This window comes from Peromyscus eremicus, chromosome 10 (assembly GCF_949786415.1).
Source record: "Peromyscus eremicus chromosome 10, PerEre_H2_v1, whole genome shotgun sequence".
NCBI classification, from domain to species: Eukaryota; Metazoa; Chordata; class Mammalia; order Rodentia; family Cricetidae; genus Peromyscus; species Peromyscus eremicus.
Window position 1 is genome coordinate 16,682,581 of NC_081426.1, and position 72,089 is coordinate 16,754,669.

Genomic DNA, 72,089 nt, shown 5'->3' on the forward strand with positions numbered 1-72,089 from the left:
AAGCCTTAGCAGGGCCTCCCAGTTGCAACCTAGAAGTGTCTCCTGAGATTGATATAGTTAACTGGAGCTTGTTTAAGAGGTTCCATCCTAGTGAAGGGTAGGGCCATTCAGGAATAATAATGAAAGAATGAGTCACAGTTCCTTGTCCTAGGTTGTCAGTCCAGTCAGTTGTCCATTTATATTCTTCAATATCCCCCATTACCCCCTGCATTTCAATTGTTTGCTTGGTAAGGGATTTTAGGGGCTTCCATAATACCAAATGTATAGCCCCTGTGCTCACCAGAAAACTTACAGGTTGGCCCTTGATGGTGAAGGTTACCAAAAACTCCTAGAGGCCTAGCCTGAAGGAGTGTTGATCTCACAAATCCTTCATAGCTATGACTGGCCTGGGTTGGTAGGCCTGTTTACATTGTGGGCAGTCATTCTTCTACTGACTAATTTCTTTGCAGTGAGCACATTGGTCCTTTTGTAAAGGTTTCCTCTTTTTATCATGGGCTGGATGTGCAGAGTTGAAATGTCTGGGCCTTGTAATGTAGCCATGGTGGCCTGCTCCATCTTCTTTGCCCAAAGATCTTTGCTGTCCTTCCCATCAAACGCCATCTGAAATGTTTCTATTTTACTCCAGGGTGCATATGAGGAGAGAAAGATAAGAGATTTAGATAGAAGGATAGAGGGGAGAGGGGAGAGAAACAGATAGAAACACAGGATAGCCTCGGGAGGGCCTGGATCCTTATCCACCAGCCCCTCCTGTATCTTCTAAAGTGTTATTTATAGGAATGCCAAGGGGTGGAGCAAAAGACCTCCTCCTAGCTCAGCTAAGTGTAGACCCTTCCAATCACTTAGAAACCATGCACATGGTCAAGCAATCTAATGCAGCTTTGCTGGGTAAAGCAAGCTCAGATCTCACTAGGAAACCTATGTGGGGGCTCCACAATTCCCTCTTCTTGATATAAAAAAGGGCTCCTCCCATGCTCCTCAGGTAGACTGTGCCTGTTTTGGGTAGTCCTTCTTGATTAATTGTACATTCATACATTCAGGAAGTTATGAAGAAGAAAGTTGCCCATCTTTGGTTATCAGCCTCTGGCAAGAGGGGATACAGAGTTTAACTCAACTCTAACCCAGGTCCCTACTATGAGCTTGCAAATATCCACAGAAATCCCCATAGCTGCCACACCTCCAGTAAAGGAGTAGAGGATAATAAAGATGGAATATCTTTATTGGATTGGGTCTAAGGTGACTACAGCAGTCTTAGCTGTACCAAGCCCTTTTCCTGTATCAAAATTCTCTCTTAACAGATGCTCAATAAGACTTTCAAGAGACTATTTTGATTCCCAGGAGAAAACAGTCATTTCAAATCATTTCAAAGTAGCTGCTTGAGTAAACAAAAACCCATGCTAATTATAAAAAACACGTTTACAAACTAACTCTATGGTGGGAGGCTTCTCCCTTTCTAAACAGAAAAAGGAGTGGAAGCTTCTAGGAAGGAGACAGAAAAACTCCCCTAATTATGACACATACACTTAAGTTTTCCAGGGGCCACTGAAATCATAAAATTATATTTTAAGCTATCATAAAAAGTATTCAAATATATCTGAAGTCAAAAGAGTAATGAAAACAATTCAAGTATGAATGTAACTATACACTTTTTACAAACTTTCATTGAACATTACACTTTTTACATTCAATATTTACACTTTTTACATTCAATATTTACACTTTTTACATTCAATATTTACACTTTTTACATTCAAACTTATATTCAAAAGGAAACTCTATTTTACAAACTTATATTCAAAAGGAAACTCTATAGAACTATTTTACAAATTGTCTAGAAGAATGTCTTAATAGAACTAACTTACATTCAAAGCAAACTATATAGGACTACTTTACAAAATTTTGGAAGAGATTTCTTAAATGAACTATTAACAAGGCTGGAAGTACACAATTCATTTCTAAAGTTCGGAGTTTATAGTGAGCTTTGATATCATTCTGAAAGTTTTCTTGAGAGTTTGAAGTCAGAGCCTAATTTATCAGTGGCTCTAAGCTTAACTGAGGGTAAAATTCCCTTCTTAATTTTTTTAAAGCTGCTTTTTAAGATTACCACAAGCATTTTTAAGGATGCCAGTATTTCCTTCATGCATATTTTTAGCAAAACTCAATCCTGTAAGTTTTGCTTTTATATCTGAAGCAATTTCCCAGAGTAAGGACCACTTTCCCTTGTTTTCTAAACGATTTCAAAGTGGCTTGTTGACAAATGGTATTAGCATTTTAATTGCCTCCTGACAGGCAAGCTATTTGCCTGTTTCTCATTCCTTGGAGGCAAGCTAACAAAGCTTGTGGAAAAAAATAGCATTTTGAACTGAAAAAACAAAACAAAAAAAAAAACAAAACAAAAGTAACAAACAAACAGCAACAACAAAACAGAGTTTTGGGACAGTGTAGTACTGGCATCTCCGGTACCAACTTCATTTAAGCAAACTGCCTTTCTCTATATAGTCACTACATTTCCCAAGCTACTTTTTGAACTACATTTCTCAGGTTGCATTTCTGAGTCTGGGAGAAAACTCAACTGCAGCCAATAGCAGCTGTTACTCTCCAGGTTTTGTTCACAGGGTCAAAATCAAGTTTCTGCTCTTATATCACTGGAGCTTTTTTTAAATTAAGATTGAGTTTTTCACATGACACCATCCTGGGAATGTATTATGCAAGTCTGCCTCCATTCAGACAGGTGCTTATCAGAAGCAAAAACTTGTTGGTGCTTCACTCCCCCTCCTTCCTGGGTTTGTGAAAGAAGATGAAAGTAGTTGAAATAAACTTATTCAGTAAGATTTTTTCCAGGATTGATCCTCTGATTGTCCCTGCTTGTCCCCTCCCCCAAGATGTAGAGTCCCTGACGCCTTAGCCAAAGCTCAGTTTCTCTGCTAACTGCTTGCACACCAGCAGGCCCCTCCCTGGGTCCCACACTGCCTCTGCTGTGGCTCCACCTTGGGGGATGCTTCCCCTGCTTGGCTTTCTGCCTGCACATTCACGGGTGTAGTTTCTGGCAACAGGGGATTATGGCTGCTGTTTTTGCTGGCTTGAAGGCCAGACAGGATTAGCAAAGAAGATTTGCCATATTCCAAGAGGTTTTTCTTTTCTTTTTTTTTCCCTAGGGCAATTACAGATTTTCCCATACTGATAGATGTTGTTTCCAAGTGAGTTAAATTTTTGCCCTTACAGACAGAGAAAAAAAATCTGAGAAGGTAAGGTCTGAAAAGCTTTTAATTTTTTAGAAAGCACAATTGCTAAATTTTTCCCAAGACTTCCATTCTCTAAACTTTGGCTTCATGGTCATATGGAAACTAATTTTTATTGTACAGTGCTGTAATGGTGTCTGCTGGTGGAGTGGAGAGTTTTGTTACCTCCACATCTGCTTCAGGGAAAATTCTTTCCTCTGCCACTGAGGACTTAGAATGAAGCTGTCCACAGGCCAAAAGCTTCCACAGGAGGTTTTTTTTTTTTTTTTTTTCATCTTTCATAGATTTTTCTCTGATTCTTCACCAGGAGTTTGCATTCATAGTCCCATAGCTGGAAATCAAGGACATAGTTCCTCGGTCTTGTTACTTACCTTATTCTACCTTACCCAAGTTTCTTCTCACCCAACATTCCTAATTCTACTCTTATTCTAAATTTCTTTTTACACTATATTTCTATATACTATCTTACATTTTTTTTCTTAATTTTTATAGATAGAAATTAAGAGAGAGAAAAAGAGAAAGAAACCTAGATGAAAATATAATTCATCTCATTCTTGAGAATGAAATACCATCACCTTTATTTTTAATTCCTTATCAGTCATGCCTCTTTATACCCATGATCCCCCCTCTCTCCTGGTCCTTGTTCCTGGAGCCATCTGTAGAAAGCTAGCTGGGATACAAGCTCCCACATTTTACCCCATGGTACTCTTGAGGAGAAAGGGATAAGAGATTTAGATAGAAGGATAGAGGGGAGACAAACAGAAACACAGGATAGCCTCAGGAGGGCTTAGATCCTTATCCACCAGCCCCTTCTGTCTCTTTGAAAGGGATATTTCTAGGAATGCCAAGGGGTGGAGCTAAAGACCTCCCCCTTGCACAGCCAAGTATAGATACGTCCAATCACTTAGAAATCACGCACATGGTCAAGCAATCTTTGGATGCAGCTCTGCTGGGTAAAGCAAGCTCAGATCTCACTAAGAAACCTTTGTGGGACTCCATAGAAAAACAATGCTCAGAGATGCAACTAAAACTATATATCTTTTTTTGTTTGTTTGTTTTTTTGAGACAGGGTTTCTCTGTGTTGCTTTGCACCTTTCCTGGAACTCCCTTGGTAGCCCAGGCTGGCCTTGAACTCACAGAGATCTGCCTGCCTCTGCCTCCCAAGTGCTGGGATTAAAGGCATGCGCCACCACCGCCCGGCTTAAAACTATATATCTTAAGAGAAATGGATTTCAATAGTTGTCTGGCTGTGCTCTGCTGATCACATAAGTACTTCAAACAAGAAACTTTCTTTGGTAGTTGCCAGTTATTGCAGAAGTTAACAGTCAGCCATAGGGAACAAACTGTCTCTCAGACTGCAAGTTAGGGCCACATGAGAAACATGTGAGGGAGCCAACAATTTAGAGACAAAGAACATTCTCTGTGTCACTGTCTAGAACACAATGATCATCTCTGTCCTTCCACAGTCACTGGAAGTGGACATAGTCAACCTATATAAGCTTGTAAGTGAATTTGTCCCAAGGCTCCAGAAAGTAAATATGCTGGCAACAATGGTAGGATCTGCAGTGTGAGACTACATAAAGGACATGGCTAAAACAGACTTCAAGTGAAATAGTCAGCAGCTATATTGTTTTAAATCACTGAACTTATGATCCATTGCGTGTGGCATGGTAGAAATATATATATATATATATATATATATATATACACACATACATACATTAGATTCAAATAGGGCTGGCCTTACAATCAGTGGCATAAGAAATTATCAGTAAAAGTGAGACTCTATATTACAAAAAAGGAAATGAAAATGTGTCCTCAAGTTTGTGGCCTATATAATTCCAGGGAGACAGCCTCCATAAGAGAAAGAACAGAAAGCAAACATCTGGAAGATGTTGTAGGATGTACTCATCACTGCTTGCAATAAGAAGAGTGTTCCAAAGACACAAAATTCCTAATCACAAAAGAAAACATACATGAGTTCTCTGTTCAAGTTCAAAAGGACTACTCATAAAGCAGAAGCCAAATGGAAAGGCACATATTGGAAGAACATAATTGTATATAATGAAAGAGATAAAGAGCTAATATTGGGAGTCTCACAAATCAACAAGGAAAGACAGAGTACTCCATGGAAATAGAGGCAAAGACTCTAAAAGAAAATTCCTAAATAAAAATATCATCCAAGAATCAATAACTGTTTGACATGGTGCTTAATCTCTGCTGTAATCAGGGAAATACTAAATCAAATCACATCCAGGTGTCAATATTTACCCCCTGGAATGGCTCAAGAAATATAAAGTATCAAACCCATGAGTAGAGTGAGAATTTGATTATTGTCTGCTTCAGGGGAGAATGTTAATTTACACATCACATACAAAGAGTGGTTAAGAGAGCAAAGAATGAGCCTCACTGATAGTGCTCATGGCTTTTTGCCAGGATCAAGGAATCACTGCAGAGAGATTTGTTGAACTGTCAGTATTGCGTTGCGTTTACTGGGTTTGTGGTTACAGATTTTGTTTTCTGATGAGTTCTTCTGTGTTCCACTGTTGTTCTGTCCTTTTCTCCATAGTCTTGTACTATTTTATAATTAAGTATCAAAAGCAGAACCGTCATGGCACATGAACTGTGGAAATGCTCTGAAGTTCATTTGTGTTAATTCAACTCAAAATAAAATTAAGGAATGTAACATCAATTAGAAGCTAACATCATATGCATTTCACCTCCAACTAGGGGGCCTTTTGTTATTACTGGCATTTGTGGCCAGCTTCCTTCAGGAGTCAATTGCTAATTAAGGTCTTGCTCTTTCAAGGAAGGCTGACTGACCTACAACCTGCAGGCTTCTGGTGAGATGTTGAGAAAGTCAATTAGGGCCCTAGGGTCCTGGCTTGGGTTCAGGTTCAAGAAATGAATACTATTTACTCTATAATAAAATTTTCTTCTCTGTTTCTAAGAGGACAGATAATTAGGTCTGAGGTAGCTGGCACTGGCCCTCTGTGAACTGTCATATTGTTCAAGATAACATTTATGCTACATTGTTTATGGAGAGTCTGATCAATTGTGTCTTATGAAAAGTACTTTTGCAAGAACTTCCTGAAGAAAGATATGAACACTTAAGGTTGTCAACTGACAAACTGAAAGAGCTTTAGCTTCTGTTTGTTTATGATTCCTGGGGCAGGGGCAGCCTGCACACTAGTGATGGTAGAAGGGGCTTTTTAGGGCCTGAGTAAGGAAACAGAACTGTCTTTGTGACTTACCCATGCTCTGGGCAGACTGGCTTATAGCTACCTCCACTGACATGAGTCTTCCTCATACATTCAGGGATTCAACTGTCATTCTCCTCCAGAAACTTCCTCACAGTTAATCTTAGAATTAACTATCAAATTCCACCCAGACAAATTGATGCCTACAATTACCAATCACATACTGGTCATTGGTTGGCCACTCCCTCAACCTCTAGACCACCCTTAGCCCAGCATGTCCCATAGGTAGGACAGACTGTAGGCTGAAGGTTATATAGCTGGATTGGTTTCCCACTCTCTCCATTTGAAGTCTCGCCTGGTCACAGGAGATGACCAGTTCAGACTGTGTGCCCACTATTGCTAGGAGTCTTAGAGAAAAACCTAAAAGAGAAATACATAAAAACAAAACCTATATTGGTATACCAATAAACAGTTTACATCCCTTTCTGTTGTTTACTTTTTGAACTAGAAATAAATATCACCATTGTCTGTTTATTTCATCTAGTCTTCTCTTTCTCTTTAACTAGTCTAACTCACTTATTTTCATGACAGTATAATAGTCTACACTATAATTTATATATCCATATTAATGTGGTGTGAATGTGATATTTTTCCAGTGTGAAGAACTATGAAGACTGGTTCTGTGAATCTTTTTATTCATGCATTCTTCCACACATAAAAATACTGCAAGGTGCCAGTTGGTGTTGGCGCATGCCTTTAATCCCAGCACTCGAGAGGCAGAGCCAGGTGGATCTCTGTGAGTTCGAGGCCAGCCTGGGCTACCAAGTGAGTTCCAGGAAAGGCACAAAGCTACACAGAGAAACCTTGTATCTACACAGAGAAACCTTGTCTCGAAAAACCGGAAAAAATATACTTCAAGGCATAAATCCCGCATTGTTATATCTACACGTAGCCTGGTGATGTCTTGAATCAATAAGCAATGACATACTGTTTTTAAAAGTGGTTGCAATGACTAATTCTCTCAGCGGCAGTGTACAGGATTTCTGGTTTTCTGAATCCTCACCCTCATTGATGTTGCCTGATACGAACACATTCACCATTCCAAGAGGGTTATAGTGCTATTGATGGTTTTACTTTGTAAATCTGTGATTAATGTAGCATCTATATGATCATCAATCATTACAATCTCATTTTTGTGAAGTGCATATTAGTCTGATTTTCTGTGGGGTATGCAAACCTTTTATACTGATTTCTGGAAATTCCCATTACATGCTGTGTATAAGCTATCATTAGCAACATATATTGCAGATCTACTCCCCAATGATTAGATTATCTTTTCACTTTACTTTTATTGTTTTATATCCAGTCATTCTGAATTGCTTTTTAGTTTATTTTTAATCATTTGTATTTAAAAATACATTTCTAACCTGGGACATCATTCCTGCCACACAGAAAGCTGAAGCATGGAGATAAAAATAATCAAGGACTGTCTGAGCCACACAAAGGGTTTGCAACCTGTCTGGAGAATTTACTAAGCCAGCTAGAGATCTTATTGAAATGTTTGGAAAATAAAGAGTAAAGAGACAAAAATAAAATATAAAAGGATATTTGGGAGTACAGTTCAGTGGTAGAGCTCTTGCTTAGCCTGGGAGAAGTTCTAGGTTCAATCTCCAGTATGGTATTTAAAAAAGAAAAAGGAAAAAAAACAAGTAAATAAAAAATGTATTTCATTGAGTGGTCAAGGATTCATGGTCACATATTTCCTGGAAACAGTTTTTATTAACTTCTGCTCCCAGGAGTGTTATTCAAATATACTTTATTCTTGCTACAAAGTATGGCACAGCACTTTAGAAACTGGATGTTCAGTGGAGATAGACAGCTAGCAGTGGACCTCTGGACTTTAGGGATAAAACGTGTGCTGTGATCCCTCAGCTTCCCTTTGCTTTATGGATGTCTACTCCAAGCTGAAGAAGTCACCCACACAGTCACAGTTTCAGGTCTTACTGGAAACACCCTAACTCATCCTCTGGGTTCTGACAAAGGAATACGAAGGGACCTTACCACACAGGTCTCTATGAGGTCTATATGCCATGAGAATAACTCCCTTATTGTGCCCAAGCATCGAAGGGTTGGGTACCTGGTTTTATTTTTCCTAGCAACTCTCCAGTCTGGGTGGTCAGAGGCTGAGAAAGAGACTGGAACTGCCTTCCTGGTCAGCCATCAGAGACCATGGCTCCATCCAGCTGTGAAACACTAAGATAGTCCTGTCTTTCACCTTGCAAGAAAAGGAGCAGGACTCTGTCCTGCCTGGAAATGAAAATCTCCCACAAGTGTAGGCAGCTTTACCAGAGAACTTGACCAAGAGTTTGCACTTCCCATAGAACAGTCACTAATACTGTGTATACTTGCACACACTCACACACATTTTCTCACAGACACTCATACACACAAACATACATTCACACAAACCTAAGCACACATACTCTTTAACATAAACACTCATGAACACACTGACTATATACACATTCACAAAAAATCAGTCATACACATTCACACCATCATATGTCCTACACCACACACTCTTGCACATATATATATATATATATATATATATATATATATACATGTAGGCAGATACCCTGTGATGCAGTTCATATCCATTTTTATTCTCTACACTTAAGTTTTTTATCCAAAAGACTAGATAGAAGACAGTGTATCTTCCATATGAATAATAGGTCTGGTTACATCACTATTGTCAAAATCATTAGAAATTCTTATTGTCAACTCCATGTAAAGTTCTATGCCAACACAATTTTCTCGTGTTCCCATTCTTCTCCAGGCTCCTTGTGGTTACCACAATGGAGCAAAGTTTTCACATATTTGAGCTTTGCTGATTATTTTCTGTCTCAGCTGCACTGAATCACTTTAAATTCCCTGAAACTGAAATAAACTTTCTCACCTTGGTGCCTTTGTTTAAACATCTGCCCAGCTGCCTGACCCTCCTTAGCAAATATCAACACAGCTCTTGTTAACTTAATATTTGCTTTCTGTTATTTCTATTAAACAGTGTAACTAACTTCTTTAAGATGTGTATTTGAAGCTCTGGAAATAAGTAAAATGTCCTAAAATATATAAGAATCTGGTTATATTCTCTCTCCATATATGCTATATACCGATATTTTATAAACCTTTTCATTTTTTTCTTATTGAAAATATGTATTTGTTCATATAATCTATTCTGATTATGATATCCCCTCACAATACTCCTCTCAGTTTGTCCTCATTTACTCTACCATCTGATCCATACCCTTCCTTTCTCTCTTTCGAAAATATACAGACATCTAAGGAATAATGAAAGAAAATACAATAAGATGAAACAAAACAAAACAAATTGGAATAGAATGAAACAAACAAACAGAAGAAAAAGAGCCAGCGGGACAGAGAAAAATCACAAGAAGCACATATACACAGAGACATACATGTTCCCATATACAGAGAATACCATGAGAAAGAAAAATGGAGGCCACAGGAGCAGAAAAAGAAAAGGAAGAAGAAGGCGGAGGAGAAGAAGAAGAAGGCGAAGAAGAAGAAGATGCAAAGATACCCTTGAGTTTGTTTTCTGTTGGGAATCCACAACTGAGCTGGGACCTACCCTTCAGAGTGGTTTGTTTACCCAGTAGACTCCCTTGGCGAAAACTTAAATTTCATTTGCAAGTGGTTATCAATTAAGTATAGCTTCTAGATGAAGGATGGGCCTGGGTGTCCACTTCTCCTTTCAGCTCTAAGACCACATCTGGTGCAGACTCACATAGGCCCTGTGCATGCTGCCTCAGTCTCTGTGAGTTCATATGTTCACCAACCTGTTGTGTATGAAAGATCTTGATTTCTTGGTGTCCTTTATCCCCTCTTGCTCCTAAACTCTTTCCACCTCCTCTTCCATAGAGCTCCCAGAGCCCTGCGGGGAGAGATGTTGTAGAGACGTCCCATTTAAGGATGAGTGCTTTAAGGCCTGACATACTGTGCATATTGGTTGTAGGCCTCTGTACTTGATTCCATCTGCTGCCGGAAGGAGCTTTTCTGATGATGGCCAAGTAAGACTGATCTGTAAGTATAGCAGAATGTCATTAGGAGCCATTTAATTTCTGTGTTCCTTTCTTGGAACATTAGTATTTGATTTTTCCCTATGTTCCTGGCCTACGTAGTCTCAGATGCTTGGCCACCCAAGCCATATTAGGTATGAAGACCATCTCATGGAGTGAGCTTTATATAAAATCAGATATTGGTTGATTACTCCCATAAACTTTGTGCCATTATTACACCAGTGTATCTTTCAGGTCACCTTTGTAGATCTAGGAATTTGCATCTGGGTTGGTGTTTACCATTCTCCTTTGATAGTATGTAGAATACCTTCCAGTACCATGAATACTATTCTGTGTGAATTATATAGTTAGTATCTTCAGCAATAGGGCCTTACCATCAGTTTGTAGAGAGCAGCCTTGAAAAAATCTTGGGTTGTATGATATTTCCATGGGACCATTTTAGCCAAAACGTCAATTAGATGTAACCCATTCCCAGGACTGAAAATTTCATTCAGTAATTAGAGATGTTAAGTTAGTACTCTGTCTCCCCCATCATTTAGTGACTTCATTTACATCATATTCAAATTACATATATGTTTCAGGGAGTTTCTACTATGCTTGATTTTCAGACAATCCCTCAAATGACCCATAGTTTCTGTTGTCCCACTAAGTATTCCCTTCCTTGCTCCCTTCATTCCCCCTCCCTGTTTTACCTTCTAGCTCCAGGCACCCCCCTCATAAACCCATAACTGTCTATTCTATTTTTTCTTCTCAGGAATATCCATCCTTCCTCCTATTCCCTTTGTCTCTACCTAATCTCTGTAGTTATAGATTATAGCTTACTTGTCAATACTTTAAAATGTAACATCCACATATAAGCAAATATACACCATATTTGTCTTTCTGAATCTGTGTCACCTCACAGGATGATTTCTTCTAGCTAGATCAATTTACCTGAGAATTTCATGATTTGATTTTTTAGAGACTGGGTAACATTTCATTGTGTAAATATAAGACATTATCTTTATCCATCTATCCACTGACAGACATCAAAGCTGTTGTTAACCTATTCAGATAGAAGTTTCGCTTCTAGCATCTTCTGTAGGGCTGGGTCTCTAGATAGATGTTGTTTAAATTTGCTTTCATCATGGACCATCTTTCTTTATCTGTCTATTGTAATTGTAGGTTTGATTGGACATAATAGTCTGGGCTGGCATCTGTGGTATCTTAGAATTTCTAGAACATTTGTCTAGTTCTTTATGACTTTTAGAGCCACCATTAAAAAGTCATGTGTAGTTCTACTAGGTCTGCCTTTATATGTTGCTTGGTCTTTTATCCTTGCAGCTTTTAGTATTAATTCTTTGTTCGCTACACTTAGAATTATGATTATTATGTGACATGGAGAATTTCTTTTTAATCCAGTCTCTGGTGTTCTGTGTGCTTCTTTTACCTTTATAGGCACCTCCTTTGTTAGGTTAGGGAAATTTTCTTCTATGATTTTGTTGAAAATATTTTCTGTGCATTTGGATTTCTTCTTTCTCTATTACTATATTTTATAGACTCAGTCTTTTCACAGTGTCCCCAGGTTCTTAATGTTTGGGGCCTGGAGTTACTTATTTTTAAATTTAATATTTTCTTTGATAGAGGTGTAAATTTCTTCTATCTTATCTTCAATGACAAAGATTCTCTCTTCTATCTCTTGTATTTTTTTTTGATGAGGCTTGCTTCTGAGTTTCCTGCTCAAGTTCCTAAATGTATCATTACCAGTTTTATCTCAGTTTGGGTTTTCTTTATTGATTCCATTTCTACTTCCATGTCTTGAACTGTTTTCTTCACATCATTCCACTGTTTATATTTTCTTAAATTTCTTTAATTGATTTATTCATTTCTTCTTTAAGGACCTTTAGCACATCCATAAAGCTTATTTTCAAGTCATGGATTGCGCTTTAGGGATATTTCATTTCTCAGCATCTATGCTAGTATTTTGCTGGGCTCTGACGGAGACATATTGTCTTTGTTATCAGCTGTGTTTTTACACTGGCATCTTGGCATCTAGATTTGCAATGATTGTAAATCTGGGCGCTGATATCTGGTTTTGTCTTTGTAGGCTGGGTGTTTCACTTGTGGGTTTCTATTTCCCTCTTTGGTTCTTAAGAGAGTGTGGTGACTGGGTGTTGCCTGGCAGGGAATGTTTCTGAGATCCTGCTAGTTGAGGCCACTAGGGATTCCAGTAAGAATGTGCTTCTAGATATTGGGAGCTGACACTTATGATTGGGTATGGGTAAAAAAGAAATGTGTACTTGCTGAGGGCCTCCAGAGGAGAAAGGAAAGGATCTGCTTATTCCCTTGGGAATGAGGGCAGAGAGGGAGCAGAGGACACAGCAGGTATTTTGCTTCTGAACAAGGGATAAGAATAGGGATCTGGATTTGGAGGAGAGGAGGGAGAATGAAGATCTAAAAATCACCTACCTGCTTCCCTGGTCTACCTGCTTCCTTTGCCAGCTTGGTCAGCAGTTTCTTAGGGAATGCCTTCAGGATTTGACATTTGACCCATCTTGCAGGCCAGGTTATTCGAGGGTCTCGAGGAGGGTCCACCTGTAAACCAAAGTGGGGAGAGAGAAAGGAGACCAGGCACATAAAGAAAGACAGTCAGTCTGAGGTCTCGTTTATTGACTGGGTATTGAGGCTTATAAGCAGGGCTTCAGGCAGGGAGGGGGAGCAGGGGAAGCAAGGAGAGAAGAATGGAAAATTCCTAAGGGAGGGTGAGGTCGCTTTGGTCCCAGGCCCCTGCAACTGGCTGATTAGCACATACTCCAGGAAGTTGTACAGCCTGCAGTTAGGCCAGGAACTTCCTGCTTTTGTAAGGCTTGATAAAGCAAGGAAGGTCACACAAAGTTCAAGACACAGCTGTCCGGAGTCAGTCCCCAACAGACATTTGAGACAAAGGGATGCCTAGTGAGGAAGCCTGTAGAGGAAGATCTGAACTATCTACTGGAGATTGGTGCAGAGAGGAAGGAGTGGCCACAGCAGGTGGTCTGCTACAAAGCTGGAGATGAGACTGGGGGATTGGATTTGGAGGAGAGGAGGGAGAGTGATGATCTAAAGAACACCTATCATATATATATATATATATATATATATATATATATGCACACACATATGTATATATATGCACACACATATGTATATATATGCACACACATATGTATATATATGCACACACATATGTATACATATATATATATATATATATATATATATATATATATATATGAAAAACAATAACAACAAATTATACAACTACCCATTTACACTTTTACCTTGAATGGACGTCTGGAAAGACAAAGACATCTGCACAGGGAAAGTATCTCTTTTTATCTCGGACATTTGACTCTTTTTGGTTCTTTAAGAGACAGATTATTTTTTTCCTCTACCAACGTGAAAGAAATTATCTCAGAGATGTCAGATGCAGGACCTGCATCCAGTCTTATAAAGTTTACAGTGGGACATTGTTCTCAGAGAGAGAGCTCAAGTTTTGCATTCAAACCTTGTCTGAGGACTTGTAAGCCTAGAAGGTTTGGGAATGTAAACCATCTTTTCTAATCATACTGTAGGACAAACTAAGATTCACCAGGGATATATGGTAGGATTCCAGAAGTGGTCAATTCCCTAGCATGTCTTTAATCATAGCACAACAGACCCTGTGGATGTTTCAACCCAGGTCTCATGAGACCTCTTCAAATGGGTAAAGGGATGCCTTTGTCTTTCTCTGTAGGAACTGAAGTTTCCTTGGGGTTTCCTATACAGTACATCACCAAGAACTGGAATATATTCAGTATTAAGGAAATTAGGACAATATTTTACTATCATAAAGCCAGATCCCTGTATAGGGTGGGTGATGACAGTGTTGGCAAAAGGAAAAGAGGGCCTATTCTTTGTCCTGTTATTTCTTGTACCAATAATGACAAAGAAAGGATCTGGGATAAAGTTAGGAGACAAACACACAGATAATTTTCTAAAACTCTATTAACCATTTGTCCACATCACAGACTCTCCCAGGTCTGGAAATCTCTCCTGGACATTATAACACTCCATCAGGGACTATAGATGTAGGATGAGGGTAGAAAGCCTCTACCAGATGATAAGACCAGAGAGGGGTTAAGAAAGGGAAGCTGGCCCTATTTCTCAATAGTCTAGTTCAGGCCTCAAGAAAATTAAAGATACTTTCCTGGCACTTCTGCAGTTTAACTTTTAAACCACAAAAACTTGCTATATTTAATTTTTGAAACTATGATTAAGCCTTTCTTACACCTTAAAGACACAGAAAAGGAAACTTTTTACTTTGTTTTTACAAGGAATACATTGTGGCACGTGTATGTTCAAGATCAATGTTTTCACATGTCATTTTGTATCTAAACAGCATGAGGCACAATTCAATCTGTCCTGAGAAAAGGATTGAATGGAAAAAATCCACTGAACTGAAATTTTTACCTTTAGTGTTTGAATAATTCACTATTCTTGGCATGCTTAATTCAAGGTGTGTATGAGCAGACATAGTCATTCATAACAATAATTTTAAGCTTGAAGTTGTGACATTGAGGTATGAACACTGTTGCCTGTCTGCCTATACATTCTTCAATATCCTTCCTTGACCAGTTTGAAATTAAATCAAAAAGGTCATTTTAAAATCAAGTGTCCACTGCTTGCTTAAGACTCTCACAAAAGACAATTGTTTTCTTCTGACTGAAGATGGTTATGTATAGAAGTAGAGGAACAATCAAATGGAAAGGAGATAGTAGGACCTCAGACACTCCAATTTAACTTTCAGAGTTGGCTCTCTACAAGAACAAGATAGAAAGAGCCCAAAAGGCCAAAAATAAATGATTATAGACACAAGAGCACATTCCTTCTCATCTCTGTATTTTGGTAGGCAGTCAGTAAGCTGTCACCTCAGAGAAACTTCAGGTATTATAAGGAGACAATGATTGCTACAACCATGAGAAACCAGGGAGAGAACGCCCTTTGATAGGCTCTGAGTGACAAGATGATGGTGGTTTGAATGAAAATGCTCCCCATACACACAATTATCGGGTTTTCTTTGTCTCCTCATTGGTGGCAATATATTGAAAGCTTACAGAACTTTTAGGATGTGAAACTTGCTGGAAGAAGTATGTCACTGGGAGCAGGTTTTGACTTCAAGATCCTGTGCTAAGTGAACTAGTACAGTAATCACTATTGGTTGGAATTCTCAAAAGCCAAATTAATTATTATTGGTAGCCCAATCCTTGGGAATTATCCCATCCATGGACTAATAACAAAATCTAACATTAGGAGTTCTTAACTAAAAGTTAGAAGACATTCCTAGACTCATAGCCTACTTCTCCAACTCCATGTCATCATGTAGATATCTAATATGCCACAATAGCCACAGCAATGTTAATAAAAAAAAAAAACTGTAAAAGTAGCTCATAGACCCAAAGGGTACATACAATTCAATTGCTTCAAACAGAACAATGGAAAATTATGGAGGAGCATTATGTCTCACGGCATTTTTAAAAACAGACAATAATTGTTTCAGTCATTTGTACTTTTGGGAGAAAAAGAACTATAATATATACTTTTAGAAACTGCAACAATTCTTCTCTTTGTCTTTATAATAATTTAGATAGAACTAATCCAACATCTTTCCTTAAACTAGTACAAAGACCATTTTAAGGAAAATGTTGCCAGTAAAGTTTTACTCAATGTTTCTCTATCAAAGACAGAAATATCTTCTGATGTTTGGGATGGATAGAGGATTACCTGTCATAAAGGATAAAAGCATCCCCACCAAGACTGAAAAAAAAAACAAAAACAAAAAAAACTCCAGAAAGTATTCTCTAGAACAGTGCCTCTTTTTTATTTATTTATTTATTTATTTATTTATTTATTTATTTATTTATTTATTTATTTATTCTTGAGACAGAGTTTCTCTGTGTAACAGCTCTAGCTGTCCTGGAACCCAAGTGCTGGAATTAAAGGGATGTACCACCATGGCCTGGCCTGTTTTTTTTTTAATTTTATTTTATAATTTAATTTAATTTTACATATCAGCCACAGATTTCCTTGTCCTCCGCCCTCCCCCCACCCCACCCCCCATTCCCATCTCCTCCAGGGCAAAGCTTCCCCTGGGAATTGAGTTCAACCTGGTAGATTCAGTCCAGGCAGGTCCAGTACCCTCCTCTCAGGATGAAGCAAGTGGAACCTGTATAAGCCCCAGGTTCCAAACAGCCAGCACATGCACTGAGGACAGGTCCCAGTCCCACTGCCTGGATGCCTCCCAAACAGATCAAGCTAATTAATTGTCTCACTTATCTAGAGGGCCTGATCCAGTTGGGGGCTCCTCAGCTATTGGTTCATAATTCATGTGTTTCCATTCGTTTGGCTGTTTGTCCCTGTGCTTTATCCAATCTTGGTCTCAACAATTCTCGCTCATACAAACCCTCCTCTTTCTCGCCAATTGGACTCCTGGAACTCCACCTGGGGCCTAGGCCGTGGATCTCTGCATCTGGTTCCCTCAGTCATTGGATGAGGTTTCTAGCATGACAATTAGAGTGTTTGGCCATCCTATCACCAGAATAGGTCAGTTCGGGCTTTCTCTCGACCATTGCCAGTAGTCTATTGTGGAGGTATCTTTGTGGGTTTCTGTGGACCTCTCTAGCACTTTGCTTCTTCCTATTCTCATGTGGTCTTCATTTGTCATGGTCTCTGATTCCTTGTTCTCTCTCTCTGTTCTTGATCCAGCTGGGATCTCCCGCTCCGCTAAGCTCTCTTTCCCTCGACCCTCGCCCTTCATTACACCCACTCATGTCCAGGTTGTTCATGTAGATCTCATCCATTTCTCTGTCATTGGGTGATCCCTGTGTCTTTCTTGGGGTCCTATTTTCTAGGTAGCCTCCCTGGAGTTGTGAGTAGCAGTCTAGTCATCTTTGTTTTACATCTAGTATTCTCCTATTTGTGAGTACATACCATGTTTGTCTTTCTGAGTCTGGGTTACCTCACTCAGGATGATTTTTTCTAGATCCATCCATTTGCCTGCAAACCTCATGATGTCATTGTGTTTGAACAGTGCTTCTTAACTTGTGTGTTGCAACCTCTTTGGGAATCAAAAGGTCCTTTCACAGGTGTCAAGTATCAAATATCCTACATGTCAGATATTTACATTGCAATCCGTAACTATAGCAAAATTACAGTTATAATGTAGCAATGAAATAATTATGGTTGGGGTTCACTACAACATGAGGAAGTGTATTAAAGTGTATCAACATTAGGAAGGTTGAGAGCCACTGCTCTAGAATAGAACTTCTCCCTTCTGAACGTCCACATCTCTATAGCATCTTGGCTACCAGGGCTACTTACACCTGTAGGTCATTAAAAGACAAAATTTTTTTGACAATAAGAAGGGAAAAAAATCTGCTGACTTCCAAAAGTCAAAGATAATTCCTATTTATAAATTTGGGAGTATTTGTAACTTTCTAATGTTTTGGGTTTGTTCATTAATTTTTTTCTGGTACTATTGATATACTATGTATTCAATGGTTATAACTTCATGTTGTTTTTCTTTTGTTCTAGTCTACCACTGGGTTCACCATTACAACTATTACATTGTGTTTAGCCACACTCCCAATAAATAGCCACCAGAATGGTTTTGTTTATTGCTTTTCACCCAAGGGAGCTTATCCTCCGGGAACAAATTATATGAGTGTGGATCACCAACAATATATGCTCATGGCTTTCCAGGTCTTGCCTTTTGGGCTCTTTGGGTGGTGTAGCCATGTTACTCCTGTTTGGGTCTTGTATTTTCAACCACTTTACAAAAATTGTGTCTTTTAGAATACAGCATTTTTAGACAAAAATATTGATGACAGGAATCCAGCCGATTCCTACCTTGGAGTTCCTGTCTCCAGGTGATAAGTAGAATAAAGGGAGATTTGGTGGTCTCTCTAGGCAGGAGTCACAACCCTCAACAGCATGAGATAATTATAAGAGAATGGATCATCATGCTTAAGCTCTCTTAAAATGTTTCTGGGACCACCATTAGTAGGTGAAGCAAGAGACACAGACAGACAACAGTTTGAGAAGCCTTTTACAAAACTTGGAAATTAATGTATGAGAAAACCATCTTGGTAGAAGGAGGGGTACATAAAATGCCTGGAATAGTCTAACTAGAACTGGATGGGCCTATTGATGCAAGCACATGATACTCCAGAATGGCTGAAAGTGACCTTTGACTCACTATGAACTATTTGGAATAAACAAAATGCAAAAGACAACTCAAACTATATATAGATGACCAAAGAGACCACAATACCGGTACACAAAATGCCGCATCTTTTGTGTAGCATTATCACCATTTGAGTTTCTGAACTTTTTCCTTGCTGTGGCCCACTTCCTCCCTTAAAAGTATATTTGAGATTAATAAGTTCTCTCACTTTATTTTTCTACTGTATGTCACCAAATAATTCTGTGTTCCCTGGCACAAAAACCTTGAATTCTAGTGTATGCTACTGTATCCCAATAGCCTTAGATATTTAAGACTATTCAGATGAAGAAAGTGTTAAATCACATCTAACAGACCAAGATATTTGCAAAACAAATAGTTTGTTGAGTGATAACCAATGGAAATTAACAAGAAAGGACTAGCATTGAACAAACTGCCCAGGGTTCCAGTAGCTAAGCTAGGTACTTGCTAGAAAATTATTCTTGGGAATTCAAGTATTGAATAGCTAGTATTACTGACTTTCTCCTCTATGTATATTTGAGAACAAGAGGATGACTGCCAGTGGAGAAGCACTTAGAGTTATCAAGCTTCCATAAAATGGTATGGAACACCTATATGGGTATTTTAAAATATTTTAAAAGCAAAGGGGAATTTAAAATTGAAATGAATCTATTGATTAAACTCAGAAGTGTAAGTAAATTTGTTGCAACTCTGTGGATTTAGTCCCAGGTTTTGGCACCAAAATGTCAGTTTTGCAACTCTGGGGAGAGGTATCCTGACTGCTTGGTTAGTCAGGCAACACCTTAAGCTATTTAGGACAGCTCTGATTGTTGGAGCTGCAATGAGACAGCTAAGCCCTGGAAGGCAAGCACCTCCTGCTGCTCAGGACAGATCCACCCTGGAGGTATCCTGGACACCTGGAACTGCTTAGGACAGCTCTGACAGCTGAAACCACAAAGAGACAACTCAGCCATGGAGGGGAAGTTTTTCTGACTGCTCCGGAGAGTCAGGCCTGGAACTTCTTCAGCAGGAAAGGGTATCCTGACTGTTTGGAAAAGTCAGCCCTCACTTAAGGGGGCTTTCTAGCAGAGCTCTGCTTCTCTAGCCTAAGATGTTGCTTTTTTTTTTTTTTTTTTTTTTTTTTTTTGCTTCATTCTGCAAAGGAGGACACCCCTGAAGAAATGTAGCAATCTCCTCCAACTCTGGAGAAAGGTTTTACTTTTTCAGCTCTCTCTTGCTCTAACCACTGAGAGAAGTCTCAGCAAGGATCTTCTCTATGCCAATGAATGAAGATCTTCACACCCAAAACTTTTTTGGGAAAGAGATTTATTTGAGAAAAAGAAGTCAAGAAGAGTAGCTGCCTCTACCAGGGTGGAAAGAACAGCCCACAACTGACTAGGCAGAGGAGTTTATATTGATTGTCTTGGGGGCAGAGTCAACCACGGATTGGCTAGTTTTCTCCTGCCCAGGGATTGGTCAGTTTTGTGGACTAGGGGCAAAGATGGCCCTGATTTCAGAGCCAAACTGTATTTCTTTCAATGACTCTTATTCTGGGGACCAGGAGTGTTACTTTGGTACTGGTTTCAAAATCAGGGCTTGTTTCCTTGGTTCTAGGTTTGGGGATAAAGTGTTCATTTCTTGGCTCAGGTCCCAAACCCAAGTAGTGTTTCTTTCCCTAGTCCTGGGCTCCAGGGCCAGGGTTCTACTTTCCTGCTCTGTGATTGGTTGGTTTCACAGGTCAGTTGGCCAGGGGCAGAGATGGCTCTGATTTGAACCAAATTGGATTTCTTTCACTGACCTTATCTGAGCCATCTTTCCCTAGTTCTGGGCTCCAGGGTCAGGGTGGGTTTCTTTAGCCAGCACCTTTTTCCTACAAGAAGACTATTATTTTTAATTATGACTGGCCTCTTAGTTCTTTCATTTCATTTTATTTCAGACTAAAATATTTAACATAGAAAAGCATAAGTTACTTACTCTCAACTGGCATCAGTTAAAGATAATATAACCATGACTGCATAAAACAGGAAAAAATTTGAGTTACAAAACAGTCTTAGTCCATTTTTAGATGGTTTAAATTACTTATAAGCAAAAAGGAAAGCTGCCTTGATTCTCCTGAAATGGAGTCAAAGATTTCATCACACACTCAAGGACATGAAATAACAGTTTGTTTGGTTTGGTTTGCTTTGGTCCTAGAGGTGATAGCTGAATTGCTTCTCCTCTATCCTGTGGACTGTAAATACACTTAGAACATCTGAAAATGTTTATTTCAGTGGTTAAGTGTGCCGAGAAGTCATACAAAGAATCAGAAATTGAAAAATAAGACTGATGTGGTGAGGAAAGGATGTCAGGGTTTTTGTCAAGAGATGACAGGCCAATCAAGTTCTGATGGGCATCAGGTCCCCCTAAGTCCTTCAGTGTTCACTCCCAGGGCATGTTGCTATGGCAGGTCATGGCAGAAGAGTGGTGTCACTGATTTCTTCTCATCTATTTGTGTAAGAATAGTTTGAGAAGTGCTCAGAGTTATTAAGGCCAGGCAGCATTACAGAAACATGGGCACTTAAAAACAGCTTGTAAAATGAATAAAACTGAGAGATGTTCTCTGAGAAATAATCTCCAAAGCATGTTTTCTTTTATAGTTTTAATTTTCAATAAAATATGATTCTATCATTTCTCCTCTTCCATTCTTCCAACACATCTCAATTCCATGGCCTCATTTTATTTTATTATTATTACATATATATATATATATATATATGTATAATATATAACATGCTAAGTCCACTTAGTGTTGCTTGTATGTACAAGATATGGGGGTTGACCACTTGATATTGGATATCCAATTAAGAGGGATGTAGCAGGAATCTTAAAACATTCTTATTAATAAAATCAAACCTGAGGCCAGTTATTGGGGTGAATACTGGAAGATCAGAGAGACAGAACAAGCCACAGCTAACCTCACCTGGCCAACTTCTCAGCTGGTCTTGTTTCCTCAGACTGGAAGCTTCTGTGTCCTCATCCCAATGGCTCTCAGCTGAATTGCTGCTTGAAAGCCTGAAGCTTAACCAGCTAAAAGCTTCTAGTTTCTGGTCCTCACACCTTATATACCTTTCTGCTTTCTACCATCACTCCCTGGGATTAAAGGCTCACTTTCTGGGATTAAAGGCATGAGTTACCATGCTTGGCTGTATTCTTGAACACATGGATTTCTGCCTCTGGAATTCTAGGATTAAAGGCATGTGCTACCACTGCCTATCCTAAGTATCTAGTGGCTTTTCTGTTCTCTGACCCCAGATAAGTTTATTAGGGTACACAATATTTTGGGGAACACGATACCACGACAGGGGCTCCTCTATAGGGATGACTATTTCTGTCACTTTCTCTGTGGTCATTAGTTGCCTTAGTTCTTTTTCTAGGGGTAGGGCTGCCCATCAGATTTCTCCCTTTCAAGTTAGTATGTCTATTGGTGCTGTCACTGTTCAGGTCTTGTTAAGGTACCCAGGTTACTGAGGTTTCATGAACATAGCTTTCCTGTGAATCTAGGACCAACAGCAGACTTCCCAGACTTCTGGCTCTTAGAAGTTTTCTATACCTTGTTTAGTGATTCTCCCTGATCGTTACAAGTAAGTGTTGTGTTGCATATTTATCAGTAGGGACTGAGCACCCCATAATCAGTTGTTCTATTTTGACCAAGTATGGTTTCCTGTGATGGTCTCTGCTGCAGAGAGAAGTTAAGTGTATTTTAAAAGCATTATTAGACTGTTAAATCTCTTGCTTTTTTTCATTCCAAACCACAAGCAGAGCTGTGTGTGTGTGTGTGTGAGGGAGAGAGAGATGAGAGAGAGAGGGGAATGGGGGAGAGAGAAGGAGAGGGAGAGAAGCAGAGGCAAAAAGTAAGGAAATTGCATTCTATTGTTAACTACTCTTGCCTAATGGGAACTTATTTCATAATTTACTCAAGAGAGGCTTGAGTTCACTTGATTGAGTGAGTGATTATAAGATCACAGGTATAGATATTTGAACCAGAAAATGCTTATTATCATGTTTCCCTGTAGATAGATTTGTGGTCACTCTTTTTCAGCCTTTTGTCTAGGTAAATATGGATCATCTCCTTCAAGTACAGAGTTTTTAATGACACACCTATGATCTTCCATGAAGTGGAAGGGATGTGTGTGCTGTGCATTCCTCCTCAGAAACCTTCTTGTAGACCACAAGGCCTGGCCTTGGAATGCTGGTGGCTGCTCCCATGGGCACAGACTTTGTGCTTCTTTGTGCCTTTGAAGTTAGTCACTGGGCATTTCTTTTCATATGGAAACATTACCTCACACCAAAATGAGACTGACTGGCCCACCCCAGGAACATGCATTGTACCTAATATGAATGAATTGCCCACACATCGAAGTATATTGATTTCAGTTCATAATGTCAGCAGCTGCAATCAGATGACTTTTCACTTCAGTATTCATTACAGCCTCCCACGGAGAATGAAGTTTATCTCCTTACAGTTTGTAAATCCATGTCTGCTTTCATAGGTGATGTGTGTGGCCTGGTGAAAGCAGTCTCACAATACGAAGAACTGTCACAAAGGCACTAGCCTCTCCAGCACTAATGGAATCACTCTCTCTTACAAGGAATATGTCTGGTATCTCTGGTTAGTGTTGCGTTTTCTTATTTTTTTTTTCTGTTTTTATTGTATCAATAGGTGTAATGCATAGATAATGCAATGTCTATAACATGTACCAGTCAGATCAGTACAATCATCTCTATTCTCTTTTAAATTTTTAGTATTACTTTTATTTATTCATGTGCATGCATGTGTGTGCATGTATGTGTGTGTGTGTGTGTGTGTGTGTGTGTGTGTGAGAGAGAGAGAGAGAGAGAGAGAGAGAGAGAGAGAGAGAGAGAGAGAGATGGAGAGAGAGAGGGGTGGGGAGATTAAGTGTCAGAAGTGAGAACATAAGTTGTTGGGGTTGGTTCTCCCTCAAGGATCTAGCTCAGTTATTGAGACCTGGTAGCAAGCACCATTAGCCACCAAGCCATGTAAGCAGCCCTTGAAGCTTGATGGTAAGCATCATTACCCACTGAGCCGTGTGTTTAAACAGGGTCTCATGTAGCCCAAGCTGGTCTCCAACTCACCATGCAGTGCAGGATAACCGTGAACTCCTGTTCCTACCGCTTCCATCTCTCCCCTGCTCTGCTGACAGGTGTGTGCCGTGATGCTGTACTGCATCATTTCCACCTCCTTGTCACCACCTTCTGTTTGGTGCCTTAGAGCTGCTTTCTTCCAGCCGTTCATGAAGACTGTAGGAGAGTGTTTTGAGCTGCAGTCCCCCAGTTGGTGGAACCTGAGTTCTTGGCTCTTCAGTGAGTGCTGATTTCAGGTTGTGCCAATGTCGTCCCTCTCTAGAACCCAGGGCCCTTGCCTGCTGCCCTCCCCCCCCCCCAAAAAAAAAAAAAACTGGGGACAGGACTAGGTGAAGGAAAGCAGCTTATTGATAGTTTTGTCAGAACTGGAGAGAGGAAATTTCTTCACTTCTCTCCTACCTCGTGTGAAGCAGTGTTAAAATTGTAGAAAGAGCAAAACATGTACCAGGAAAACTGTACATGAACGTTTTTCTGTGAGGTAAGTTACAAGAATTGGGAGATGACTGCTCTTTCCCAGAGACAGCTCATTCTCTCTCACCAGGATGAACCACCAGCATTGGCATTCCTGGAGAAATTTTACGTCTTTAATGTCAGATGTTTAGAGCTCCTGTGATACTGTTACACTGACAATTGGACATAATTTTTTTATGAGTCCAGTGTCATGAAACGTGCAATTTATCTGTTGGAATGTGCCAGCTGCTTTCATTAACCTGCTAGTAACTAGAGTAGTCCCTTAAATAGATCATGTCTAGGAAAGCCCACGTTATGGTCATTTTTCTGTGGACAACTTTCCATTTCTTACTGTCCCTCATAACTGATGTGAATAAATTTGATTCATCTGGTTCTCATGTCATAGGATATCTAAGGTAATTTATGATCAACTTTATTGCCATGTCTAATGTCCCTGTTTCCAAAAGCTCTGGAAGCTGGAAACCACCTGTTGACTCAGCTAACAGCCCTATTTTTCAGGTGGCCTACAACAGAGTCATGGGATGCTGTGGCTCAGGATCCAATCTCATTATACATCCTTCTGAAAATCCACTAGAGAGAGAGAGAGAGAGCTTATCTTTTGTTTTATTCAAATCATATCAAGTAAAATATATCCAGGGCTTGTTAAGCACTTTCCAAGCTCCTGGCGTGTCTTATATCTGCCTTTAAAGCAAAGAAACAAAGCAAATATTTGTCAGATAAGAACAATCTTTCATCTCAATCTTCATTGTTTCAAAGCCGATCTTCTGATTTTCTCTTGGTGTCTTTTTTCTCAGATTGTTTTGCCAATATCAACAGTTTTTGGTTTTTTTATATTAAGCAACTCCTTCTTATTTTGCAGGTATATTTAATATAAGTAGACAATCTCTAATGGTATCATCCATAACTTTAAGGAAGCAGTTGTGGATGTTCAGATGAGAGGAAAAAAATCAAAGTTAATTATTACTACACATGGGAAAAATCAGAAGAATTTATCACACATGGTCCCACCCCAGTTCCGGCTGCTGCCTAAGCTCGGTGTCACACCCACCTCTCTGGGATCTGCCATTTATGACCTTGTGACTTCATTCCTGTCATTGCTCATTATACTGATGTTTCCTTGTCAAAACTTCCGGTATTCACATTAACCCTGATGTCACCACAGCCAACAACACCTGTGCTCAGGATCCTCAGTCTATAAACTGATTAAAAGCCTTTGGCCATTATGGAGCAGGCTTGTTGTCTCTGCCTTTCTTCAATTAATTTGTCTTTATCTTTTAACCCTTTCCTTCCTATTTTGTTGTTGTTGATGATGATGTTTTTGTTCTTTGAGCTTCTCCTCATGGTTTTGGCAATTGAAAGCATTTCTATTTGGGCTGACTACCTGTGTTATTTACAGAATGATTAAGTTTCAATTGTGATATGAATTCTGATAACTCAAAAATATTCAACATTGTCTAAGGGCTTCTTCTGTGTTCTGGGAAGTTGCGTCTAGATATCAATCCACAATCTCCTTTTAAATAGCTGAAAATATGGTGAATATTTTCATGAATACCATGAATAAAACTCATTTCTTCCACCCCATTCAACTCCACAAGTCATTCTGGCTTCTTTCCCTGGGTTGTACTTCAAAGCCAGCTTACCTCATCATACAAGTACCATTCATATCTGGAATTCTCCCTTGCCTTCTCATAACCAATCAAATGGATCAAAGGCAAAGGAAATATGTAGATTTCACTTCAATATATTAATCTTTAAATTTTAATTTAACAAAAAAGGTACTTATTTAAGATGCACAAAATAATCTTTTATCCTATTATATAATGTAGAATTATTTGACTGAGGTAATTACCATAGTGTATCTTTTGTGTGTGTGTGTGTGTGTACGTGAGGATAGAACACTGTTGTTTGCAACACTCTGCTGTAAAGTAGATCTTTTACATTTAATCTTCCTATCGAATTGAAATGCAGTGCATTTCCACCAAAATCTCTACAATCCAATCCTCACCCTTGGTCCTCTCCATTCTGTTTTCGATGTCATCATTTACAGATTACACATGTAAGTGGAATCCTTCAGTGTCCATTTGTCTATGTGAGGCCTATTTACCATTGTAAAGGAGAACTTCTTTGTGTATTCAGAACCTGCACAATGCTGTCTATGTTCCACAGCAAACAGTTACCAATACTCCTGTTTGTCATGGCTACATTACTTCTTTTCAAAGATAATCTTTACTTTGGAATTACAAAGGATCTATTGAATACAACTCAGAGCAATGAAACAGTACCAACTACGTTGTTTTTAAAACATACTACAACCTACATTCTGATCCCAATTAGTAGCAGTTCTTGGCATGTCAAAAATGGTTGTATGATTGGAGACTGTCCTGAGTCTTAAGCCTCCTCATATTTCCCAGGTACCCAGACCCTTGATTAACCACATGGTCTTATCATATGAAGTTATATTACCCAGACCATAAAAAGTCTTTGCTGTAATGCCCTCCATCCAGAGTCTTTTCTCTGATGCCTTCCCTCTCATTTATCTCTCCTCTGCATTTACACTTTAGTCTGCACAAGCTTTAATTCACAAGGTCTGATTTCTGTTGTTTGAGGGATACCAGCTCATTGCAGATTGCCTAAAAGTACATTGTTGTTTAGTGTCCTTATTTGGTATTTAGTTTTTTTCATTTCAGTGAAAATTTTACTTGAAAACAATTCCACAATTATAGAAAATTGATCATAAAAGGAATGGTACAAAGATTAGTTTTGGACCCTGTGACAAACATATCAAGTGTTAACATTTTATTATTTGTGTATATAATGTGTTTGTGAAGCACTGAAAAATATGCTGCATAACTCAAGGCTCTTTGTATGTATACACTGAGCGAATTTCTTAAGAACAGAAACATTCTCTTACATAACCACAGCATACTTACCAGTGTCAGTGGCCTTAGCATTGATAGAGCACTTCTTCTAATTTAATCAAATGTGACAGCTGCTTCTTGTAATTTAATTTCCCTTTAGAACAAGATCGTTCTAAGATCAAGCATTGCTTTGGTTATCAGAATATTTTAATATCCTCTACAGTAATCTGCCTTTCATTTTCTCTTTTTGCTTTACCCCTCACCTGCTCATCTTGTCTCTTTCTTTCTTCCTTCCTCCCGTTCCTTCCTTTTCCATCCATTCACTTCCCTTCATTCCCATCTTTTCCGATTCCTTTGTTTTCCCTCCCTTCTTCCTCCCTCTATTTTTCCCTCCTTTTCCTTCTTTGTTCTCTTTATTAATGATAATTGACTTTTTGAAAAATGAACATGCCTCACATTAAATTGTCTACTACCCTAATTAAACTGCTGCACTTACATGTCACCATTTAAATGTAATAAGAATGTTTAGCATCAAATCTTCTCTTCAAAATATGTCTATAGCTCTTAATCATTTGCTCAATTATAGATACCACATGCCCTAGAGCAGCTGTAGCATGCATCTTAAAATGTCTTATTAATAAAATCAAACCTGAAGCCAGGTATTGGGGTGAATGCTGGAAGATCAGAGAAACAGAACAAGCCACAGCCACCTCACCTTGCCAATTCCTCAGCTGATCCTGTTTCCTCAGACTGGAAGCCTCCGAGTTCTCATTCAAATGGATCTCAGCTGAACTGCTGCTAAAAGCCTAAAAGCTTAACCAGGCTCTGGTTCCTGGTCCTCATGCCTTATATACCTTTCTGCTTCCTGTCATCACTTCCTGGGATTAAAGGCGTGAGTCACCATGCCTGGCTGTTTCCAGTGTGGCTTTGAACTCACAGAGATCCATAGGGATTTCTGCCTCCCAAGTGATAGGATTAAAGGCATGTGTGCCACCATTTTTTGGCCTCTATATCTAGTGGCTGCTCTGTTCTCTGACCCCAGATAAGTTTATTAAGGTGCACAATATATTGGGGGATGCAATATCACCACAAGCAGTAACTCTCAACTTTATCCTCATCTAAGGGCAGTTGAACCACTACGCCACAATCTCTCCCAGTGTGTATGGCTAACTATAATACTTATTATAAGTAGAACAACAGAATTTTTTTCTTCTGTGGTTGACTTATTTTACTAAGAATGATGCTCTCAAGATTTATCCATGGAACCGTATATTCCAAGATTTCATCTTTTAAGACACAGCACATTTTTCATGTTGAATCCACTTCTTAGCTAGTATGAGCAGTGCTGCAATAAACATAGCATTATTAAAAGTTATTTTACTTCATTTATGTGTATGGTAGTTATGTCATTTTCCACTCCTCCTACATCAGACTCTACCCAAACATTTCATTCCCACTGCGTCTCAAATTCATAGACAATTTTTCTTTAATTATTAATTTAACATATATACACCCACACATGTATATGAGTTAATATATAAACACAACCTGCTGAGTCCATTTAGTGTTGCTTCTGTGTGTGTGTGTGTGTGTGTGTGTGTGTGTGTGTGTGTGTGTGTGCTTGTATGTGTGTATTTAAGATTGACCCTTTGGTATGGAATAATGGCACTCATCCTTGGAGAAGACTGATTTTCCCTCTCTCAGCAGTCGTTAGTTACCTACAGCTTTTCATGAAAGGGTGGAGCCTTGTGAGATTTTCCTCATCCATTTTAGCCTGTCTACTGGTGTTGACATTATCCATGCCCTGTTTAGGCAACCGTAAGAGTTCATGAATGCAGCTTCCCTGTCTTATACAGAGGACACAATCTTTCATCAGATGTGTTTTCTGCAGTGTTGTCTGTGCCTTAGGGTGTATGGGATACACAGACAGACAGACAGACAGGCAGGCAGACTGACAAACCAATGGACAATAGGATGGATGGATGGACAGAAAGATAGATCATTAGGACTGGGAACCCCATTTGCAATTGTTCTCTTCATTTCGACCAGCTGTGGCTCTTGTAGTAGTCTTACACTTTCTGCAAAAAGAAACTTTTTTGGAGAGTATTGTGAGATTTAGTAACCAGCAGACATAAGAATAAGTATTTAGAATTCAGCTTGCTACTGAGAGTGCTTTTTTAAGTCCCATTGGTTGTGGCTATTTGTTACTGCTAAGATAAAAGTGCCACTATTTGCACTTAGGTGCATACTTTGCTGTGCTGGTCATTGCTGTAGCTCTTGGTATAACAGCTGGGTAAGAGTATTGATTGTGGTTTTTTTCCCCTTGGCATCTTGTTTATCATCTTCTGGTACTCTCTGACACATTACAGGCAGTAATAAGAAGAAAAATTATAATTCCAAGTGCCTACATTAAGAAATCAGAGAAACCACAAACAAACAGCTTAATGGTACACCTCAATACTAAAGAGAAACAGGAACAAACAGACAAGTAAATATCCAGTAGATGGAAAAACAAGATCCAGGATAGAAATTAACAAAATAGAAACATCAAACAAGGCAAAATTTGGCACAAAACAAAAACTCAGTGAATCTCTCCTGTCTTTATATTTCTTTCTTTTCCTTGTGTTTCAATTTAATCATATACTTTCATCATTTTGTGTCTGACAGATATAACAGAACTCTCTCACATTTTGAATTTGGGAAAAAGATTTATTTCTCTTTCTCTTGAAGGACAGTTCTGTCAGGTACCATGTGCTTCATTAGGTTTTATTCACCTTGGATATATCATTCCATTTCTTTCTGGCCTACAAAGTTTCTGCTTATAAATATGCTGACAGCTTTAAGGATGTTCCAATGTGTGTGACAAGTCATTTCTCTCCTTTTCTTCTAAAATCTCTCATCTTTGATTGCTCATTGATCTGCTATTATGGGCTTCAGTGTGTTTTTGCTTAGGCTTTTCTTTGGGAGAATCAACTATACTATGCAGGGCTGAATGAGCTTATCTTCCCTGTGTCTTATAAGGTTACACTTGAAATTTCTTTGAATAAATTTCTGAGATTAAATATTCTCTCCTTGATTTACTCCATTAACTTGAATATTGGTCTATTGATAGTGTCCCATAAATTCTTTAATATTTCTACTCAGTTTGTCAGTTCCCACTTATATCATTTGTCAATTTTGTTCAGTCTTTTTATTGATATAGTTTTTTTTATCAGTTCTTCCAGTGAATTTTTTAATTTTCTAACTATAGTCTTCACAGCTTTGATTTCAGTTTATTCCTGTAGATTATTCATCTTTAGTGAACTTTGAGAATGTCAAACAAGTGTGAATTCACTTTCATCATATCTTCCCTCCATTTTGAAATTCTTCCTATGTGCCCTCTTACTCTTCTAAAATTCATGTCACCTTTCTCTATAATGACATAACACACACACATACACACACACACACACACACACACACACACATACACACACACACGCACACACACACACAGGCTCTTCCAGTTTCATAGACAATGTAACATGGGGATTGCCATAGGTTCTTGGATAGTTTACAGCACCAGGGGACTCATATTCCCTCCTATTGAGCAGATCTGAATCCAATTAGACAGGTGTTGACTGCCTCCAAGATATTAGTTACCTTTGTACACAGACTTGATGGGCTAGTCATCATTGCAATTCACAGGATTTACACCTGAGTAGGGCTTGATAACTTCTCTTCCTCAAACGCTGCCATCCTTTAACATGCAGGACACTTTGTAATATTATGAGAGACATCAGGAAGCAGGCCTCCATGTCAGTGTCAGTTTGATTTCTCCAAGTCCAGTGACTAAACTGCGATCCTATTCTGCAATAAGGTCTTACCTTCAAGTTCTTACAGGGAATCAACCAAGAGCAATGTCAATGCCCTGTATTGTTTTGGAAGTCTCCTATGTTGCCCTGAAGGACATATTCCTAGCTTCACACTGGGCTTTTCCTTAAACAGTATCTCTTTTGTAGAGAAAATTATCCTCATAATTTTTGTGGGGTAATTCCAATTAAATAAATAAATATAATATAAACATTTATGTAGCCATTTTAACATATTACATAAATTGGATATATATGTATGTATATGGTATCTTAAAAAAGTAGTTGGTTTATAAATTTTGCAAATATTCTTATATTTTTATGCTTTCCCTGAACTTCCCTTTGCTTTACCCTCTCCTTCACCTCCCCAGTTAAGTCTACCCCCTCATTTTCTCCTTTCCACCTTCATTGCACTTGTACTCTACTATCTCATGCCCTATAGTTCTTTCTACTCTCTCCTTCAATGTTACTTTTTTACTTACCTGCCCTCTACAATTCCTGCAAGTTACACAGTGACAACTTAAGATTTGGAGGCAGCATCTACACAGTGGAGAGTCCCAGCAGTGTTTAATCTTTCTGGGTCTGGGTTATTTTACTCAGCATAGCAATTTTCAGTTCCATCCATTTACCTGAAAAATTCATAATTTAATTTTTCTTCCCAGCTGTACAGAATTCCCTTGTATATTTGTACCATATTTTCATTATCTGTTCATCAACTGATGAACATCTGGGTTGACTACATTTCCTAGCTATTATGAATAGAGTGATAATGAGGCAATTGACATGGCCAAGAAAGTATTTCTGTAGCAGGAGATGGAGTTGTTTGTGTATATGCCTGGGAGTGGTCATGTGGTGGATCTATATTTACCTTTCTGTGAAATTTTCATGCTGATTTCTACAATGGTAAGTAGATGGAACTGAAAATTATTATACTGAATGATATAATAAAAACCCCAAAACAAAAAACACCGCTCACTTTCTGTCGTAGATGGGTACTAGCTTTAAACTTCTAATTTGATATGTTTGACTTGAAGTACCTAATGAAATCAGAACACTCTAAATAGACCACATAGGGACTCCCTTTACTGTAGTGGGACAAGTTTAGAATTTAGGTAATATGAAAATAGAGAAGAATAAGGGTGATGTAAGGCTTAAACTGTGAGGTAGGTAGAGAAAATGAGAGAGAAGAAGGGAAGGAGATAAGACTAACCAAATGTGTACAAGAAAAAGTAATATGTTTTATTGGTAATCCATATTAAAATAAATAATTTTCATATATATGATTAGAACTCAATTTAAAATATATGACTTTAGTATTTTATTATGTATTTATTTTAAAGATGAGACCTTTCAAGACCTGTCAAGGCTGCTCCTAAAAGTCATGGCTTATTAAACAAAAATCCCAACGTCAAGTGTAGGATGTTTTCCTCTGACTTGTTGTCCAAAGATACCTCAGAGAACTGTGGCGATGTTTTATTTGTGCTGAAATGTGATGATATTTTATTTGTGCTTTAATAAGTAAAGCTTGCCTGGAGGTCAGAGGAAAAGGCCAGCCATTATAAGTAAACAAGGAAGTCAGGCAACAGTAGCACACACCTTTAATTCTATCACTTGGCAGAAAGGGATCTGTCTGATTCTCTGTGAGTTCAAGGCCACACTGGAAGCAAAGCCAGGTGTGGTGGCACATGCCTTTAAATTCCAACACTAGTTAACCATAGAGGTCTGGAGGTCTGTACAGATAGACAGGAAATGACAGAGCTAGGCAGAAAGAGGAAGTGTTGTAGCTGGACAGAAAGAGCAAATCAGATGACAGAACAGCAAGTCATGTAGGCTTGGGTAGACAGAAAGTAGCTCACATTTGGAAGCTGCAGAATTGATGAGGTTAGCTGTGGCTTTCCCTATTTCTCCAATCTCTCAGGTTTTCACACCTATATCTAGCTCCATATTTTCTATTAATAAGACCATTTAGAAATTCGTCTACAGAGAACCTTTCAAACAATATGTTCTTGTGTCATTCCTCTTGGGTGTCAATTAGAACTAGTTGATATGATCCCATTACCAAAGACAATGTACACCTTGATTGTGATTTACAGAGAACCAAGATGGAACTGAGCTGGAAGCTTCCACCCTTGTAGCTAGAGTTTTCCTGCCTGGCCCACAGTCAGGACAAATCACTGACACCTGCCAGTCCCACAGCTGCTCAACCAAGTAAACACAGAAACTTATATTGCTTATAAACTGTATGGCCATGGCAGGCTTCTTGCTAACTGTTCTTATATCTTAAATTACTCCATTTCTATAAATCTATACCTTGCCACGTGGCTTGTGGCTTACCAGCATCTTCACATGCTGTTTGTCATGGCAGAGGCTAGAAGTGTCTCCCCTCGACTTCCTGTTCTGTGCTTCCTCCTCTCTGTTAGTTCTGCCTATACTTCCTGCCTGGCCACTGGCCAATCAGTGTTTTATTTATTGACCAATCAGAGCAATTTGTCAAACAGACCATCCTACAGCACGCCCTGCTGGTTGTTTTTCACAATTCCAGAAGTGCTATGCAGGCTTCTGGAAAAGAAAACAAACCAGTGGTCTCCTTCATCTGTAAGTTCTGTGAACTGTATCAGCTTATCAGGCAAGATGGGCCCAACTGTTTAAAAGTCTTACGACTCCTAGCGAGGGTAGGGTATTAGGTATTAGGTAGGGTAGGTATTAGGTGGGTATTTGGAGGGTAAGTCTGCTCTTTGGTTTGACTTGAGGCTTGCTCCAGAAGAGAAAAATCCATTTCTGGTACTGTAAATTCTAGGCAAAAGTCCATGCTTGGGGAAGTAACAGACATTAGCAGGAATCTACTAAGACTTTACTAAATTGACATAGGATCAACCTGCCTTCTAGTTATTTATGCTTGTACCCATAGATAAGTGTAGCAGGGTCCTTGCTGCTGTTCCCTTTGGGGATGGGGGCCAAGTAGGCGCAGAGTCAAACCACACAGTCTCAGGGAGAATGTCGAAACAACAAGCTCAGCTTATTCAGGAAGAGGCAAGCCTTATATACCCTCCACCCCTCCCTGGGGGAAGGTCTGATGAATATGCATCTGCTGGTGTGACATGGCTGCCTCTCATTGGTCTAGGTCATCTCCAGATCATGTTTCAGCTGCTGTTGCTAAGACCCTTAGGCAGACCCAGACTGGCTCTCAGAAAGTATCTTTTGTACTTGTTTGGCCCTTCTGACCCTCATCCCGTTAGGGATGAGTCATCTCACAGATAAGTTCTACTCTCATTCTTAACCAGAGAAGCCTCTCTGTGCTATGAAAGGTTGTGAATGTAGATGCATATAATCACACAAGGTACTGAGAATAAGTGAACATAAGAAAAAATGCTGCAAAAGCCATCATCTTGGCATGGCATAGTCATTATGATGACAGAAGTTCAATGAAACTATGCTTGCCTGCCTTGAGCCTGCACAAAAATGAGGCTGTCAACAGCTAACTATGAATTAGGTAGGGTCTCGAATGGCTCTGACTCCTCCACTGATGTACTTGCCACTGATAGATGCTAGATTCTGGGAAGTAAGTCATCAGGCTTCAATGAGTATTCCAAGTCCAGAGTCTCACAGATGGTCCTGATTCAACTCAGTGAGTTTCAAAGCAAAACAAAAACACATGAATATGGAAAAGGGACTTTTAGGAAGAGTAGGGAATTGATAGCTGCAGGAAGGAGATACTAGAAGAGGTCAGGAAAAGAATAATCAGAATGAATTGTATGTGTGCATGCAAATGTCAATGAACAAATTTAATTAAAACAAGAAACAAGCAAAATTTACATATAGTGAAAAAAATTCTTAACTTTAAAAACTTTGTACAGGTCACATAAAAGTGAGAAGTTCTGGTTGGTTCATACATGTCCATGGAACAATTGGGGTAGAGATGTAGAAGGTGTGACAGGGAAGGAGGGGAGAAGCAAGGACAGTGAAATGGCTGACACATTTAAAGACTGAGAAAGGACTATCAGTTTCTTTAGAATTACTCTATAGGCAATTCGTTCATCTTGCCATCTATAAAAGTTTTACATTTTCAGACATTGGGTTTCCAAAGTAAACTAATGATGTGGGATATAATCACCTGAAAAGATGTTTCTTAATTTTGTCAAAAATTCATCCCTTAAATATTCATAAATACAGTAATAATCTAATTATAATTAAATATATTCTGCTACATATACTTTTAATTAGCAAGGCTTATTATATTGTGCATAATATTTGTCACATATATCTGATATATATACATATATGAATATAAATTCCTAAAAAGCATCTTACCTATGTCAAACAAATCTTTATTTCTGCATATTTATAGTAATTGTAGTTTTTTTCATCATAAAATAACATTGCAATGAATGAAATTTTTATAATTTTAGACATGTAAAGGAATGAATGATGTATGGAGGTATCACCATCTGCAGATCTCTCAGGCTACTGGCAGAATATCTTCACACATGTTTATTCAAACTTACACTGATCCCTACAAATTTGAAAGACTGTATCTTCTGAAGTCTTTATATCATTGATTGATAAAATGCCTTCATTTCACTAATTGAATGGGTTTATTATAACTTCTGTTGTATTAAACTTTATATATTTGTGAAACCAAAACATACTCACATGTCATAAATTGACATTTACTTTCAAATTTCTCTTTTCTTGTTCATTTATTTATTTAAAACTTTTTTTCCGTTTGGTTTTGCTTTGGAATTTATGTGTGTTTTTGCCATTGTTTTCTTCATAGAACTAATTATATATGGGAAAACTCAAAGGCAGCAGAGTCCAAAAACAAAATAAGTGGGCCTATCTGTTTCAGAGGCAATGAACTAGGATAATTCCCCATGCTGATGAGCATGCAACAAAGTGACATGCTAAAAGTCTTTAAATGGTCAAACACCTGGACATCTAAAGAGACATTTGATGTGCTTGTTTTGTGTAGATGTTCTAGGCATTGAATACCAACTCTTTGTTGTTTTGAATACTAGGATTAAAGGAATGCATCATGGAGATACTGATGGTGAGAAGAAAAAACAAATGGATGATGTTTATACTTGGTGTTACTCAAACCATAGCACCTGACTTAGCCTGACACTTTACTGGATTCATTTTAACCAATAAGCTAATATGTTTAATCAGCTTTCAATATCATGTTCATAGCACTCTTAGTGTTATCCCATCCATCAATCCATGGATATTGGTTTGGTAACATTTTAGCTGCTATAAAAGTTATTGCTATGAACTTGGGTTATAAATATAATTTTTAAAGAAAATGTGTGCTTGGAAATTTTTATTTAAAGCTTATAAATTTTATTATATTAATGAGTTTGTTTTTTAAGTATACTTCTCTTAAGTCATACCATTTAAATTAGCACATATAGACATAGTTGTTCTATAGACTCTATGGGAGAAACAAAGTAGTATTTGATGTAATATGAAAACACTTTTGAAAATGTCATTGGTGGATGAAATATTTTATATTGAAAACCCTGTCCTTGCAGATGAATGAAGGTGACATAACATGAATCATCGTACTGATAATACACGATGAAATAAGGTGATGAGATGGAACTATTACCTCTGCAATGGATTTTCCCAAACCTACCACCCTATTCTAATCATGAGAGAACATCAGTGAAACCTGATTTAGAGGATTTTCTACAAAATATCTAATTAGTGCTCTTCAGTGTGCTGAGGTCCCGAGACAGCTCTTATAGACTGATGTACACTAAGGCGAGGAAGAAGACTAAATGGATCTTTATAATCAGGAAGGATCCCAGAACAGGGAGTTGTGGGGGAAGTTACTCTTTAAAAACTGATTAATTGGGCCAGTGAGATGACTCAGTAGGTAAAGTCATGTTCTGCTGACACGAATAACTGAGTTCAATGCCCCAGACACACATGGTAGAAGCAGAGAACTGACTTCCACAAATTGTCCTTTGAGTTTCATACATACACCATGGCACACACACTCATACACAGAGGAACATAAAGATGTTGAGCTACAGTAAAGGGATTTATTATCAACAAAATCAAGCAATTAAACAATAGAAAATAAGCTGATTGACAAAACTGTTTTAAATCCAAACAATCAGTAAAGAATATGGTTGCAAATTTCATGTAAATTCTATCATTCAGCTCTTATTGTGCTGGCGAGGCTGACTGTCCTGTGTAGTTAGGGATACGGAAAGCATCACCATCCATATTGTCATTATTTCAAATGTAACATGGATTATTGAAACATCCTCAAGGAGGTGGGTCTGCAAAAACAAAAGTCTCAAAACAGAAGTTCTACAAAAACAGATTGTCCCCTCCCTTCTATCTCAGGTCACATAAGTGGAAAATATGCCTGATATTTTTCTAGACTGATATTTTGCACAAAATGTTTTTTTGCAATATTTTCTCTGTACTTCTATAAAAATATATGTTAGACATTTATTCTCTGGATATTGCTACTCCAGATGAAGAAACTGAGGTGAAATTCTAAGTGGTATGACGTAGCATAATTAGCAAGAGAATGGAAGCCCAAGACTATGTTAAAACTATTAATATAGATCCACTTCTACCAATAGTTGCTTCTCCCAAGGGTTAAATTTAGTTACAGTATTACTTGTGAGATTAACTAACACTATTATAATTAGTTATTTCTGAATAACAACAACAACAAAAAAAGTCACAATCCAAATACAGAGATGGCATCCGTTCCAATAATAAAGTAACTAATAATCTCGGGTTCCTGGAAGAAGGGTGTAACACCTTCTGTGTGGTGAGTATGGAAGGTCACTGTCATGCTTGTGCTTCAAATCTGCATCCTTTGTATGTCTGAGTTTCAAACTGAAATGATTCTTTACATGTCTGTCATAGAAAAGCGTGCCTGCTTCATTCTCATAGCAATTAGATTCCCACATGTGATTCCAAGGTCAACAGAGATAAAACAATATGATATGTGGAATGCCAACTGGAGGGATAAATTATAAAATAAATGTGTGTGCAATTTTATTTTTCTAAAACAAAACTGAATTTCTCCTGTCCCTTGTATTTTCGTTAACATCGTGAGCATGCACAGTACCAGAGTCTCATTTTTGTCCACCTTAGCAGCCAAATTGAATCACCTCAACAGGTTCTCTGATTGATTTCCTAGAGATTGTCTAAGACAGCCCATAGAACCAATTTGGCCAAATAAAATCAGTTTAACAGCCATAAAGTCTGACAGGAACAGATGAGAAGCTGTGAGAAGTACTGAGTTCCAAGGGCTTTTCTTATGTTTTGGTGAAAGGATGCCATGTTGGTTTCCCTACCAAGGTTGTGATAGCTACATAGATCTGTTGCCAAAATAGCAGTTAAAAAAGTAACAGGCTATTATAATTATATGAAACAATATAACATGTACAGGATTTTTTTGTCCTTCTGTTATTTTTAATTTTTCTTCTGAAAGATGCCATGAGTTTTCATGTGTTTGTCTTTAACAATGAGGCTGAGGAGACCTAAGCTGCAGGCTTGTGATATTGCTCCAACAGCACCTCAAACAAGAATTCCTCTTTTTATCCAAGCCTTAGACGTTTCCTTGATTATGATGGTAATAAGTTTAGCCTTGATTCTTTTCACAGTAACTCCTCTTTGATAATGCTAAAGTATACTCAGTTCCTGGGGCATTATTTAATAAAAAAAGTCTTCTATTCTTCCTTCAATTGTTGCACTGTTTTCACTTGACTAGCAGTTTGTATTCCTCCGCATTCTTCCCTGAAGAAATTCTAATGAAAGGTAATTGTTTTCATAAGTATATATAAAAAACCATTTTCTTGAATGTGCCTGTATGTTCTGTATTTCATTTATTGAAATGCATGTTTTCGTTTTCTTTTCATTTTGCAAGCATTGTTTCCTCAAGCCTGTATTTTTTTTTACCCTATGAAGGCTACATTCTGTATTTTTAGTAATAACTGATCTTCAAATTATTAACAAGTATAAATACTTTTAATCTCTAAATAGATATACATAGAGAAACAGAAATAGAAATCTAACCAGAAAAATAATTTTGAAGAAATGTTTCTCTTTAGGATAAAAATTTAAAACAAGTTTAAAAGAAATGGCAGATATGAATTCATTTGCCAGTGAAAAAAATCAATTATTGTCTATAAAACAAAACACATATCGAAACATCTGACCTCAAAGTATCTTATATCAATGTGTCTTCTGATTTTAAAGTTTAATTACAATATTTTTATAAATAATAATTTGTGCATACACTTTAATAATATTAGAGTTTTATGTTTAGTTATTTCATTTTTTAACCTGAAAAGTCAGAGCAATGAGTCATTTAAGAATGTGTACGGATGGTCTGGTACCTGAACTACCTCTTCCACACTTGGCCCACCTTATTCATTTGGGCATTTTTATCTTTACCAATAGAAGAGGTTTGTGTCAGTAAATAGACCTGAGCTAATTATTTTCCTTTCCTACACATCTTGTATTTTAAAGGGCTTTAGAATGTGTTAAATACATTTTAACTTTATGTGCAGGAAACCACAGATTAGAGTTTATACTTTAGCAAAACATTAAAAGAAATGTGTTCATTAGGCAGAGATGAAAAATACAGATAAAATTTTTCAAATGATCCTTTGGCAAAATATATATTTTATATATGATTTTTATACAGCTATCATATTAAATATTTGAATATATAATTAATGTGTATGAAAACATATCTGTAACTATAACAAGAAAGTTTTAAAAGAACTACAGTAAGCAGACACAGAAAAAGCCTCATTTATGACTAGGTGGAAGTTTTAACCTAAATTCAGCATCTTCAATGAGTCTTTTTTGGATGATGGCTCCAACTTTGCATTCTTACCTAGTTTTGGCCTTTCCCTCCCACTTTTTTTTTTTTTTTTTTTTTTTTTTTTTTTTTTTTTTTTGGTTTTTCGAGACAGGGTTTCTCTGTGTAGCTTTGCGCCTTTCCTGGAACTCACTTGGTAGCCCAGGCTGGCCTCGAACTTTTTTGATGACAGATCTTGGCATATTAGATCATCCACTCCTGTAATCACAGTCTGAGAGAAGTAACTTGAAAATTTAAATTGCTTCACTGGTCAAACAAGGTTTAGCAGGTTGCCTAAAAGTTAAAGGAAGTGATAAAGGCGGTAGGAGCAAAGAGTCACTCTAGGTGTTCATCAGCTGATGAATGGATAATAGAAATATGCATATCAACAGAATTTCATTCAACTGTAATAAAATGAAAATAATATAATTTGTATAGGATGGATAAAACTGAAACTGGAAAATGTTACATTTACATCGAATGAGGTAAAGTAAGCTTGGAAATGCAAATATCATGTGTTCTATCTCGTGTAAGGATCCTCACTTCTAACTATTATATATATAATATATATATGTAAAATATATATATTATATATATATATACACTCATATAAGAGTGAGTGTGTAGAGTGGCATAAAACAAAATAGAAGTCCATGAGAGGGAACTAAGAGGCTTCAGTTGTGGGGAAGGAAGAGTGATGAAGGTCACGTGATATGAAAGCGGAAGGGGACATGCTGGGGGTGTGAAGGCCAAATAGAGACAGGAGACAAGAAGATGGGGATATGGGGGAGTAATATCCAAAACAAAGAATGTATGAAAGTATAATAAGTATGCCTGACACTTTACAAACTAAGTAGAGTTTTAAATAATTGAATTTGAATAGAAGTATCCCACGTAGTTTGATAAGTCTACCCCCAAAGTCATAGGTTATTAAATGAAACCACCAATGACAGGAGTGAGCTGCATTTCTGTTAGAACAAATTAACGATATGGCATGTTTTTGGTTATCAGCTAGAATAATATGATGAGATTCTATGCTGAGAACAGTGGCAGAGTGCATAGACATCAAGCTGGAGCTAAGCTGGAAGATCCTTCCACACTGGGTACCCATCACTGAGCCGAAAGGTCTTTGCAGGCTGCTGAAGGAGAGCTGTCATCAACTTTCTTATTCAGCTTTGTGCCTTGTGTGCTATACTCTAGCCCAGCCATGCACAGTGTGCCTAATTGTGACATATCAGTTATGAGGATGTACAACCACTTTCTGACCAGATTGGAGGCATGCGGCACAGAAAGGAATTCATGCACAGTACCATGAACAGGCTCAAAAGCCTGTGGCTTGGGAGGTGATAGAGCCTAGTGGGAAAGCTACAGCCAAACTGCTGTTCTTTGCTAACAAATTGCCTTTTAAACATCTTAGTTTATGCTGTCAGCCTTATTTTTGCACTGGCCATTGCAGAGGCACTAATTGGACAAAGTGCTGAAAATAAATGGCTGTTGAAAGAGGAGCCCTAAATTTCACATCTATATCACCCCTTCTAAGTCTCAGGAAACATTGTAAAAGTAGAATAATGTGAAAGCACTCTTGACCTCATAGCAGCTCTGATTGCCTGTATAAGACCCGCACAAGAGTGGGTCATCAACATACTGTTAGGGAAGGATCTTGTGGTTCCAAACTTTCCTGAGGCAATAAATGAAGGTAATACCAGGAGAAAGGTGTTTTCTTCAGACATATATCCAGTTGCCATGCTACTACATATAAACTCCCCAGCCATGATTCTTTTAGAAATTCCTACTAAACTCCAAGTTTCACAGAAAAGTAGAGAAACAGGAAGAAGATAGAAAGAAAAGGAGGGAGGGAGAGAGAGAAAAAAAAGAGAGAGAACATGATAATGCAAGGGTAATTGGCTGGTAGTCTCAGGAGGTTAGCAGGAGAAAGGGGCACAAAAGTGTTATGGGGGTGATTATGGAACAATATGTTAGATACATTGTTGGAAATGCCATAACTCAAATTATTAGTTATAATTAATATATACTAAGAAAAAAAATCTAAATAAAATCTATTCAAACAACCATAAAATGTTCTCAAAGTGAAATAATCCAATGATCTAAAAGTAACTGCTGATCCTATTCTGATATAATATTTATTTTATAATATTTCCTACAAATATTCTAATAACAATTTCCCTCCAAACTGAATGTTCAGTCTTCACTGTAGCACTCTCCTAAAGTGTCTCTGTGTCACTTAGAATTGTTTGTTGACTATAATTATCATAAAATTCAATTTCATTAATAGTTCCTCAAACATTTGATCAATTCTAGCTTTTGAAAAGTGAGAACACTTACAATATGAACAACCGACTTAATTACATTTGGATGGATAAATGTTGTCTTTCAAAATCAAAGTTAATCTATCAATCAAAGTCCAAAACATTGGTCTCAATTTGCTACTCTCAGGCTCAAGTTTAGTTCTCTAAAGAAGGTTTGGCTGAACAAGAGGAGAATTGGAATTATGGCAAGAGCCTAGTTACCAGAGGCATGGGGTCAAAGCCTGAAAACCAATGAGAGATAAAATAGACCAAAAGTTCTCCACTGTCTGTTAGAACTACTTACACACTCAGAGATATCAAAGCATACAATGATGCAGAAACTTTATCAACCTAATTCTCTTTTAAAGATGCAGGTGATACTTATACATTTTAGAAGTTGCTCTTCTCAATGGCTGTCTTCTGGGTTAATGAGCTTGATATCAAAGACTAAAAAATGTTTTTCTAATTTCGCCATCTCCTTGAGTCTCAGTAAGCCAATAAGAGAGTATTAATGTCTTAAGTTTTTGGATTATGAATTAAATGAGACAATGTAGTAAATGACATAGCAAAGTTGTGTAGATGCTAGGTGTATGTAAATCAGTAGCTACTGCATTTATTGTTATGCTTCTGTCTCAGCCATATTTTCATCTCAACACATAAGTCTCTGAAATGAAACACAAAGTGAGTTGCAAAACAGTGGTTTTCGTACTTGGGCAATTTCTCCTTCAATTTTGCCCTACCCATTACCCATGCATTGGACTAATTCCCAGCTCCATGCTTCTTGGTATTTATGAAAGCTTGCATATGAACAAGTCAAATTTATTAAGTGAAGGTCTCCCAGATAGGATGAAAGGAATGATGCATGCCCTCCCCCACATCTTGCTCATTATGTGTCTTTAGCACATGTGAAAAGAAAGTCATTCCCATTTAACCCCTGAATTCTTCCTTCTACTTCTCACTGGTCAAAAGTGGAGCCTCTATATTCTACTAGCTAAAGCCTTCTAGAAAACCATTTCCTTGGACTATAAATACTTTGTCCCACTGTGTTCATGAACCAAAAAAAGAGGTTATATTAGCAAGTGTTTATAATGCAACAGTATTTAGGGATGAGGGCCAGCATGCTACATATATCATCCCTCACCCTGTGACCGTGTCTTTATTCCCTTACCTTCATTTTAAGTCATGTGTGCTGGTGTCACTAGAATACCTGTTTTTGCTTGTTTCTATTGTTGAAAACATTTTATTACATACAGTGAGCTCAGTTTTAAAATAAGACCAGGTATTGGTTAGTGCTTACCAAGTGATGAAATGGCCAGGAATATGTCCTTTCAGTGTATAGAGGTTTCAGGTTGAGAAAAAAAAGCATCATAGTGGAAAACTCTTTGCCAAGGAAATGAATAAGCTTGCAGTAAATGTGAAGGAACTGGGAAGAAAATTCATCATGTGTTTGACTCAGGTTGAGTAGGGAAATACCATTAATCCATTCAAACAAGAGAGCACAAACTAAATTATGCATAAGGAAATGCTTGTTTTCATGATGTTTCAAAGTCAGATTTATTTAGGAAACAAAGCCTTCACGTGTCTATTTTGTTTAAGACTTTAACACATAGTGAGGGCTCAATAAGACTTACTGAATAAAAGAATTTTGACATGAAATTATTTTCTTCAAGCTGAGTATGGTAACAAACGTCCATAAATCCTCAGATTCAGAAGGCTGAAGGGGGAATCATGAGCTTGAGTCTAGCTTGGCAACATAATAAGATCCTGACTCAAAAACCAGTCGAGCAGCAAGCGAACATATGGAACAAAACAACAAGGAGACTGCAACTTTCAATCGTTAATAGTTGTTCTATGAAAGATGGAGGAGTGTGATTGCTTCATGCTGGCACGTGAAATTTTCTGTGTGTGTAATATCTAAAGACTGTTCTTTAAATGGTTGTTTTTCTGTATCTAAATATTCCAAGAAGCCTTAAATCAGAACTTATTAAGATGCTTTACTGTTTAGACTTCACTTTAGAGTACTATTTCCTGAGTAAGCTGGGTAATGAGGAAAAGTAAAAGACAAGGAAGACAGAAGACTTTAAACATCACAAAAGTAAGTGGTGGGTTTAATGCATATTCTGTCATTAGGCATCATCCTGTAAAGACCTAGGACTCTAGCACCATAGGTGTTGTGATTTTGTGACAGTCCTGGCAGACACCTGTGCTCCTCCCATGAGCTCTAAGAATTTTCTGACACTGAAGTCCTTGGGATTCAATTACTCCAGGGCAAAAAACAAAGTTTCTCTACACAATTGCAAATGCATCTACCAAGGATTTGAAGGTGTAGGTACCTGAAAGATGTAATAATAAAAGAGATGGTCAGAAATAGTTAATACAGAGGACAATTTTGGCACCACTGCCCATGATGTATTCAACTTTGGTTGACTTATTTCTCCCTAGCCATAAAGGGACAATATGTTCAGTGGACTTTGGATTACACTGTATTTAGATTCCAGAATTATGAAGTATTTAAAACTACTGTTAGCATTTAAATATTTATTTTATATGAATCTTTGCATTATTTAGAGGTACAATGATTTACATATTTTTCATGTTCTATCATCTGACCTGTCAGAACACATAGTTATTTAATCTGCTATGTATCATTGTGGTACACAAGGAATGTTTATGACCCTAGAGTCTAATAAAGTCTGAGTAGCTTTTATCTGTGTATCTCAATGCTAAATAAGAATAAAACAAACATTTTCTCAAATGTATAAAAAGAAACAACCTAGATGCCTCTCAACTGAAGAATGAATAAAAAAATAAAGAAAAGGTAGTAAATTTACAGAATGGAGTATTAATCAGCTGTTAAAAATATGACATCATGTAATTCAAAGGTAAATTGATGGAGCTAGAAAAAAATCATCCTGATGAGGTAAATCAAACCCAGAAAAACAAACATGGTTTGTACTCACTTACAAGTGGATATTAGATTTAAAGTAAAAGATAACCATGCTCTAGTCCACAGACCTAGGGAGACTAAGTAACAAGGAAGGGTCAAGGCAGACACTCAGATTCCCAGGAAAGGGGAAATAGAGGAGCTTTTGTGGGTGGACTGAGATTGGTGAGGATGGGAACATGAGGGTTCAAGTAGGGGTGGAATCGGGGAGAGATTACTAAAAGAGCTGACTGGACAGATTGTCATTTCATGGTGAGGTAGAAAATTGGTACAAGAGAAACTCCCAAGAATACACAAGGATGACCCCTGCTAAGACTCCGAGCAAAGGGGAAAAAGTAGCCTGAATTGACTACCTCCTGTGACCAGGCATGACTACCAGTTCAGGGATTGGGACACCAACCTGGCCACATAATTTCGACCTACAGTCTGTCAGGTCTATGGGATGTTCTGGGGTAAAGATAACACAGAGATTGTGTGAGTGGGACAACCAATGACTGGTCCAACCTGAGTGCAAAACTACAAGAGTGAGCCTACCCTTGATACTGCCTGGAAAATCAGGATCCAGAGGTTGGAGGATGCAGAAACCTAAGATAGAACTAAACACATATGGAGGAAAAAAATGTCAATGTAATGATGCTTAATGATACTCTGCTATAATCATAGATTGGTACCTAACCCAATAGTCATCAGAGAGACTTCATCCAGCAAGTGGTGGAAACAGATGTAGAGCACCACAGTCAAACATTAGACTGAGCTCAGGGATTCCTGTTGAAGAGAGGGAAGAAGGATTGTATGAGCCAGAGGTGTCAAGGACATTACAAGAAAATCTACAGAATCAATTGACCTGTGCTCATAGGAGTTCACATAGACTGAACCTAAAACCCAGGAGCCTACATGAGACTGACCTAGGCCATCTGCGTATATGTGACAATTGTGTACCTTGGTCTTCTTGTGGGACTCCTAACAGTGGGAGCAGGGGCTGTCTCTGACTCTGATACCTGCTTTGGGGATCTATTCCTCCACTGGGTTGCCTCATTCAGCCTCGATAAGAGAGGCAGTGCCTAGTCTTAGTACAACTTGATATGCTATGGCTGGCTGATATCCATGGGAGAACTACCCTTTTCTGAATAGAAATGGTGAAGGAGTTGATGAGGAAGGGCAGAGGGGAGGCCAGGGGAGGGAATCAGAGGAGAGGAGGGAGGGGAAATTGTGGTCAGGATGTAAAATAAATAAATAAATTTTTTAAAAATTAAATGCTTAGCATATCTAACATTTCAAAATAGGAGCTAGAATTGAAAAAATTTTAGTATTGCTGGTTTTTAGTCATATGTCCAGTCAATTTATTTGACATACTACTTATGAGGAATTCATTCATTTAGTAAACCATGGAAATGATAAGGATAAACATGAGTAGTTTTTACTGACTCCAAATATAGAAAGGTAGGTGGGGCTTTAGGGATGGCAAACTTCAGAGGCTATTGAGTCGTCTAGTGTCATAGTTCTTCACCTGCTTTTCCTTCATGTTGGCATCATATTTTTAGAAAATATTCTTTGTTCATTCTGTGAGAATTTCACACCATATAATGTTCTTTAATCCAATCTAACCTCCTCTCTCACTTTCTCTTCCAAACTCCTTCAAGACACTCCACCATCTCTCTCTTTCAACTTCATATACTTTTAAAAAAGCACTTAGTTAATTTAGAACTTCCAGGTCATCAATAGCTCATATAGGGCCATCTATATAGCATGAGCAACCTACCCAGAGCTGCACCTCTGAAGAAAACTGGTACTCTTTCCCACAGTAGCCATCAACTACTACTAGTTTGTTTCGTTAATGTTATTATGAGACAATAAATTTAAACACTGCATTTTCTGTTAAAAAATAATGACTTGGTATTCTTGTTTCGAAGCAAGATTTCACACAAAACAGGTAACAAAAACTATTTTGATGTGTAGAAATAAAGTCAAAGTAAGTGCAATGGACCCTTCTACTTCATACTGACTGCTTCAGTTGATAAGTCGGTTGATTGCAGTGTATGCAGACAGTGCCAAGGCAGTTATATGGGATGACTCAGTGAGTTACATATTTTCCTCCCAGGCTACATGAAGTCCTAATTTTATGGTTATGCGCTGTGTTGGCAGCATTCTTTCTACTATGCAAATACACATTCTTTATTCACAGTAGAGGAACAATCTCTACATTGCCTAGCCGTTTGCTATTTTCTGATAGGAACAACTGTTGATCAAGGAGCCATTCAGGGAACACATTTCAGTATCAGACTTTCACAGAGGGGGTGTTCAAATGACTAAAGTCACTTATTCAAAGCCTCTAAATAAATGACAGGAGAGTTGCTTTGGTGAGTCCAAGCTTGTCAGAAACACATGGTTCAAATAAATAAACTATCAGTAGGATAGGAGGCCCCACTACAGTTCAACTCACTAACTCCTTGTAACTATGAGGGAGCAAAAAGCCCACGATAACATGCAACAAATTGGAAGGAAAAGAGAAGAAGGAGCTAGAGAAACAGAACAAAAGAGGGTAAGAAGCTCATGCTTGATATGAGACATTCATTACATTGTGGGAAAGCAGCCAAGTGATTTATACTCAGCGCTCCACAGCGAGACCGGAGAGAATAAACAGATCTGCCAGTGAAAGGCTGCATGGGAGCGCTGCTGAGCAGAGCACGGTGAAAGGAGGTTTTGATTGAGACATTTCCAACAAACTAATTATGAATTAAGGTACTAAAAATGTATGTGATTTCACTTCAGAGGCAACAGCTGAATTTTTATTTCTAGAAGCAGTATTTGGCTACTCATCACAGTATGATTGGGACAATATAACTTTATTGTGTAAGTGATTTTGTGCCAACAACGTGAAAACTGAATATCAGAGCTTGCTTCGAGAGAAAATGGAACTCATTCAATATATTGGTTAGATTCTCTGGGCTTTTTAGCATTTAACAACAAATCAGATGAGAACTAATTTTGTTATGTTTTGCCAAAAATATTATTTGTAGAGAATATCACTCTCACAAAAGTACACATTTTGATAATGCCTATATGGGCATACTGTATTGTCTAAATTCAGTGTCTTTTTATGTGAAAATATAACCAGCAAGCAGGACTATATGTGAAACACAGAAATGAGAGAAGTTAAAGTGATATTAATTTCTATTTTAGGTTTTTGTATTTATTTATATCTAGCTTAGCTCAAACATAATGCATGTTTACACAGTATGTATATTTAGCTGAATATGGTAATTATATTGATGGGCGTAAGCTTGTCTGTGTGTTTGAGGTGTTATGATTATGGCTACCCCACGGTATTATTCCACATCAAATTTTATCCCATTACATTAAGACAAAGTGAAACCAAGTTATGCTGTTCTTCAAACAAAATAAACACAGTTCTGAAAACTGGTTTAGAATGCTAATCTGAATACTTCTTTGCCACAAAAGGTAAATAGTTAACTTTAAATTAATTTGGAAAGTGAAGTCACTCCCAAGTAAAATTCCATTGCACATAAGTCCCATGATAATAGGAAGAATATAGATTGCATTCCAATAAGAGGAACATTGAAAAAATTACTCCATTAATGATCATTCCTTTTTAAAATAACAGAGATTTTAGATAACACAATTGTTTAGGCATTTTCAAACATGTATTATTATCAAAAAATTATATTATGTGTATAGAAGTGAAGAGATCAGTTGTTGCTCTTTCAGAGGATTTAAGTTTGGTGCCCAGTACACACATCATACTTCACAAGCATATGTAAGTCCAGTTCTAGGGATTCTATGTCTTCCTCTGATGTCCATGGGTACCAGGCACACAACTGATACACATATATACATTCAGGCAAAACACTCATTCTTATAAAAAGAAAATAAATCTGAAAAAAGTTCTTGTAATAGAGGTTTGTCATTTATTTTTCAATATGAATTAGGAATATCTTAGCATTCATATTATATTACATAGGTAGCTATAAACATATATTCATGTACCATCATTTCATAGGGCAAAACTGAATTACAATGTAATATTCTCTTTGGAAAATAAATCATCTTATCTATGGTCTCACAGTTTTTTGAGACTTACTAATTTGACCATATTTTAAAGATTTGTCAAAAAAAAAACAAGTGCACAGGGTATCTTGAATATTTCTCAACAACTGGTTATTAAGAAATATTGGGCTTTTTGGTTTGTTTGTTTTTTTGGTTGGTTGGTTTTTTGAGACAGGGTTTGTCTGTCTGTGTTTTAGTGCCTGTCCTGGATCTCACTCTGTAGACCAGTTTGGCCTCACTCATAGAGATACACCTGGCTCTGCCTCCCGAGTGCTGAGGTTAAAGGCATGTGCCACCACAGCCCAGCAAGAAATGCTGTTTTAATAAAATATGGTTTAAAGAAATTTTCTTGATAGTACATTTGAAGAGTAAAGAACTGTCACATCTCTATAGAGTCTAAAATATTCAATTGTAGATGGTACTCTTCTCAGACTAGGGCTGAAAATTTACAGTGACCTTATATGGGTAGAAGGTAACCTTGGTACAGGGAAATGATCTTCCATGGGAAAACCTGGATTGTTGGGGAGTTAATCATCCGTTAGCAGGACTGTGAAGGAAGAGTTAAAAAACTGAGGGCATGCTGGGAGCTATTAATTCTGAGCAGCCCAACACATCATTGTACACTTAAAATCTTTCTGAAAGACACAACTTATAGAAAGTCTGCTGCCAATTGAAAGTGTTGGATGACCTGCTTTTGTATTCTGAACTTCATTCTGAACTGTGTCCATGAAGCTTTCCCAGACACAGTACAAAACTGGAAAGTGGCTAGTTGAAGGTAATAAAACTCAGTCAGGTATGTGAGTCCTTGGACTCAAGACTGTACTTTGGCATCATAGGATCCCTTAATGTGGTTAATAATAATAGTAAAAATAATAACAGAAAAGGAGAAGAATGTCATGTTCTTGTTATCTACTTGCTCGGCTTCCATCAATTATCTGATTCTATCTACTTCAAAAGCCTCTTGATTTCTTTTTCCCTGCTTTTTCACCATGTACCTCTCCTCACATTATCCAGTAAGATATGAATGTACATGATGATGTCTATCTACTCCCCTGACACACTCCACATAAGCAAGACATATGACTCCTTACACGTGACATATCTTCTCTTCCATGAGTGACAATGTGACACATAAATCAATAAGAAAGAATGAGAGGGTTAAACTCTTTCTTGAGAGTTTTCAGAAAGACTTTAGTCCATAGAAGGGAACATTCCCATTAATATAAATGTCTCCATTTCCCAGAATTCTTAGAGATTAAATGTGGCTATGTAATTAAGTTCTGGCCAATAAGACATGAAAGAAGTATGCTTAGACTTTAAGAAAGAAATTCTTTTTTAAATATTTTTATTTCATAATTAATTTAATTTTACATATCAGCCACTGGATCAAGAACTGAGTGAGAGAATAAGGAAAAAGATACTATGATAAATGAAGACCCCGTGGGAATAGGAAGAAGCAGAGTGCTAGAGAAGTCCCCAGAAATCCACACAGATACCTCCACTACAGACTACTGGCAATGGTCGAGAGAGTGCCTGAGCTGACCTACTCTGGTGATCAGATGGCCGAACACCCTAACTGTTGTGGTAGAACTCTCTTCCAGTGACTGATGGAAGCAGATGCAGAGATCCACAGCCAAGCCCTACGTGGAGCTCTGGGAGTCCAATTGGCAAGAAAGAGGAGGGATTATATGAGCAAGAAATTCTTTTTAAAGGTTTTATTCTTTCTTCACCTTTTCCTTTCACTTTTGCCCTTAAATTTTTACTAATTAGGTTATACATAATAACAGGAAATAGAATTGCCATCAACATAGCATGAAGAAAAAGGTCCTACTCCATATATGTTGGAGAAAGGGAGGGGGAGACTTGTAGACAGTTCTGTGCATGGCTTTGTGCATGATTTTGTGGATGGCTTTGTGGATGTCTTTATGGATTGCTTTGTGCATGGCTTTGTGGCTGGCTTCATGGATAGCTTTGTACATGACTTTGTGTATCTATCATACTATGACAGTGCTATGGGTTGAATTGTATTCTCTTAAAATTAATATGTTGAAGTTCATGTTTCCTATAGCTCAAGAAAGTATGACTTTGTTATAATACAAGTCTTTAAAGAAGTAATTCAGATGAAATATAATTCAATAGCTCACACCATAACCGGATACAACTGGAGTTCTTATAACAAGAGAAATAAAGAAGCAGATATACAGAGAAACAAGAGATGATACAATGACAATCTTCCATAATCCACAAAGGACAGTCTCGAAAGAAGCAATCCAGAGTCCTGCACACATCTCATTTTTGACTCTTACAGATTTATAAGAAAAAAATGTTTTACTTAATCTTCTGAGTCTATTATACCTTATTATCACAGCCCCATCAAAATAGTACAGGTTTGGGTGCAGAGAAATGGAGCAGATCTTCCTGCAACAAAAACCTACAGGGTAACTTAGGTCTGGTAATGGGTAAAAGCTGCATGAACTTTGAGAGACATGTTTGGAATTGTCTAGATTGTCTCCAGCTCACTACCAGTGAAACAGAGATGTTAAAGTTAATTCTAGTAAGGACTCAAGAAGGAAAGAGAGCTGGAGACACCTTCTGTTATTGTACTGATATGTCTGTCTACTATGATTTGGGCCTCAGTAGAGTGTATGGAATTTATCACCTTTTTTTTTTTTCTACACACAAGGTAGAAGTCTACCTTGAATTTCAGAATGTGATTTGGAATTGTACTTTGAAGTAACCTGAGACTAGATAGCCCAGAGACTTGGGTAAAAACAAATATTAATGTTGTAAGAAAACAAACAATACCTAACAATAAAATGACCCCTAATGTCATTTCACCATACTCATGTATCAGTGCCTTGCTCAGCCATCATCGGAGAAATTCTCTGACAGAAAATGGGAACAAATACAGAGACCCATAGCTAGATATTATGCAGAGAAGTAAGAGGCCATGGAACACTCAACCCTAAATGGGATGTCTTCATCTAACCCGCCCCGCTTAGAGCTCAGGGAACCCTCAAGAAAAGGAGGCAGAAAGAGTCTAAAAGCCAGAGGAAATGGAGGACACCAAGAAAACAAGGCCTTCTAAATCAAAACAGTCAAAGCTCATATGAACTCACAGAGACTAAAGAAGCATGCACCAGGTCCTCTGAGTACATACTGTAGCTTCCAGTTCAGTGTTTTTATGGGATTCCTTGGTGTGGGAGTAAGTGGGTCTCTGTTTCTTGTGCCTCCTTTGGGATGCTTTTCCTTTTTCTTTCCTTCCTTCCTTCTTTCTTTTCTTCTTTCTTCTCTTCCTCCCTCCCTCTCCTTCTCCTTCTCCTTCTTCTACTTCCTATTCCTCCTCTTCCTCTTCTTCTTGTTTTTTGTTTTGTTTTGTTTGTTTGTTTGATTATTTTGTCAGATTCTGATGTGTTTGTAGTGGGTTCTGTTAGATCCAATAAAACTCAGGCACCAAGTCCATAGAAAGCAATATATATATTTATATATATATAGTGACTGATCGAGACCAGGGACGCACTGCAGACTTGGGAGCTGAATTGTGACACTGATTGTGGTTTTTTTCCAGGGTTTTGTTTTGTTTTGTTTGGTTTTTGGTTTTTCGAGACAGGGTTTCTCTCTGTAGCTTTGCGCCTTTCCTGGAACTCACTTGGTTGCCCAGGCTGGCCTTGAACTCACAGAGATCCGCCTGCCTCTGCCTCCTGTGTGCTGGGATTAAAGGCGTGCGCCACCACCGCCCGGCTTTCCAAGGGTTTTTAATTGAAACAAATCACAACCATCTGTGTCTAATTACATGGATGTCAGGAACCATTCAGGGATTAGGGCGTTTCATACTGGGTGATTGGTTCATTCCTGTTGGCTGGCCCTCCTGCAGCAGTTAGAAAACATCTATGGTGTCCTGCTGGTTGTGGAAGGCAGGTGTGCTATATTTGTCCTTGCAAAACAAGATATCATATATCTGTCCTTTACAGAAGAGGACACTGTATATTTGTCCTTATAGAACAGGATGCCTGTGTTAGTTACCCCAGAAGGGGGTGTGGGAGGTGTCTTGGGAACTTAAACTTTATATCACCTTAATACAAAATGGAGATGACCCAGACTGAAAATGGCTTCTGTTAGGTTTCTTCTTTCCTGTTAGTTTTTGTTTTTTCAAAATATCTATATCTATATAACCTACTATAAGATGTATATGATACTATTATCTCTTAGAAGCCTGTTTGTTGTTTGAGAGATAGAAAGTGAGTGGATCTGGATGGAAGAGGAGGTAGGAAGGAACTGGGAGGAGGAGTAGGGGGAGAAGAAACCATACTCAGAAAATACTATGTGAGAAAAAATACATTTTTAATAAAAGAATTTGGAATCTACTAAAGTTGGATGAACAAATTTGGCATTGTGAGGACATTAGCCTTGAGGGGATGATGTGAAATCCTATGGTTTGGTGTATTTTGCCACTCTTAGATTTAAGTGATGGAATCTTGGTCTTTAGTAGGGTGATCCTGAACCACTGTAATATATATGCCCTCTACTGTGGGTAAGTAAAAGGCACATAGACTTCAACAGGAATTACTGCTAAACTCAGCCATCCACAAGCTAGGAAAGAGGCCTCAGAAGAATTCAGTTAACACTTTAATGTGAGGCATACAGTCTTCGTTACCATTAAAAAAAAAAAAAAAAAGAAAAAGAAAAAAAAAAAAACTTCTTCTGTAAACTACTCAGTCTGTAGTATTTTGTTCATAACTGCCCTGAAATCTAATGTAGTCAGATACCAAACCTCTGTATTTCAACTATGTAACAGGAAAATGTGGTTGTATACTGTTAAAGGTATTAGTATTTTGAGTTTTTCATTTAGGAACAGTAGACCCAAATAGTATATACTTCTACAGTAGAGAATGAATCTCTCTCTCTCTCTCTCTCTCTCTGTCTCTCTCTCTCTCTCTCTCTCACACACACACACACACACACACACACGTACACGTACATGCACACACACATACACACGTATGCATGAATGCACACACAGAGTTATCTAGTTTCTCAAAAGAAAATTAAAGACAAAATAAAATTATGCTCAAATAATGAGGAAAAATTTCTACCATAATAAAAATTTGTTTTGGTAATATTAAGATTAAAAAATTGCAGCAGTAACATTTTTTAGGTCTGCCAATTTCTCAAGATCTTCTGGAGGAAATGATCCACCAAACTTATGCTTCAGTAAAAGAACTATATCAAGGGCTATGTAATCCAAGCTCTATCTCCATTGTCCTCTGGCCAAAGGGAAGCTTTTTGGCAAGCTAGATTTTGTAGAATAACAGGATTGTTTGTTTTTGGGGGAACAAAACCATGCTCTGTGTGGTGTTTCAAAGATTTAGCAAGTCATATACTTTCACCATTAGGCAATAGAAGCAGTTCCAGTCCAGTCTTGGTGAATGCAAGCTGTGATTATGACTCACTAGATTATTTTAATTGACTGGATATTTAGTCCTCCTCTAAGCTCTCTTTGTGAGATCGCTTTCAAATATGTGATTGGTTTAATGCTCATTTTCTTGGTTTAATGCTCATTTTCCATTATAAAATTTTTAGTATATCTATCTCCAAGCTCATGTTTTGTGAATGAAGTTCAAAGGAATGATGGGTAGAAGTAGAAAAAAATCCATCAAATAGCTGGGTGTGATGACACAGGCTTACCACTGAGCTACAGAGAGCAGGTGGCAGAGCGGAGTCTGTGTACCAAGCTTGTGGGCTAAAACAGGAGCAGCAACAGAGAGCACTGTTGTATGCAGGGCCAACATCCTCTGGAGTCAAAAAATAATGAAAGATTTAAAACCGTGTACTCATATTCTTGGAAATATAAATTATTTTTAGAAATTGTGACATTTGATAGCAAACAATTTTATATTGGAATATTCTCAGAACCTACAAAAATAAATCCATAAACACAAATTTGCAATATGTAAGAATGTTAAAAAGCATTTCTATTACTTTCTTATTCCTTTTTAAAATTTATTTATTTTTATTATATGTTTATGAGTGTTTTTGCTTACATACACTTATGTGCACTTATGTATGCAGTACCCAACGGATGCCAGAAAAATGTGACAGAACTTATAGAACTGGAATTACAGAAAGTTGTGAACTCCATATGGTTGCAGGGAATTGTACCTGATTCTTCAAAACAGCAGCAAATGCTCTTACCTGCTGCCTTCTCTAGAACCTCCATTTTTATTTCTTACATAGCCACCAAGAGCTACAGAAAATACAGCAACAATATTAAAATATGACTTGTAAACTTACATTTAAATTGAAGATCAAATTTTATGAAGCATTAAATAATTTCAGAGAAATTATCCCATAAGACCCTTGAGTTCTAAATAAATTAATATTTATCTGAAAAAAATTATTAAAATATATCAGTGTCAAAGTAGGCTATGATATTCTTTTTCACTGCAGCAGTTCATCAACAGGAAAACATTCCTCAAAATTAAGCTATCACAAGTTATGATGATTTCATATTTCTTAAAAAAAATCCCCTGATGTCACTTTCTGCAATGTTGATTTAAAATGAAGATGATATGGAGTCAATTTTTTTTAGTTAACAATTAATTGAAAGAAAGGCAGTCATCAAAACTATGCTTAATCAGTGTAGGAACAGTGAGAATAGAGTGCCTAGATCAGTCCCATGCAGGGTCCCTGGTTGTCAGTTCAATCTCTGGGAACCCTTAAGAGCCCAGGTTAGTTGATTCTGTGAGTTTTCTTGTGGTGTGATGTCCTTGACCCCTCTGGCTCCTACAGTCCTTTCTCCTCCTCTTCTGCAGGATTCTATGAATTCCACCTAATGTTTGACTGTGGGTCCACATCTGTTTCCATCAGTTACTGGATGATATCTCTCTGATGATAATTGGGCTAGGCACCAACTAGTCCCAGAAGATGTCCAATTCAGGCTACTTATCTGCTATTGCTAGGAGTCTTAGCTGGGCTAATCCTTGTAGAGTCCTAGGAAATTCGCTTGAGCTAGGTTATTACCTGACCCTGAAATATCTCCCCTTTCCAGTAGTTTCTTTCAACACTCTTCTCTTCCACCCTATCCAACCTGATTCCTTCCCCACACACCCTCTCAGTTCACTCATAAAAGCTCTTCTATTTCCCCTTCCCAGGGAGATCTGGGTGTCTTTCTATGAACCCTCCTTGTTACTTAGTCTCTCTGGTTCTGTGGATTGTAGCATAGTTATACTTTATTTTACAAGCTACTATCCACTTATGTGTGAGTATATATAATATTTGCTTTCTCAGTCTGAGTTACCTCACTCAGGATGATTTTTTCAAGTTCTATCCATTTGCTTGCCAATTTCATGATGTTATCTTTTAAACAGCTGAATAATACTCCATTGTATAAATGTACCACATTTTCTTAAGCTATTCCTCAGTTGGGACATCTAAGTTGTTTCTAGGTTTTGGCTATTACAAATAAAACTGCTATGAACATAGTTGAGCAAGTGTCCTTGTGGTATGATTGAGCATCCTTTAGATATATGACCAAGTGTGGTATAGCTGAGTAGATTGATTTCAAGTTTTCTGAGAAACTACCACACTGATTTCCAAAGTGACTGTACAAGTTTGCATTCCCACAAGCAATGGAGGAGTGTTCCCCTTGCTTCATATCCTCTCCAGCATGAGCTTATCACTTGTGTTTTTGATCTTAGCCATTCTGACAGTTGTAAGAAGGAATCAAAGAGTCAGCTGAATTTTCATTTTCCTGATGGATAAGGATGTTGAACATCTCCTTAAGAGTTTCTAGACTATTTGAGATTCATCTATTGAGCATTCTGTTTAAATCAGTACCCCTTTTAAAAATTGGATTATTTGGTATCTAATTTCTTGTGTTCTTTATATCTTTTCAAAATTAGTCCTCTGTCAGATGTAGCTTGGCCCTATTGTGGTACTCTTAACAGTAGGAACAAAAGTTGTCTCTGAATCTTTTACAGGCTTTTAGAATACTATTCCTCATACTTGGTCACCTTGCCCAGCCTTAATACACAGGGAGGTGTTTAGTCTTACTGCAAATTGATATGCCATTTTTTGTTGATACCCATGGGAAGCCTGCCCATTCCTGAACAGATACAGAGGAGGAATGGATGGGAGGGGGCAGAGGGGAAGTTGGGGGAGGGGTTGGGAGGAGAGGAGGGAGGGGGTTCTGCAGCCGAGATGTAAAATAAATAAATAAATAAATAAATAAATGTATTTAAAAAAAGAATACAAATAGGTGTCTGAAAATAGTAATAAAATAAGATACAAAGAAAACAAACAATACCTTGAAAGGAGAAAAATGCCATATTAACAAGTAATATTTTAATGTTAATGCTACAAACATTATTTTTCCAAATTTGCTAGTATTTCATTAGCATTGTATGATGATTACTGCTATCTATAAGTAATAACAATCCTTTAAAGAAAAAGATACTTATTTTAGTTCCATGTATGTGATTTTCCATGTTGTTACAAAGGGGTTTGAGTTTTCCTCTTTCACAGAAATTATAGGTCAGACTTATTCTAGTTTCCAAAGCAAATAAACAAAGACCTAGGTAAACTAGATTCCCACTTTCCAAAGCCACAAGTTAATAATAAGTGCATCACTGTGAAAGCAGAAACACAGCAATTTAAACAATTTAATCACCAGCAGGAATTCCATCAGTGCTAGAGCGACTACCTCTGGTGCAGGAGTGAGTGAAACTTCAGTAAGGATGACTGTGCACCTTGTGTTTTCTTCCATTATGAGTTTTTTATTTTGATACACCTCACTTTGATCAAAATCTAAGTCAAAAATAACACAAGATAACAGAAAGAATAAGGTAAAATAGTAACTGAAGTGAGATAAGAGAGGTTAATGGATATGAATATAGTCACAAGACATTGTATATATTCGTGAAATAGTAAAAAGCTAAATAAAGAAAATATTTAAGTATTAAAAAAAGTACAGACAACTTAACTGTTAAACAAGAAACTCATATTGGCAGCCAGGAATACAGTGGAAGTTCAAGATGTTCAGAGACTACTCACCCAAAATAAATCATTCAGAGTCTACCTATCATTATTTCTCATAGTCTTTTATTCATAATGTTACCCTGTCCCCAAATTTGCATGTACAAAGCCTCAATCCTGCATATTTTCAATTCTACAGACCACCCTGAACTATCTCAATGGCTGCTCAAGAGCCTGGAAGAGTTCCTCAGCACAGAGAGCTCCTTCCATCCCTCCACAGACTGCTTAAAGAACACAAGTTCAGATAGCAAAACCAGGTGCAAAACAATATGGACAAAATCACATTCACACCTGGTAAATTACTTCCCTCTTGCCAGGACTCAGTGGTGACAAGAAACAACTTAAGAGGGATGGTGGCAGTTTGGGGGCTGGTCGTCTGAGGGGACAGGAGTCCTGGTGGTGAGGAAGTTTTGGCAGCAGGAGACCAGCCAGGAAGCCAAGAGAAAGCAGGAAGTTAGGTCATCCTCCATGTCCCACTTCTCCAGTCAGGCTCCACCACAATGCCACCTGCTGGGAATGAGGTGTTCTAACCTGGGAGTCCACAGGAGGCATTTCACATTCAACACACAACACCTGGGCATCTGGATATAACATGTGTGAAGGGAGCCAGGCCTGAAGATGTTTTAAAAGAAGCTATGTAGGAGTATTTTACCCACAGATCAATAAGGACAGGAACAGTGATCTTTCCTTCAGAAACAATGGGAGGAAATGAAAGAGTAGTCAACTATTAAAGCATTAAGATGACAGAGAGAGAGAGAGAGAGAGAGAGAGAGAGAGAGAGAGAGAGAGAGAGAGAGAGAGAGAGAGAGAGATCAATCTACATCTGGTGAAAGTATCCTTTGAATGTAAATAAATATGAAAATTTTCCCAAACTGAGAAAGTTTACTGTGAGTACATATTAATATATATTGGGTAATCATTGCACATGAATGACTATAATATTTGGAATCGATACAATAAAGGATAGAAGGCAATAAGAACAGTCATAAAGTTTCTGTACTGCATAGAAACAGGAAAATGTGTCTGAAAGAGAACTCAGATGGCACAGAATATATAATTGGAATTCTGAGAAATCAGTAAACTTTTTTAAAATATATGATGAAGAGAAAGGAAAAAGAAAATATATAAAAAGCTCAGATATAAGCAGAAAAAGTAGAAAATAAAAAAAATGAGTGACTGCAAAAAAATAGAATAAGCTATTTTTGAATACTCTACATAGTAAATTCACAAATGAATTATCTATTGATGGTAGATAGTGGCTAGTCTTTATATATCCATTAATAAGGAAAGAGTGTGAGAAGTGAATAAAAATAGTAAGACCAAACTATAAGTTTCCTATAGGAAACTCACATTATATGTAAACATAAAGACAGGTATGTGAAAAGTAAAGGAAAGATTATCTACTTTATAAATTTAAACAAATACTGGTAGAAATCATTAGAGATACAGAAAGGATATTACATAATGATGATATTGTCAAAACTCAAGAATTACATACAAGCCCAAATAATTTTTCTTTTTGTATTCACAGCCAACAATGTTGTGGAAAAAAGTGAAGCAAAATACATTAAATGAAATTCAAATAGACAGCTTGACTATTATAATAAATGACAAGAAGACTACTTTTTCCGTTACTAAACTCTTAAATTTTCAATTGATAGTGGCTCTGTCTCTTGACAGTGTCAGCTAAGGAACTTGAACTATGTGTTCAGTATACAGAAGACTAACTACAGGCATTCAGATGAACATATGATCTCTCTAGAAATAATTTAATATTTAAATTTAGGAGAAGAAAGTTCATGCCTATGTTTTTTGTTACTCATAGTAGACAAGCAGGAGAAGCCTAGTTAATATCTCCCAATGGATCCATTGAAGAAAAAATTGATGTGTATATACTGTATTAGTTATTTTTTCATTGCTTTGACAAAATGCTCATCTAAAGTAACTTAAATAAAGACTTGGTTTGGCTCACAGTTTGAGAAGATACAATCCATCATGACAGGAAGGAAGGAGTTGATTTGCTTTAACATGGATGAATATTAACAGAATTATTCTTTGTGAAATAAGTTGGATGCAAGAAGATAAATACTATTACTTGTTTCATTTGAGTAATTTAAAATTGAGAAGTCACAGAAAACAAAGTTAGATTGATGGTCACCAGGGACTGGAAGAATAATAGGAGATGAGAAGCTTCTGCTCCTGAGGTGCAGAGATCATTTTGGAATATGATACAGTTGTTGAGAAATCTAGTCTGTTGCAATATCAGCACAACTAATACCTTGGAAAAAGACCCCTGAAAATGGCTGTTGTTAGAGTTTGTATTGTCTTAACACAAAATGTTATCTCTTAAGACAGTGTAAAGTACTGGTAACAGAATGTCTCAGAAAATTATCTGAGAAATAGGGGAAGAAAGCAAAGGAGTAAAACTGCTAAAAATCTAGTTGAATATTTTATCAAAGAAGAGGCATTTGAATTACTTATTTAGAGAGGGAAGAGGCAATTATCTTAAGTAGTAACTGTAGTAAGTTACTGGAGATGGAATAACAGCAATGGGTGGCTGTAGGCCTTGCTCACCTACAGGATTGCTATATGCATTGGTCCCAGTAACAGTTCTGTGCCTAAGTAACACACCCATGGCTTTCTTGGACATCAGTCATGTGTAAATAGCTCTGCTTGTCTATGGTTAGTCAGGGGTTGACCACCATGGGTCTATCTATGGGTTTGCCATGGAGAAGGTGATGCTCAGTGACTTCTTCCCTATGGCAATTTCACATTTGTTGCACACAGGTCTCCTGGGCATCTTTTGAAATGTGCCTGGTGACAGTTGTGCTCCACCATCCTACTGCAGACAGAATACGAAGTAGGGTGCCCACCAATCCTGAAGCTGCATCATCAAGGTTGCAGCAATGTAGACTTTGTGGTGGGGTGATTTCTTGCAGTCCTGACCCCTCTTGGAAACTTGTCTTTCCTCCTAGGTTCTAATACTTGGGGTTTGTGATGGGAAGCAGTTTCCAATGGTCCTTGAAATGACATAGGTTTATTTTCCCACTATCATGGATACTAAAGACAAATATATTATCAAATGGCTCCTTGGCTGAAACATTGACATTCTTTCCCAAATATAAGTTCTTATTGTTTTTGATGTGGTAACTGTGGAGCTTACCTTTTAGTGGACAACACTGTCTTTAAAAGCTTTCTCTCTTCCCTCATTTGTTTCTAGCAACTGAGAGAAATAAAGCCTGCTCTTTTACCATATTGTCCAATATGCTCAGTGTATTTTTCTTCCAAATATCTGGCTTCAACCTTATAAGAAACAGGAAGGCCCAACACAATCACTCCATTGGTTTTCACTAGGTCCTAAGTGGGAGTTCTTCCATTGTTCAGCAGCATGGTCCTCATTTCCTGTTGAGGTCTCAGAACAATGGCTTTTAACTGTCCATGTTTTCTACAACATTCTGATCATGACCATGAAGGTTCTCTCTAAGAAGACTCAGCTTCTCTTAAGACACTTTTCTTTCAGATCTCACTAGCTTTCCCTTTATTCTGTGAGAGCAATGGAGGCTTTTTACAGCAAGATCTTCAAAACCCCTGGCCTCATCCCATCACTCACTTTCCAAACTCTGCCTTGGTTTTTGCATGAGTGCTTGACATGTCATAGCATTATTTTTCTGCCATATTCAATTCAGGATATTATACCCAAATCTCACCAAATATGCACCTTGAACCTAATAGAAATGCATTGTTTGTGGTTGTGAATGTGGGCAAGGCCAGCTTCAGAGTTTAAGCAGTTCAGAGTCTATGAAGTGCAAGGGTCTACTTAACAGGCCCTGGTGGATTTACCTACTCTAATTATATTGCCCATGTGATGAGAGCACTTGAGATTACTCTTTTACCAAATTCTGAGTGTATAATACATCATTATCATTGATAGCCACAGACTACATATTCAGTTCTGACTCATTGTATAACAAGGTTTTGTAAGCACAGGTAAGAAAAAGCCTCAGGAGAAGAGGCAGAATCTCAAGAAGGCAGAATGAATCTTTTAGTGCCAGAATTTCTGCAAACAGTCTTCAAACTGCTTATTACTTATACAAATATGAACCAAAATAGCAGCTTGGGGCTTTACACAAGGTACAAAGCTAATGGGTAAACTGATGACTGTGAAAACAAGTAGTTATTCCTTCCTGGCCCAAAGCTAACAAAAGTTAAAAGGTAAATAAATGTATGATAATGAATTCAGTTAGCAATAGTCTATCTCAAACCCCATTCTGAACTTTAAAGCACATGAACAGCTTTTAACTAACTACAACATTAAAACCAACACTACCACCATGCAATTTGGATAGATCTCATTTTTTCCTCTTCTCTTCTGTACACTGGCAAAAAGTTTTCATGCCCACCCAGATAAAAGCCTCAACAGAGAGACACTTAGTCTGACCTATCCTTTTCTTACTTCCTTTGCCTCTTGTCACAAGGCCTAGGATCCTTCCCTTTTGTCCAATTTCTTTAAAAGACTCTATAGCTGTTAACCTCATTTCCATTAGATCATTTTAGAAAGTGATCTAGAGGAGATATCCCTAATTCCACCCCATTCAAGGAGCTAGGTGATTTTCTAGTTGTCTGGTAACAGACTGCACTACTCAGTCCTTTCTGCTCCCCTGCATAACCATTCATAATCATCAGTCTATCCTCTTCACGAGTGTGACAGTTTAGAATATACATGCCAGTGAAGCCATGCAGCATTGCTCTCCCTGAGTCTGTTCCATTTCACTGAGCTTCCCATCTTGCAAATTATTTTATTCTATTGAAAATAAAAACTCAAACCCGGCATCATGCACAGGGTAGGCAAATATTCTGCCACATGTAAATGATAATCCTGTCTTTAATGGAAGATTCTATTTACTGTTGTCAATATGAGCTGTACTTATAAAACAAAAAGTTCTATACTGTTTTCACCACATTTTTCATTTATTTTGAGAGTTGATAGTTTCTTGGAATTCTAGAGAATTCTGCAGCATACAGTCAAAATTAGTCTATTCAGGAATTTCATATCTCAGCATAAATTTATCAACAGAAACCTTGTAAACAGAAAACATTTCAACTTTTTCTGATAACTAATTGACATATAAAATTATGTAATACCTTTTTGCTTTCATTATTACATTTCTTTTTTTTCTGTTACATTTTCTGTCTTTGTGTTTTCCTATTCATCTCCTTGCTTTATTTTCACTGATTTCAATGATGAAGCCTTTCTAGCAAACCTTTTTATCTAACTTGTTTTTGGAAACGAGGTCTTCCATTGCTCTGGATTTTACCCAATACATTAGACTGGCTTGCCAGTGAACCCCACCCCATGGTTCTATCTATCTCTACCACAAATGCCATAGGGTGACTATCACTGTTTTAAATAGACACTAGGGAACAAACTCAGGACCTCATGCTTACAGGCATCTTGCTACCAACTGGGCTATGCTGAGCTGTCTTCACAGCCCACTGATTGGTAATTTTGGTGGAAAAAAATTCTCAGGTGTCACTTGTTTACTTTCTTTACAGTCTCATGAAAAATGCTCTAACCCATTCCTTTTATTAGTTATATTCATAAGACGATAATCACCCCAAATAGTTTTCTGACTGACATTTGAATTATAATCATCCAGTTATTTAAATTTCAAATTCACAAGTATCCTAAATGTTGTTTTCTACAATAAATCAGTGATAGAATTCATACCTGACCACTCTGTTTAATAATATCCAATTTAATTCTAGCAGACTTTCAAAGAAGAGCTAATGCCATACTCCTCACATTATTCCACAAAATAGAAACAGAAGGAACATTACCAAATTCATTTTACCAGGCCATAGTCACCTTGATACCAAACAAAGAGTAAACAAGAAAAATGAGAATTATAGACCAATTTCCTACATGATCACTGGTGCAAAAATAATAAAATACTTGTAAATCAAATCTAAGAACACATCAAAAAGATCATTCACTATGATCAAGTAAACTTCATCCCAGAGATGTAGGGATGATCCAACATATGAAAATCTATCAATGTAATCTGCCATATAAACAAACTGAAAGATAAAAAACACAATCATCTCATTAGATGTTGTAAAAGACTTTGACAAAATCCAACATTTCTTCATGATAAACGTCTTGGAGCAATAAGAGATAGAAGGGGAATAACTAAACATAATGAAGGCAATTTGCAGCAGGCCTATAACGAACATCAAATTAAATGGGCAGAAACAAAGCAATTCTGCTAAAATCGGTAACAAGAAAAGGCAGTCCACTCTCTCCATATCTACTCAATACAGTATTTGAAGTTCTAGCTAGGACAATAAGGCAACTGAAGAAGATCAAAGGGATGTAATTTGAAAAAGAAGTCCAAGTAGTGTTATTTGCAGATGATAGTGATGCCAAAATTTCTACCAGGGAAGTCCAGCAAGTGGATATTAGCTACAAGAGGTATGCTACAATCAACATACCCACAGGTAAAAAAGAGCCCTCAAGAGGTACAAATGGATCTTCCTGGGAAGGTAAATTAGAATAGACTTCATGGGTAGACTGAGGGCAGGTGAAGATGGGAACAAGAGGGATCAGGTAGGAAGATAGAGGGGGAAATACTGAAAGAAATGACTGGAATTGGGGGGGGTAGCAATATGGACACTTAATACAATGGAAATTTCTTAAAATCTACTAGGATGATCCTAGGGAAGGCTCCTAGTAATGGAAGATATACCTTTTGTAATCAGGCAAGGCTTCCAGTGGTGGACATCAACCCATCCACAAAACCATTGAACTACAATACATCCTGGTTGCAAGATGTGCTGGGGTAATGGTGGTGCAGAATTTGTGGGAGTAGCCAACCAATGACTGGTCCAACTTGAAGCCCATACCATGAAAGGGAGCCTACACCTGACACTGCATAAATGGCCAGGAACCAGAGCCTAGATAGCTAAGAGACCTAGGATAGAATCAAATATGACTGACCAAAAAAAAAAAAAAGTCAATGAAATTATTATTCCTAATGATATTCTGCTATACTTATAGACTAGAGCACAACAAAATCATCAGTAGAGGTTTCATGCAGCAACTTAGAAGAGCAGATGCAAAACCAATCATCAGGAGCAGGGCTCAGGAAATGTCTCATAAGAAGGTAAGGAAAGACTGTAGGAGCCCCAGTGGTTGATAATACCATGAACATGGTCAACAGAATCAACTAAGCAGGGTTCATAGGGGCTCACAGAGACTGGAGTCCATATGAGTCTGAGCTAGGCTCTCTGAATATACATTATGGTTGTGTAGCTTGGTGTTCTTGTGAAACTCCTTTCCCTCCTACTGGGTTGCCTCGCCCAGCCTTGATATAATGGTGTGTGCCCAGTCTTATTGAAACTTGTTGTGTGTGTCCTGTTCGGTTGATATCCCTGGGAGGGCTTCTGTTTTCCCAAGAGAAACAGAGGAAGAGTGGATCTGGGGAAGAGGAGTGACTGGGATGAGTAGAGAGAGGGAAAACTGTGGTCATGATGAAATATATGAGAGAAAAAATTTTTTAAAAAAAAAGGAAAAATACATTCAATTTATACTACCATTAAACATAGTAATTCTTCACATTCATTTGTAGCTGAAGTTTTCTTGTGTCCACCCAGGTCCTGCAGCTGCTCAGACCCAAGTAAACACACAGAGACTTATATTACTTATAAACTGTATGGCTGTGGCAGGCTTCTTGCTATCTAGTTCATATATCTTAAATTAACCCATTACTATTAATCTATAAGTTGCCATGTGGCTTGTGGCTTACCGGTACTTTTATATCTTGCTTCTCATGGCAGTGGTGGCTAGCAGCATCTGCTGACTCAGCCTTCCTATTCCCAGAATTCTTTTCTCTACTAGTCACACTTATTTCCTGCCTGGCTACTGACCAATCAGCATTTTATTTATTAACCAATCAGAGCAACATATTCACAGCATACAGAGCAATATTCACAGCATTCATTTAATTCTATTTCGATGGAGGGGACAGTGTTGCTCTGGATGAATATATGTATATCTAGGTGATTATTACACAAGGAATAATCTGAAAGAAGCAACCTACACTATATGTGAAATTTGTGAATCTAAACCAAGTTAACTTACAGAGTAAGTAATCTGGTAGAAGTCATGGTCCTCAACAGCCCACAAACTATGTGTGTGTGTGTATGTGTGTGTGTGTGTGTGTGTGTGTGTGTGTGTGTGTGTATGCATATACTACATATATGGTTATACATACATGATGAACTATATATATATAGTTTATAAATACATAATTAAATAACTATATTTATATATAGTTATAAAGTTGTGATGAAATTTTCCAGCCAAACTCTGGATATTTCATGTTTAAGAAACCCTAAATCATTCTTTTCCATATTATATCCATTAAATGCTAAATTATTTAATTACATAAAATGAATGTGTATTTGAGAACGTATGCTATTGTAACCTATATGTTAATGGTTACCTACCAAATACTTTCCATCCATTATTTAGTGATACATATCTTTCAGATTTGGGAGTTAGGGAACTTATAAAATCATCTTTCCCATTGATAAATATAAAATATAACAATTTTTCTTCAATTTAAGATGCACCCCAGTGCAGAGAAATAAGGTATTTGAGCTACCACTGTAATCATTAAGTTTTATGTTATTACTGAATGGCTTCCATGACATGACAGCACATAGAAAACCTCCCTGTTGAAGGGCCTGGATATCAAGAAGTCAGACTGTTCTAAATGGCACTCATTTACCAACAAAGCATTTACTAAACATAGTTATTTATACTTAAGTTCTAAGCATTGTAAAGAGACATTATGTGGAATTTACTAGCATCAGTTGGGTTTTGGTGATTTGGGGTATCGTTTGCATCAAATTTTCTTAGCCTATAGTAGAAAACAAAGACAATACATTAGTGGACAAGTCATTGTCACTGAGATGTAAATGTCCTTGCTAAGAGCTAAAACCGTCTTCTAAACCACAGGGGAAAGGCTTCATACCATAAAACTCTACATGTCACATTATGGTGTGGGATATGGAGCAAAAGGAGTCATTATTACACATACTCTGAACTCAGTTCTTCCTCAGAATTCCAAAATGAACTAATTCATAAATGGAAAATACCCCATACTAAAGGCACATTAAATGGTTGAAGTTTGAAGATATTACTTTGTTAAATTCTAAAACCATTTTCTTCTACTAGAGCTCTGAAACCCCTGAGGCAAGCTTGATGAGACTTTCTTCTCCCCTAAACTAGACACACTGTTTGGGTGGCCTGAGATGACAATGTGTTGTCTAACATAACCACCCTTCCTAATATGTAGCTGACAAAGCCCTTCCTATTGGGTCTTAGTTTCCTGTTTCTGTAAGAAAGACCTGAGATAACTACTTCAAAGGAAATAAGGTTTACTGAACAGTGTTAGTGTGTTCAGTCCAGAATAGTTTGGCTCTCTTTTGGATTAGTGGTTGCACATCACAGTGGGAGCAGCGTATGACAGAGCAGAAGGCTGGAACATAAAGGAAAAAAAAGAAAAAGAGACCAGAGTAACACAACTCCTGTCATGGGGAGACCTGTTAGACAGGTCCTCTTAAAGACCTTCACTTTTTCACAGCCGCAGGCTGGGAATCACATTTTTTTTTTAACATATGGGCCTTTGTTTAAAGTATTGCAACTCTCCACCTTGTTCACAAGTCCTTATTTGGTTCTGCTTTTCTTAGTTTCATGTCAATAAAGAAACTGGCTTTTACTTCATGATTATTGTCCTTTCCAACATGACACAGTCATATCATCCAGGGCCTTTAATTTCCAGCTCCAATTCTCTTTTTCTGAAATTTATTTTTATTTCCCACAGATGCCAGGGGGGGCTTCAGATCACTTGTAGCTGAGCCATTTCAACAGCTCCGCTATTTCTTTACTGCAATGAACATCGTTCTTGACTACCAACAGAATGTGCACACAAATGTTCCAGGATGCCTCCTATAGATTAATGTTACAGGATCTTAAAGAATTGTTTCTCATATTTAGAGGAGTAACATACCAGAGATAGAAAGCATCATAGCCTACAATCCCAGGAGCAGCTAAAACACTCATGGTATCAGATATTTTCTCTCTGCTAGACTTAACCTACTTTGAAGGGCCACTGTTCTGGGTTGGATCCATGTTCTTATGGAAAAAAGACAAAATCCATTCTCCCAAATTATGTAGAATATGTAAAGGAAAAATAATATTAGAAAATATGTTTTTAGGGATTTAATAGATTCATAATTCATTTTTATCTAAATTCCTACAATGAGGACCTTTATTATCTAAGCATTATATAAAATATGCCTAGGACTTTATTTAAACAGTTGATGTCTAGGTTGAGAAAACAGAGTGTCTTCTTGCAGAAGGCATTTTACTGTGATGGCTAATTCTGCCATTTTCCATAGTGATTAAAACAACCATAGAGAGACAACGGAGTAGGGAAACCAAGCCTTTCACCTCATGGAAATCACTCTGATGTCAACTTCACTCTGCTTACTAACACCTGTTCTTCTAAGGATTTTGTTGACATAAACTTGCGCAGTCCACTTTAAAAGCCCTATCCATTTCTATTTTTCATCTCATTTACAGATAAAAGAAATCAGATGCAAGTGTATAGTAAAATTTCCCTGAGTCAAAGAGGCAGAAAGGGACAGATACAAATTCAAGGTTTGGCCTACATGTCCATAACTAGAACCCATAGCGATGACTTCTAAAAGAAATACAATATCAATTGCATCCATCCTTTGGTTTCTTACATTCCTGAACACTCTTCAACATTGTCTCTGTTATTGTGATTAGAAATATTTCTATGCAATGGCATTCAGCGACTGTAATTCAGTTACATGTATTTCATTTCCTCCTGTCAAATATAGCTATTGTTTACCTTACTAGTGGGCAAAATATTTCTAAGTAATTTGTTTTTTTTTTTTGAAATTATCAGACTTCTGTAAAGCTACTGTATTTCTATTAGAGGATTTTCATTTCACTAAAATAATTACAGGAACTAAAAACAGAAAAAAAACTTGCTCTACCTTGCTTTATGAGATGGGCTCCTCCTAAAATGCACTTTTGTTTGGACCTATAAACTCTGAAAGATACTTACTTCACCCAAACTTTCTGGCTGACACAAAATGGAATTCTCAACCCTTGAATTGCAATCTTGGAAGATAACAGGCTCCCTCTGTGAGCTTTGTACTGTGATTGATTTTCAGATGCTCGTCAGCAATCCGCTTGGCACTTAATTGAAAAAAGAAGAAATCCTCCATCCCTTTAGATTCTTCAGGGAACAAACATGGAGGAAGAGTGTGCTTTCTCCTGGTTAGACAGAATCTAAATGCATTCCACAGCCGGTGTGAGAAAGAGGGATTACCAAACTTAGGAAGCTAGTTCCTCTGGACAGTAAAGAATGTACTTTTATGTTGTGCTAAATATGCCAGAACTGAGGTTTTCAATGATCAATGTTTTGATAAAATATGTAGGAACTTGTATATGGTTGACTTGTCATTTTCTAAAACACTTGGATGCATACAAATATGGAGGTCTACCCATTGCCACCACCATAGAATGTGCATACTGCCACTATGTACTGTGAACTCCTGTTCTCATGAAGCAGAGTATTCTAAACTAATAAGCAACCATGAAAGGACATAGCTCCTAAGATCAAAATTTGTGACATAGAATAATACAGCTTTGCAAAAAATGACATTTTGACTTGTTCATTTTTCTATGAATATATGTGTCAGAGACCTAGCCAAACAACAGTGATCAGAAGAAAGGCTATTTGCGTTGACCATAAAATTTCATAATGTTGTGAACTATGCTGAATAGAACAATCCAACATAAGGATTTGGCATATTAGAACATTTCTGTAAGCTAGACATTTGAACATTTGTGCATCAACAAGCATTTTTAAGATTTCTATTGTGCATCAAAATTTTACATCCTAGCCAAAAATGACCATTGTCAGAAGAAATGTAAAATTATAAATACTCTATAGATATATGTGATATGTACTGTTCACATATATTATATGCATTTTATGGTTTTCATCGTAAAGCAAAAACAACTATATGAAGTAAATAACTGCAATAAATTTGACAAATCTCAGACATTTTGTATTTAAATATAACTTCATGGTAATATTGAGATCCAAGAGAAAGTTAAAGGAAAAAGATTAACAAAGAAAGGATTTTATATCCTATAGCTGAATCATGTAATGCAAGGGTTCCATCATTGGGAAATCAAAGTACAAAGCATTCCGTCATATTTATTAGATATTAACAGAGCTGATACAACTATTTATAACAACTAAGTTGACAGGAAGGTATAATACAAGGAAGACTGTTCAAAGGTAGCCCATCAGTTTGGTTTAACACATCAGAGATGGTTTAGCAAATCTATTTTAAAGTCAAAAAGAGGAGGAGGAATGTTTACTTTTAATGCATGTGTGCTTCCATAGAAAGAGTTCTACTGGTTATCAGCAGATATTAATTCTTGTACCAGATGTAATGTTAACCTGTCTCAATTTCCCTTTTGTATATAAAAAAGTATGTATAGCTTCATCTCTACCCCTGGTACACCTTGTTAATAAGAACAGTTTGATACAAAATTGTGGTCAAACACATACATGGACATCAATTAGTTCTGTGCCCAGAGTAGATGTAACTTATCTTATTTGAACACTCAAGCTGGATGGTGACTTTCTCTGAAAGCATCCTATTAGGTGGCAACTCAGAGCTGGACCAGCTACTCAATAGCTTTGGATTGTTACCAGTGTCATAAAAGCCACCTGCTGTGACCTGATCGTTCCACCCAACAGACAAACAAACTCATGTCAAGTTTTTGCAAGACTGATTGACAGATTAAAAACTTCATTATTGTCATAAGTTTGCTGCAGTTCTAGAGCCAAATAACCCTGGTCTATTTTTAAATCCCCCAAACTTTAGCAGTCAATCCTTGCTTGCTTCCATCTATGACCTAACATCCTTGTGACTCTTAGGTAAATCCTTTTGGAATGCATTACCTGAACAGACCACTGGCTTTCATCAAGGCAAATGCTAAGAATGTCATAATATAAGAGTCTGAGACCTATAGTTGAGAATTCTCCACTTTGCTGTAACCCACCTATGTGATGTTACATCAATCTATTTGAAAGTTTCTTTTTTAATTTCTCTTGCTAGAAAGCATAAACTTCATGAAACCATTTTCACATTAGGTAGGGAAGCTGAATGTTTTTCCTAAGCCATGCTCATTCTTATTTGGTTTAAGAATAAACTATCTCTAATTGTCTTGGAATAAGAAGTATGATTTGAATTGCCATCAGAGTTCCCTGACAGAGGGACAGGACAGCATTCTTATTGATGAAATCCACACTATTATCTCCAAATTTGTTTGGATTTTTTTATTGTAAAAGAAGTTATAACCATGCCTTTAAAAATGATGTGATAAAATATGATTGTCTATTCACACTTATCTCTCAATGGTTCTCTTTAAACCCCTACTAGAGACTTAATGAGAGAACTAACAATGTTGCTATGGGCAACCCAAGGAAATTAGTTCTATTGTGTGTGAAACAGTGTTTCCCCTTAAAAGGGCTGTCAAAATGACTTACAACGTGGACATGCCCAGCAAGTGGATAGTGACTCATCAACAAACAGCTTTACCTTATCTATATTTACTACTCTCAGTTTTCACCCATCTTAATCGGCTCCTCATTGATAATTAGATTAGCAACTGCAAATTA